The sequence below is a fragment of the Miscanthus floridulus genome, chromosome 4 (genome assembly GCF_019320115.1).
Source record: "Miscanthus floridulus cultivar M001 chromosome 4, ASM1932011v1, whole genome shotgun sequence".
Classification (NCBI taxonomy): Eukaryota; Viridiplantae; Streptophyta; class Magnoliopsida; order Poales; family Poaceae; genus Miscanthus; species Miscanthus floridulus.
In genome coordinates, this window is record NC_089583.1 from 98,064,482 (window position 1) to 98,135,542 (window position 71,061).

A 71,061-nucleotide genomic window follows, 5' to 3' on the forward strand; every position below is an offset into this window, starting at 1 on the left:
CGCATCCCCTTTTATAGTTGAAAGGGATGGCCTTACAAGTCAGAGAGAAAAAGAGAAAGTGTACACGTGTGCTGCCTAGTCTTGTTGCTCACGCCATTGGATACGGGATGGCTGCCAGCGCCCACAATACTGTTTATGCCCAGACGCGTCTGGCAGGGTCTACCGTGTTCGTCTGGTACGGCAAACGTCAGCGCCCACAATACTGTTTGTGGTAGTGTCTGTCTGTCATGACCTAGAGGCACCGTCTTGCAGGTGAGCAGGGTACGATCCTCGATATTGCGTTTGATTTGAGCGTCTTACCTTATCTGCTCCGCCTGCTCCCCAGGTCCATACTGAGCGGGCGTCCCCGGTCGGTTGTTCCTAGTCGTCCCCAACCGTGTTGGTCGGAAAAGAGCAACGAGCAGAGGTCCAACGTATCCTTGGTCGGAGAAAGGGATTGAGCGAGGCAGAGCCCGCGACCCAAAGGTCGGGCAAGGCAGAGCCCCCGACATAGAGGTCGGGCGAGTGCGGGGCCTGCCCCTAGAGATCGAAGGTGCTGGTCGAGGACCGGACCGTGGTCTTGGCCTGTCATTGTGTATCTAGGTCGGCCCAGGCGTGTGTTGTCGTTGCGCCACCTGCTAGACCGAGTTTTGTAGGAAAGCGGGTACATTGGGGACCCCGGATTTATGAACCCGACAAATACAGTTATGTATACTAATCCAGGAGGAGATTGACTGCTGGTGTTTGGCTGGCTACAAGCATCTGACGTCGTTAATGGCGTTGCTCTCACCTGGGGATTAAGCAAGTTGCCCTTCCTTTGTCGCAAAAATCTCTCATGTAATCATAATCACGTACGAGCTTAGAGTGTTGGGCTTTGGTAACCTTGGATTACCGTGGTTTCTTTGGGTGTAACAAACAATCCTTTTTGCTTAATAAAAAACCTGCCGGAGCTCTGCCAAAAAGGCCATACTAGCGAATGGTAGTTCATTATCTCTCCTCCTTCCTGAAGCTATTACTGTATGCGGAACATTGTAGTATCGTTTCCTCCTGCCTTGTTTGTATAGCGATGGAGGCATGGATCGATAGATATGCAACTATCTTCAGCAAAGGCATGCAAATTCGTAGGTTTAGATACCGTGTGCTGTTTGTCGAGTGCGAGTGTTTTTTGGACTTTGTCGCGTGTCTGTGGTACCCGACAAAGCTGCTGTTTCCGGTAGTGAATCATGTCTTCCTTTTAGGGTTGCATTCCATGTCTTGGTACAACAGATCATTTAACCAGATGTTTAGCATGTTCGCTAGTTGGTTTCTGGGATGATAAGCTCGGCTAATGCTGGTTTGTTGTGAGAGAAAAATATTATACCATTACTGATAAACCCTGGCTAAAACCAACAATCAAACAGGTTGGGTTAGGATGCTATATTGGAGGACCTCCGACAATAGTAAAATACTTCCCGCTGTATATATATACATATGAGAATCGGTGCGAAACCATTTCGAGCGCCACGGAAGAAAAAGGAGAATAGCTTCGAAGATAAATCGTTTGGCTCTGTGTGTTTGGCACCGTTCTTGTCATTCATTTCCACGAGAAACGGAAAATATTCACTCGTCCAAACAAGCTCTAAAGTCTAAACATACGACTTCTGATCTCTATTCTTTTTTTTTTGCCATAATATATTTTTGCTTACAGCCCGTCGGTTGGGCATATAAAAAGGGATTCGAATGCTCACAGCATAAAAAATGGTAAGAATATACTTCTCTCGAGTTACATTTTTTAAAGTTAACATTTGAAGACTCGTCGCCCAATTATAACAAATATTTAAATATATTTTGGTCCCGGGCCGCCCCTGGGAAAAGACAGGACTCACAGGTCGACCCCGCGTGGGCTTCCAAATGCAGGTGAAATCTGGTCCGTGGCCGAGTTCCACGTGGGCTTCAGCTAGGGGGAAAGGCTGGGACATTCACGGGGAATTTGGGCTTCCAAACAAGCCCCCAAAGGCCCAGCAAACTTCTTACTTCTCTGACCTGGATCGGACGGCCATGGTGTCGCTTCTCCTGATCCAACGGCGCTACCGGACTCGCACGCCACTTTATAGCCCACTCCCACCGCCGAACCCTAGTTTCTGTTTGGACTGCCGCCGCGCTTCGCCCTCTCGCTCCAGCCGCTTCACGCCGCCGCCGCCGCTCGCCTCTCCGACCGCCGCGAGGATGGTACGTCGATCGCGCTTAGTGGCGTTGGTTCCGGTAGGGGTTATGAGTTGTGCGGGGTTTGACTTGGGGTTTTGTGTGCTTGTGCTATGTATGCAGCCGTTCAAGAGGTTCGTGGAGATCGGGCGCGTGGCCCTGGTGAACTACGGCAAGGACTATGGCCGTCTCGTCGTCATCGTCGATGTGGTTGACCAGAACAGGGTAAGGGCTGAGCTCTCTCTTCTAGATGCTTGTCGTTCTGTTGGCTGTTGTGATGTCGATCTAGAACTTTAGGGGAATGCTTTTGTACCAGTGGTAATAATTGGTTGGTATGTGCTGCTCTTCGTGAGAAATATGAAGACGATATATGGCTGTATTTCGGAGCACCTAATGCAATTTATTTATTTGAATTGGCCAAGTAGCGTGGCCTCATGTCCTCATCTAGCGGTTAACCATACCCACTCTTAAGTCATACTCTTAAAACAAATGGAGGAGCACCTGGCAAACTTGTTCCCTGAGTGAACCAAGGACCCATTCTCATGTTTAGATTGCTTTTAAGACAACAAAAGTACAATATTTAACAATGTATATTTGTGGTGTCTTAATTATTTGTCTTGCTGTAATTGATTTGGTTAAGCATTCAAGCTCATAGTCTTGATGCATTCTGTGAACCAGGCACTTGTGGACGCCCCTGATATGGTCAGGTGCCAGATCAACTTCAAGCGGCTCTCACTTACTGACATCAAGATTGACATCAAACGTGTCCCCAAGAAGACAACCCTGATCAAGGCGATGGAGGAAGCTGGTAATGATGAAGCTTATGCTGTGGACCTCTTCAGCATCGTTTTGATTTATTCATCTACTAGATTCTAGATGATTGTCCGGTAGAGAATAGCGACACTTAATTGATCTCTTGTTATTCTTTTTCAGATGTGAAGACCAAGTGGGAGAACAGCTCATGGGGCAAGAAGCTGATTGTCCAGAAGAGGAGAGCAGCGCTCAATGACTTTGACAGGTTCAAGGTCATGCTGGCAAAGATCAAGGTCAGGAATCTCTCTGTCAAATGTCTAGTTCCTGTTGGCACTGCCTATATTGCTTACTCACACTTTTTTCTTTTTGTAAACAGAGGGGTGGTGCTATCAGGCAAGAGCTCGCCAAGCTGAAGAAGGCATCCACGGCTTAGTCTCTTTCGGTGGATGGCATGTTACAGTTTTTGGCTCCTAGTTGGATCAGCAATTCGATCTGAGTGTTGTCAAAGCCAGAATTAGTAATATGTTTCTTGTGAACCCATTTCAAACTTTATCAAGCATGGGTGTATTCTGGATATTTTGTCGTGAATGTTATGGAATATCTAAGGTAGCCTGCGACAAATGTGTGATCCTTACCATTTCTGTTTTGTTTACCGCTTGTGACCGGAAGGTCCTGGGTTCGAGTCGCCGTCTCCTCGCATTGCACAGGCGAGGGTAAGGCTTGCCACTAACACCCTTCCCCTGACCCCGCACAGAGCGGGAGCTCTTGCTAGTGTTTTTAGGCAACCAGGATATTGGCACAATCTATTTTACAATCTTGTCTAAGCTGGCATTTCTTTTCACTGCCTGCATGCCTATGTGGTCTTTGAATGGAAAGTTGCTCCAATAGTTCTCAAAGTGTTTTCTACCTCATCCATGCCATCCAGCAATTGTACTAGGTGCATAATTTTGCTATGTACTCGATGCACATCTTGCAGCATGCCAGAAATCCTTTGCTGAAGTGTTTTTTTTTTCTTCTTAAGAATGCACGGGGGAGTATCCAGATATACTAAGGTGAGGCACCCGTGCCAGTGCCAGCGCTCTTTGACGAGGCAGGCAAATCATGAGCTCTTTTCGAACTCCCACAGGTGGCTTGCACAATGACTCTTGGGATTGCAATGGCCAATGGATGCTCGGCCAGGCATACTAGCTAGCTATGGCTGCTCATTGAACATATCTGAAAGTTTGGCTGGCAGTGTCATTACTTTCGGATGCATTGGCTGTTTCTGCCCATATGCAAATCTTATTATCTACTCCAGCCATTCCAAATTATAAGGAGTTTTGGCTTTTCTAGATACGTTGATTTACTATTTCAAACATATCACAATTCTTTCTCAATTCACTATGACTTACCCAAATATGATCAATCTTCATATCGTTCCCAATGGTGAGTTTGAAGTTCTTTAGACATGTATGTAGTGGATCGGACTTAAAAGTGCTACCAAATGGCTGTTTCTGGATTGTCCTTTTATGTAAAGCTTGGGTTGGTCGAATTGCTTCTTGGCTTACGAATGAGTTTTTACAAATGTTGATATCTGGAGCTGATTAAAAAAAATGGCCAGATTAGGATAGAGGAGAAGTTATGAAAGGCGCACTACAATGTACAGACATATTTACTTAGAATTTTGTTGACTCCTGTGTATGTTTCAACCGTTAGGTGGTTTTGGAACTTAAATTCAAGAAGAGTAAAGGTACATCTGACGAAGTTCACTTGTAGGTGTCACAGATGATGACTGCTCACTATCTCTATCTTCTCTATGCTTGAATTCAGAACTGTAGATAGAATGTTGCAAAATTGTTTAGACAGGTCTGATAGGTTCAAACCTTACAGTTCAAACATCAGACAGATTTGCTTGTAGGTTTCACATGGCTCATGGTAGTTCATCATCTCTTCTCCTGCCTGAAGTTACTACTGTATGCGGAACATTGTAGTATTTCTTTCTCGTAGTGATAGTAGCGTACCCAGTGCAGAGAGCTCTCGCTCTGTGCGGGGTCTGGGGAAGGGTGTCAGTGGCAAGCCTTACCCTTGTCTGTGCAATGCGAGGAGACCGCGATTCGAACCTGGGACCTTCCGGTCACAGGCGGTAAGACTCTATCGCTTGCACCAGGCCTGCCCTTCCTCGTAGTGATAGTAGCAATAAACATATTTGTTTTTTCTTCTCCTGCCTGGTTTTTACAGCCATGGAGCCATGGAGGTAGCAACTCTGGCGTCTCTTCCTATGAGTATTATGCACTTACAAGTATGCAATTATCTTCAGCAAAGACCTGCATAATCTGCAGGTCCATATGGCTGGAACCATTCAGCTAGGAATCCTTTCTTCCTTTTAGGGTTGCATCCCATATCTTGGCACAACAGATCATTTAACCAGATGTTAGTGGTGCTTATGCAGGACCTGCGAAAATATTTCCCGTTGTATAGATTCTTGTACTCTGCCCATTCTGTTACACTCTTCTCCATACATCTTATGCTTGGCAATTTGAAGCCACCGGCCAGAAAATGAGCTACCCAATTGCTCATCCTCTCTGAGGCATATATATTAGTAAGGCTCTCAGAGTAACCGACTATAGCCAACTGAGGAATCCGGGGATGGATACATTCTCTGTATTGTATTCAATCAATTAGATAAAATGAGATTACTGAAACCAACACACTATTGACTTTAACAAGTAAACTTTAAAATTTGAAAAAAAAATTATACTGACTTCATATCTCAAGTTTATTAATATTGTATCATCTACAATCCAACCGAAGTTAAACATGCCTACTGTTATGTCCTAGTCTCTAGAGGCACTCCGAAAATCAAGAATATTCAAAATCTGTTACTAGTATAAAGCATGGCCAAAGGATGCGTGTTTCTTTAATCACTGTGAACAGATCGCTTTCATGGAAATTGTGCAGTGGTGCACTATGTTCGCTTGTCTTATGAACCGTACTTTTCAGCGAAGGAACAGTGTTTTACTCTCACAACAAATCAGTGAACGGTACTTTTTCAGCTTGTCTTTTCAGCGAAGCGAAACTGAACTATATGTTATATCTGGTCTTAAAAAAAGTCCTGTGATGTGGCTTCCTACTTTATCATTGAACTGTTATTTGTTTGTTCTTTCATTCAATACACGTTTCAAACTTGTTAACTGGTGAGTGCCTAAGTGGTACACTAGTTTTGTGGAGTTGATGTTCTCCCTTGTCCATTGCAGCTCTGATATCAAATGTAGTGTTGATTGGTACTTCAAATACGCAGACAAAGGTGTACCTGTATAGAGGAGCTGCTGTATCCGGTGATCCTGCTACTATCTTTCTGCACCAATTTGCTGTGAAGATGTCCCTAAGCTTCTGATCTCCTCTGAATCCTGTTGCCAGAATTACAATATCACTTTTTATGGTTTCATTTCTGTCTTGCAGGATGATTCCATCACTAGAAAAGTTGAATGCCTTAGATTCCTTTAGAATAATGCTGCCTTTGTCGACCCTGTCATAGAAACCTTCTGGCAGCATTGCAATCAAGCATGAAGACATAGCAAAGGAGAAGCTGTAGTCAGGGACCATCCCATGCTTTTGTAAAGGAATGCTCCACTTGTAGTATGTTTCAATTACTTTAGAGATCGCCCACCTCTGAAACAATAGGTAAACTTTAAGCTATCTAGATTCTACAGGCTATTGTCTGAATGTGCTCTTTATTTGAAGATGTGATCTTATAATTACCAAGGGAGAGAGTGCAGCGGCCAACATATAACGTAAAAATCCTTCACCAGGTTTATGAACTAGAAGCTGCGAGATGCGATTCAGATAGAAGTAACTGAGGTCAACTCCCCATATGCTGGACTTGTGGACCAGCCAGTGCTTTGTTCTATATATGATGGTGCATGGCTGTGTGGCACCTGCATTGAAACAGAACTGTTAACCACCATACTCTTTAGAATTATTTTCTCTAGTTAGATTAGAGAAGTTCTAGTTGTGGACTTACCGTTCACCTTGGCAACGTCTGCGGCAATGTCAAATGCTGATTTACCAGAGCCAATTATGGTCACACGCTTCCCCTTAACAAACTGAGCAACATCATCCATGTAAGAATAGTCCAGTGAGTGCAGTATTTTCCCCTTGAACAACTCAGGCCCATTCACTGGAAATTCTGGGATATTAGGCGTTCCACTGTGTCTTCCAATGCACAGGATGAGAAAATCCACCATAAAAACCTGTAACAGTAGATTGCACAATAAAGACTTGCAATATGGAGGATAAAAATGTGGTAGTAATGTTTCTGGATAGGAAATTTCATTTCCATTGCTTCTTTCCATACGCACCAATTTAGGTTGATACAAAGGATGGAAACAACAACAATCTGAACTCTCTTTGACACAGACAATATGAGGAGAATACACATACCTCAGTGCTACCGACTCTCAAATCCTGGACCGTGAGACGCCATCCTCCACCCTTCACCGCTCCGAATGCTGTCCCATTGCCAGACCACTGCTCCCAGCTCATGATCTCTTCCTCAGCTGCACCAAGGTACTCAACGCCAAGCACCTGGCTATTGAACCTGATGTGCTTGAGGAGGTCAAATGCACACGCATACGACCTTATATACTCCATGACCCTGTGGTGGCTTGGGTACGCCTCCCTCACGCTCTCCGGCCACGCCAGGTCTGAGAACCGGAACGCGGTCGTCGGCGCCTGAAGCCTCGTCGACTCCAAGGTGTGTGCCCACACTCCGCCGATGGTTCCGTCGGCCTCAAACACCACTGGCCTGAACCCCTTGTCGAGGGCGTGCTTGCAGGCTGCTAGGCCGCTCACGCCTGCACCGACAATTCCCACCCGCTTGCTATCCATCACTTGCTCTCTGCTTCCGAGCTCTTGGGAGGGAGGGAGGGAGGAAGAAGTGAGGGGGAGGCTGGAGGTTTTTGTACAGATTTTCCGTTTGATTCTCTGGATAAGTTAGATTTTTTTGAGATGTTGGATATTTTCAGATGGGGCCAATGGCCAAACAACCACCACTTGCCGTTTTCTTTGGTTGCTTCGTGGGCTATTCCTGTCAGGCTGTCAGTGCTGTTGTTTTTGCTGTGTTATTTTTTCGTATTCAGTAGGAACCCAAGCATGCTACTGATGAGTAGGTCTCTTTCCGAGTTAAAATATGGGCTACTGCGTTCTTCCCTTTATTTTGAACTCTAATTGTGATTTTACCCTTATTTTCTTTTATTTTGTATTTTTACCCCTACTTTTCCAAAACGAATATTCAGTTTACCCCTACTCCATTAACAGCAGGTAACGGTGTTAAAAAAATTGAAAGATGACAAGTTTGCCCTTCCGAATATTACGTTTTTGCTCCTATTTCAAACCCCAATTGTGATTTTACCCCCACTTTCTTTCACTTTGTGTTTTTACCCCTACTTTTCCAAAACGAAGGCTCCGTTTACCCCAATTCTTAACTCAGTTATCTACATCCGGATCAAAGCAATTAAAAATTAATAAAAGCCCTATGAAAAGATAAACTTACCCATTATCTCTCGGTCGTCTCTCTCAGGGTCGTCCCTCTTAACACTAGCAGGCAGCGGGCAGCTGGGTGCGGCGACGGTGGCGGCGGAAGGGCAGCCTCCGACCGTTGGGCGGGCGCGGCGAGCGGGCGCGTGCGGCCAGACGGAGGAATCAGCGCGTCCGCGCGCGGCTTAGCCTGACGTGGGCGCGCAGCCAGGCACGCGGCTCTGCTTGGCGTGGGCGCGCGCGGCTTGGTCGGCGTCGCGAGCGCGCGTCTCGTGAAAGCAGCTGACCATGGAGCTGAAGACCCGCCCCTCCCTCTCTCAACTCTAGCGGATGGCTGGGTGCGGCGCTCGTGGAAGGGAGTGTGGACTCACGATCCCTTCCACGAGCGCCGCACCCAACCATCCGCTAGAGTTGAGAGAGAGAGGCGGGTCTTCAGCTCCATGGTCGGCTGCTTTCACGAGCCGCGCGCTCACGACGCCGGCCAAGCCGTGCGCGCCCGCGCCAAGCAGAGCCTCGTGCCTGGCTGTGCGCGCCCGCGCCAAGCAGAGCCGCGTACCTGGCTGTGCGCCCACGTCAGGCTAAGCCGCGCGCGCCCGCACCGCTTCCTCCGCCTGGCCGCACGCACCCGCTCGCCGCGCCCGCCCAACGGCCCGACGCTGCCCTTCCGCCGCCACTGCCGCCGCACCCAATCACCCGCTGTCTGCTAGCGTTGAGAGGGATGACCCTGAGAGAGACGACCGAGAGATAAGCGGTAAGTTTGTTTTTTCACAGGGCTTTTATTAATTTTTAATTGCTTTGATCCAGATGTAGATAAATGAGTTAAGAATTAGGGTAAACGGAGCCTTCGTTTTGAAAAAGTAGGGATAAAAACACAAAGTGAAAGAAAGTGGAGGTAAAATCACAATTGGGGTTTGAAATAGGGGCAAAAACGCAATATTCGGAAGGGCAAACTTGTCATCTTTCAACTTTTTTAACACCATTACCTGCTGTTCACGAAGTAGGGGTAAACTGAACCTTCGTTTTGAAAAAGCAAGGGTAAAAACACAAAGTGAAAGGAAATGAGGATAAAATCATAATTGTGGTTCAAAATAGGGGCAAGAACGCAATAGCCCGTTAAAATATCTATATCTCCACGCCATCTGATCTGTACTATTTTATTTTTTTAGAGAAGGCACATTTAGATATAGGTGACATTGACAGCATTGGGCTTGTTGGTGAACATCAACTTGTTTGATATCTGACATGATCACTGTATCCATTACCATTTTGTATTTGTAATAACGCCCTATTTTAGTTGAAAGAAACGTTTCTGTTTTGGTTCATACCATCGGCATCAATTTTGATACTGACCCAGGCTGATTTACTCATCAAAGTTGTGTACTAGTGTAACTGAAATCCAATTGAAAACAAAAATCCACATCCAATCTAAACTCAACACAAGATGATATCCAATCCAACCCCATCCAGTCGTTTAGTAAAATCTAAGTTGATCCAACAATCTCAAAACTTTGGTATTGAAATCTTCAAACTCACGTTCATATTACAAAATTTTTCGCTAACTTGTCTGAAAACTGTTGTAAGTGGAGTTCTGATAAAAGCTCCACTCTCATTGGATATCCGCGTAGTCGACGGCGCCGTAAGGCTGGAACCACTCGGCGAGGAAGCCCTTCTTCCTCCTGGGGTGGCAGCCCATGTCGCGGCACAGCTGGTCGTTGTACCAGATGTTGACGGCGCCGAGGCAGGACCCGCGGAAGCTCTCCCCGTTGCTCCGCCTCATGTACCGGCCCCACTCCGCCACGCTCTGCTCCATCCGCGGCACGCTGGGCAGCCGGAACGCGCCGTCCAGGAACCGCGCCACCCACTTGGCCATCATCTCGATGGAGTAGATGTTGGTCAGGCTCTCCGAGTACCCGACCACCGCCATCTGCGGGATCCGAGGGTGCACGCACTCCCTGTAGAGAGGGACGGCGGTGTCCGACGAGCCGGCGACGATCGCCTTCACCCTGGTCGACACGAACATGTCCCTGAGCTTCTGGTCGCCGCGGAAGCCGGTGGCGAGTATCACCACGTCGGCGGGGACGACGGCGACGGCCCCGTCACCGCCGTCCAGCACCAGGCCGTCCTCGCAGAAGGTGAAGGACCTAGACCGCCTGATGACGACGCTGCCGTCCCTCACCTTGTCGTAGAACGCCTCCGGCAGCATGCCGATCTTGCACGAGGAGATCGAGCCGGCGAACCCGAACTCCGGCTCCATGCCGTACTCCCGCATCGGTATCGCCTTCTTGTAGTACGCTCCCGTCAGCTTCGATATCAGCCACGCCTGGAGTAACAGAAATCAGCGCTGATGTCGAGGGCCACCAATGGACATGTTGCTTTGCATACCAAGGGCGTGAGCAATGTGGCGAGGAGGGTGGACGCCAGGCCGGCGCCGGGCTTGCGGACCATGAGCTCCGCGAACCTGTTCATGTAGAGGTACCCGAGGTGGAGCTTGCCCCAGACACTGACGTCGTGCAGCAGCCACTGCGGGCTTCTGCAGATCATCGTGCACGGCCGCTCCACACCATTGGCGTCGGCGCACTCGGCCGCGATGTCAAAGGCGGACTTGCCGGAGCCGACGACGACGACACGTTTGCCCTTGACCAGCGCGGCGGCGTCCGCGTCGTCCATGTCGGACAAGTCCATGGAGTGGAGCACCCGCCCGCGGAACGCGTCGGGGCCGCCGCCGGGCGGGAACGCCGGGATGTTGGGCACGCCGCTGAACCTCCCGATGCACAGGATCAGGAAATCGAACTCGTATACCTGCGTCGGGTCGGAATCGCCGTGCCGCACGGTGAGGCGCCACACGCCGGCGCCGTCGCCACCGAACGCCTCTCCGTTCCCCGCCCACTGTTCAGTCAGGTCGTCATCAGCAGCGCCGACGTACTCCGCTGCCACGACCTGGCTCCGGAACCTGACGCATTCGTGGACGCCGAAGCGGCGCGCGTAGGCGGCGAGGTACTCGACGACCTGGTCGTGGCGCGGGTACGTGTCGGCGCCCTCGGGCCACGGGAAGTCGGAGAAGCGGTACCCGGCGGTGGGCGACTGCAGCCGGGTGGACGCGAGCGTCCGCGTCCAAAGGCCGCCCACGGTGGCGCCCGCCTCGAAGATCACCGGGCGGAAGCCCCTCGCCAGGAGGTGCTTGCATGCGGCGAGCCCGCTCGTGCCGGCGCCGACGATGGCCACCCGCTTCGCTGCCTTGTGATCCATTGGCGCCACTGCCGACCGCTATCCACTGGTGCTGCTGCCTCTTGAAACCGTGTAGTGTGTGCAATCTCGATGACGGGTATTTTTGTATTTAAAAAATATTGGCGCGAGCCATGTGCCGCATTTTTCAATGCCGGTGTGGGTTGGAGTACGTGCGATTCAACATATTAGGCACCGTTTAGATCAATTTTTTTTTTTGAATGGTTGGCTACTGTAGCACTTTCGTTTGTATTTGTCAATTAGTGTCTAATTATGAACTAATTAGGTTTAAAAGTTTTGTTTCGTGATTTCTCACCCAATTATACAATTAGTTTTTTTTCGTCTATATTTAGTACTCCATGCATATGGCACAAGATTCGATGTGACAGGTCCTACGTAAAAATTTTTAGAATCTAAACAGGACCTGACTACTTTTCTGGATTGCATAAAAAAAACCAATGGAGGCGGCTTAGCGGGTCGGCTATTGCGTCATTGCATAGGTGTGTGCGTTGAAATCGCACCGCAGCCTATGGTTCAAAAGAGGGCAGTCTGTAGACCAGAAACAGTTCAGTTGCCAACCTTATCATCCAACCGACGCACTGCGCGCATATATTCCACAGCAATTGCATTTCGCGTGGATAGCAAGAAGAGTTAAACACGTCTCTGAAACTGTTAGAGCGTCCGCAGTGTGAAGGAACGGGGTTGCTCCTGTCGCGGGTCCCACCAATGACATGACTTCTCCTAGTATTGAGCTCGCAGTGTACGGAACCGGGGTGCTCATCAGCTCATGGCAGTTGGAGCCATGGGAGTTGTGTCATGTGTCATAGTGATATATTTTTTTATTGCAAAGGGACCGGTTCTATACTTCGGAGCTGCTCCTCCATCGAATCGATCCCACAGTGTAACGTACCGGGTCTTATACATGCATTAAATGCATAGAACTGGCTTCGACACAAACACTGCGGGTGCTCTTAGGGCGTGCTACTCAGGCCTATGGATTTTGAAAATGTATTTGACTTCTTATACTAGTTAAGTGGTGTATCACACGTCTCTAAACTTGTTAAATGGTGCACCACGGAGTTGGTTTGATCTCCCAACCATAGTGTCCCAACGGCCACTTGGGCCTTGACCTCGCGCTCTGATCGGGGGCGCCCAGTCCATCTATGGCTGGCGCTCCCCTCGTCACACTACGCATTAAATAGAGGTGGGGGCCGACGGCTCTCAGCACGAGGTTGGCCTGAGCCGTACACCCCACTAGAAAACCCTACTCCGATTTAACAGAGGGGCGCAGCCAGTAACGGGAAGCACCACCGCCGCCACGGCACTGCGGGACCACTGTAACACCTCGGGTGTTTAAATATTAAAATCTGACATGTCATCGTATGCATTGCAAAACATTTGGCATTTGGTGAAAACTTTGATGTGCATTTACTAAAACAAGTTTATATTTATGTGGTATGTGTTGCAATGTATTGTTTGACTTAAGTTCAATGTTTGTTTGGATTTGGAATTTTTCCAGAAAACCCCGCTTTTCAACATTTAAACCCTACCCTGAAAATCCATTTCAAAATCTAAGCATATTTTGGGGTTGGGCCCAAAAGCAAAAGTGTAGAGCTTGGCAAGTTATACAAAGTTTGTTTTTGGAGTTTTTCAAGTTGTTTAGAAAATTTTTGAGTAAATCAAAAAGGCGTAATTCGGTAAATTTCCCTATTCAAATTCAAAAGTTCATTTCAAAATCTAGACCGAATTAGGAGATGGTTATAAAAGCAAAGTTGTAGAACTTTTGATTTTGAACAACTTTTATGTTTGGAGATTTTTGAGTTGTTATGAAAATTTGGGAGTAATTTGTGAATTTTGGCGAATGGCAAACTTGTAATTTCGATGAACAGTGTTCACCGCTCAAAGCTACACCGGCGGCGACCTTCGGTTTGCTTCCAGGCGCGGTCGTGGCCGTCTTTGGCGTCGCGCTGGCGCGGTGAAGGCCACAGCGCAGCTTCCTTGCGCTTCTGAGCTGCTCTATTTAGCCCAGGCCGTCGCCGTTGGCCCCGTTCTCTTGCTCTGTTTTCCCGACACCACCGCCATAGCTCCGGCGAGCCCGCACCGTCTCCCTAGCGCCGCGGTCGTCTTGGTAAAGGCCGTTCCAGTTCCGTCTTTCTCTTGCGCATCCACCCAGCCAACTGTGGTCGGCTGATTTCGCCGAGAACTCGCTGACCACGCTCTTCTTCCTCGCGGCCGGCAGAGTCCCCGTCGAGCGAGCGCCGTCGTGGCCAGTACTCTACGGTGAGCTTCTGATCTCGGGAAGCATTGTTTCAGCTTCTCCGTGATGCCGTGGTGCTTAATATCTTATTGATTGCTCGTTTTGTCCACCACAGCCACTGGAACACCGCCGTTGTTATTGCTCGCACCGCCGTGATCGCTGTGAACGTCGCCCCGCTTCACCGTTGCTTCTCCGGCCTTAATTCTTGCTTGAACATGTTCGTGGTGAGCTACTGGATCTTCCCATGCCCTCTGTTTCCCCGTTTTCGGCTTCGTTTCGCTGGCGTAACGTCGCCGAGCCACCGCATCCGCCATGGCCGACACCAAGCTCGTAACTCGTAGTAATTCATCTAGCTAGCGCCTTCAGTCGATGCGCTGGGATGATGTGGTCATTTTGGTGCCTTGACCGTCGCCTTTGGACTCGCCGTCGATGAGTTTGCGCCGGTCAGCGCCGTCGTCGTCGTAGTCAACACGCGGGAGGTAGAAGATGACAGGTGGGGTCACCATGTCAGTGACTCAACGCTCAAAATGAATTTTTCTATTTTCAGATTTGAATGAATAGTGTCTATTTTTGTTATTTTTGTGTAGATTTATTTAGAGCTCCAAAAATTATGAAAATTTTTGAGTGACTTCTTTGTGAGGTATAGTATTTAAGAAAAATATGAAATAATGTTTTTAAGTAACTTTTAAATGTGATAAAAATTGCTCAATTTATTCATAAATGGATTTCCATGATTTTTCTAGGCTTATTTATTTATCCAAAAATTATGAAATTTGTTTTGCCACTTAGTTAACATGTAATGAACATGTACTAAAATTTTGAGCTCAAATAGAATAAGTTGATTTATTTCATAATTTTGAATTAAATAATTAATTCATAAAAACAAATAGTAACCTTTAATGATTTAGGTTTTTGTTTGGACTTTTGGATTGAGTGATGACCTCGGGTCGTTTGTTGTTAATGATCCTTGGCAGTTGATGTATGTGTTACGAAAAAGATATAGTTTGTTTGACTTGCAACTGTACCGCGAAGGAAAGTTATATTCAAATTATTAACTTTGCATCCATCATCAAGCATCATATTTCGTATTCCGCATCATGTTAAACATGGCATTGCTATTACGTATAGTGAACGAAGGTGAACACGTGGTAGTTAATCAAGTCGTGGAAGAAGTTTATCCGTCTATTGAGGTCGGATCGAATACTTATGAAACGTCGCAGGAATCGAACTTTTCCGTCAACGAAGGCAAGCCCCGGATGCATACAACCCTACCTTGTATTTTATAAATTAATTTCGCTTTTGCTTTCTGTTACTGCATTAAGTGATTAGGAGTTAAGTAAAAGCCTAATTGGTGCATTACCACCCTTGTTATTCCATATTTACCATATTACCTGTTTTAAACTCGTATATGCCTAGTTTTGCTTAGCTATGCGTAGAACGATGAAAGTCGGGTGACTACCTGCCATCTGCTAGTTTTAAATGGAACATTGGTTAATTATGTTAGCATATGATATGGGAATATAGAGTAATAAATCTAGACCGGGCGGACTCGGTGGGTGTGAGCCACAAGACATGGAGGTCTTGTGAGCGGGTTCTTTCCACCTGTGTTGATTAAGGCACGTCCATTGTTGAATTGCATGAGGTGAGAATTTGTAGTACTAACCACATACTCCGGTAAGCCTAAACTTGGAAATTCTATTAAGAGAATGGCTACTCGCGCACTGGGAGTGGAGAGATGGCGGGAATAGCGTGTACCCTCGTGGCTGGAATGTGGCCGGATTTGAGGTGTGCTGTATTCTCGGGTGGCGCGGACCCATTCTTGTTTTAGAGGATCCAAGGGTAGGTTGATATATGTGAGTCGGGGACCTGCATATGTCGTGTGGTCTGGAATCCCCAGCTGGGCTTAATCGGTTCGAATCGTCGTTGCTCCTCGGTTATGGAGACTCAACTCACTGTTCATCATCGTAGAATTAATAATCGGAACTTGAATAAGGCTTGTGAAGGTGCTGAATATGAAGTTTCATGATCTCAGTGCGGATCGTGTCAGCTTTGTATATAATTCTTGAGAAGTTTACTATATAAAGAATGTTGTTAAAAGAGCTTTTACGCAAAAGAACTTTGATCATTGTTACAGCTATACCTTGAATCCCTGAGCCTGCATTACTGAGTTTATCAGTTAATATTTTGGATAAGTCTTGTTGAGTACTTTCGTACTCAGGGTTCGTTGACCCCTTGTTGCAGGTGAGCCTCATGAGTAGATCTGTTTTGGATCGTGCTGCATGACTATCGTTCGTTCTGACGATGAGAAGTAATGTGTGATCCTTGGGCAGGATATTTATTTTGGGTGTTATGTGTGTATTAATTATGCCACTCCACTACTACTATGGTTTGTAATAATTAAAGAACTTAGTTTGTAAGGTTTGAAATAACTGGTTTGTAAACTATGTTATCATAAGACTTCCGCTGTTGTTACTCTGGTTTTGATATTTGAATAAATATTGTAATACTGCAATGACTCTGTAACGTGATCCTGCTCGGAAATCGTGGATGATTCGGGGTTCCCCAAGGACACCCGACAGTCTTTTTAAGTTATTGGAAACATATGCATAAATGTCAAAGGTCGTCGGACAGTGACAGGTGCATGTGGGCCCTATAACTTAGAAGGTTCTGCCACAACCACGGTCTTCACCCCGGTCTCCACTACGGCGCCCTTCTTCTCCGACCGCCGCTGCCTAGCGCAGAGCTTTACCTACACCGGCGTCATGGCGATTACTTCCTTCTCTACCAAGCTCGAAGGTATGAGTCACCTTCTCTCTGTCTTCCTCTGAATCTCTAAGTCACTGATTATCCCAAATACAAGTAAACACCCACTGGATCCACTCCTAGATGATTCAATAGTAATAACAATGGTATCAGAGCCAGGTTTTAGGCCGTAGATCTGGTTTGGGAAAGAAGGGATTCGATCTCGAATCAAATCCGAAAGCAGCCAGGTTTTAGGCTGTAGATCTGGTTTGGGAAAGAAGGGATTCGATCTCGAATCAAATCCAAAAGCAAATTAGAACCCTAACCCTAACCGAGGATCAAGAAAGAGGAATTGAAACCCTAACCCTAAAAGAAAAGAAAGAAATGGAAGGATGGAGGGGAGGGGACGTACGCGAGTCTCTTCCACCCCGTCACCACCGTCGTAGTGTGGAAGAGAACCGCCGTAGAGCGGTAAGAAGGCCTGCCGTCGCGCAGGTGGATCGAGCCGAGTCACCACGCGCGGACGCCGTTGTCGCTCCGGTCACCTCGGGTGGTCGTCGCTGCCTCGGGTCGCCGTAGTGTTTGTGTGCGCGAGAGCAAAGAGAAAGTGCCGAGCCGCCACCTCGTCGGCGCTCCGCTACGCCGTGCGTACAAGCTCGGGGTCCCAAAAGGGCACGACCACGGTACCGCTCGATGGCGCCGCGCACGGCTTAGGCCGCATGCATGCACCGGCGAGGGGCGCCACGGTGGCGCTTCTCCTCCTGCGTCGCGAGTTCAGGCCGCCATCGTCGTACGGTTCACCGGCAGCTGCGGTGGCTACTGTCTGTGGCACAGTGGAGAGAAAGGAAGGGGAGCCGGACAAGCTCGGGCGGCACCACCCCTCACCGGCGCCGACGGCCACCACGGCTGCCGCCGCTGTCACATGCGGCGCGAGAGAGAGAAGGGGAGGGAAGGAATGAACTAGGGTTAGGGGAACGACGACTGTGGGTTCCTTTTGATCCTTCGCTGGGTGCGGACGACCATTCGATCTCCATCGACGGCTGAGCACGGTCGGGTCGAAAGCGGCCCAGGCGGGATGCCACTTTCCTGGCCTAGGCCTAGGTTGCGGCCTGGGCGCGGGTGCGCGCTGCGCGAGCGGCTGCTGGGCCGAACAAGCGATCAGGCCTTCGGGCCAAGCAGGCCTCCAGGCCAAATGAATAAGGAGATGTTTTCAGTTTATTTTTTTAGAAGCTATTTTGAATGAATAAAGTTAAGTTTAAATATTTTATCTCTACTCAAATTTGATCCAATGTGATAATTTGTTTAGAGAACAGATGAGTAAAGTAAAAATGCTTCTGAATTAGTATTATTTTCAAGAAATTTTCATGCTACCGCTACAAAGTTAAAGAATATTATCTTCTCATTAAATTTGAACCAACGGAAGAACTTAATTTGAAGAGCCGTTGTAGTTATTCAGTAAATGATAAAAAGTTCATCCTTCAGTTAAAATTGAAACCAACGGAAAAATTTTAATTAGAGGAATAGTCGGTTGATAGTTAAAGTTAAATTATGGTATTGTTATTTTCTGACCAACATTGATGATAACAATATTATAATTCTATGAGTTCTATGTTTAAAGTTTAAATCTCTGATGAATTTTGCATCAAAGTGACCAATTTTTCAGAGAAAAGATAAAGATTAAGGAATGCTCTTAAACTAGAGAAATGTATTTTCATGTTTCCGCTGCAATGAAGTTGATTGTCTTCTAATTAAATTCGAACCAATGGGAGAATTTAATTCTGAGGAGCAGTTCTATGTTTTCAAGATTATTGAGGTTCTATACATTAATTCTATTTCTGCCCAATGGTGATGTAGAATTAATGTAGAAGAATGATATTTTATTATATTTCTGTCCAACGGTGATATAGAGTAGAACATAAAGATTTTAAAGTTTAATGAGCATTATTGTTGAATATTTTTTTAGACAAAAGACCTCCATGGTTTCATTCTTGAAGGCAGTAAGAGAAATGAGCTGGGTACTTGTGACTCAGATGATAAAATGCCTAAGGGCAAGTTATGTATGAAAAATGCCATTGCTTATGGGACTGTGTTCTCTTTAAAGAATGGCTTGGAAATGAAAGAATTAAAGGATATTGATCGAAGAAAGAAGATAGAGCAATAAGAGTTTGTTTAAGAAATGTAATCAGTAACATGCATGTTTAATTTGACCTACGTCGGATTAAACATGTGTGTTAAAGAATATTCGGATTTATTTCTGAATTTGATGATTGAACACGAGCCAATCCTGGCAGTTATGTCCGTTCAAGGGAATTATCTTGCATGGCGGGAAAAGTTTATGATAATATCCGCATGGTGGGAAAAGTTTGAGAAAATACCCGCATGGCGGGGTAAAATTGGAATAGTACTTATGTTAACCAATCCTGCATGGCAGGAGAGTTTTGGCATAGTACTTATCCCGCATGGCGAGAGAAGGATGTGATGACTCATGTGCTCTAAGTGTATCCTGCACATGGAGAGAAGTTTAGGGTAGCTCTTATGCTATCCTAGTATTGACCGTACACTCTGATTGTGTCATGGTTATTAAGTACTCAATGAGTTTAAGAACAAAAGAAAGTTGCATGTGAACCAAAAGATAAGAATGATATGCAAGCGTGACTTGCAGAAGTATTGATAATAATAGACTGTTGAGTTTTGAAGTGTAATGAGGAAAATATACTCCAATACAAATTTTGTTTGCATGATGTAATCATGTGGATGAAGTAAGTAATCAAAGTTTTCTCATTCACAAGAAATCTGAATGTTTCGAAATTGTGGTAGAAAAGTTCATACCATATTTTGAGGGGGAGAAATGTAAGATTAATTAAGAAAGACAATTAAGAAAGATACTTCCCCATACTTCAGATAATGCAATGCATACTATGCATTAAAGGTAAAAGTGATCTATAAAAGATGAATGTGATCGTTGAGGGAGTAAGACGGTCATAATAACGATACCCCTAAAGTAAAAAAATAGCTAAATTCCTAGACCTTTTACAGTTCCAATAGGAAGATAGCATAGTCGGCTAGTATTCATACTGGACGAGTTCAGAGTTATCAAGGCAGTGCTAAACGCGTCATATGAGTTTTTAGCAGATTAAACCCAAAATAAGAAATTTGAAGATACACCATTTTTAAAGAAGATAGAGTAATCTAGGGGAGCATGGTATGTAGATGCCTAAGGCTTGAATAGAAGTGGGATTACATATCCACTACAGTGTTTTAGAGCAACAAATTGCTTAATACATGTTGATGTTGTATGACATATATAATACCTGATGTTAGCTCTTAAAGAAGATGAATAAGTAAATAAGGATCTTGTGATACAGGAGGCTATAGAACAATTGCCTTTTGGCAATGAAGAGTAACAATAGCCCCATATGAAAGAAGTGCCACGAGGCTCCAGAAGGTCTCAAAGAATAAGAAAATCAGATATTTCTGGTGACTAAGGAGTCAATGTTAAGAAAAAAATTCAAATAGAGGGTAATTCCACCTCAATTGAAAAAGCCATGAGTGGCGTTCACTTGTCTAAATGGCAAGAAACAAAGGAAGATGAAATAAAATCGATAAATACCAACGATGTTTGGGACTAAGAAGAAATTCCCAATGGAACCAAAACAGTAGGCTGTAATGGGTTTGCAAGACAAATGTGACTCCAAAGGGAATATGGAAAGCAATAAAGCGCCACTTGTGGCGAAATGATTTACACAAAGAGAAGGAATAGATTATAATGAGCATGCAAGGATTCTTTTAGAATCATAATGGTGTTAGTGGCATATTACGATTTACAGTAACATCAGAAGGATGTAAAGACACATTCCTCAACGGGGATTTATATGAAAAAGTTTACATGGCATAACTTAAAAGGTTTTATCATGGAAGGAAAAAAACGTAAAGGATGTTGCCTAAAGAAATCCATTTATGGATTAAAGCAAGCTTCAAGACATTGGTACTTGAAGTTTGACAGTATAATAAGAAAGTTTGGGTTTAAAGAGAAAGTAGAGGACAATTGTATTTATGCAAAGTTTAAATATGAGAAATTTATTTTCCTAATCCTACATGTGGGTAGCACCTTACTCGCTAGTAGTGGTGTTAATCTACTGTTGGAGAAGAAACAGTTCTTGTCCTCAAGTTTCAATGAGAATGATCTTGGTAAAGCGTCATTCATTCCAGAAATTGGAACTTACCGAGACAAAAGAAAAGGGGGTATTAGAACTATCTCAAATGTATACTTAGAGAAGATTCTAAAAAAATAAAGTATATATATATATATATGAGTAAACCTGCGCCTATTCCTATAGTAAAGGGAAATAGTTTTGGAAACTTTTAGTATTCCAAGAACCAATATGAGATCGAAAGGACGTCCTATATACTTCAGTTGTTGGAAGCTTAATGGGTGCTTATAAGTAAGAACTTACCCTGACATAGTTCATGTATCCAGGATGTTTTGGCAGAAGTCCAGTCCAGATATAGATCACTGGAATGGAGTTGAGAATATTTTGCAATTGTGTAAAGATTTATAGGCCTCATAACGAGTAAGAAAGAATAAGTACTCTCAAATAGTTGTGGGTACAAATGTTAAATTTTGGCGAGATATTTAGTGAAACCCACATAGTAGTTAACACTCGCAGTTGAAGTTTTATTGTGGAAAAGCTCCAAAGAAACAGTTGTGGTGTCTTCAAAGATGCATACCCATAATATAGCTTGTTATGAGGCTTAAGAACAAGCGAAATGGTTAAAAGAACTTACACCTAGAATTGATAATGATATTCAACAGCAATAACCATTTAAGTAGTTCGCTCCTATAACAACGGGTCAAGTGTGCTGCCAAACACATTGACGTTAAAGTTATACGTTGGGAAGGAGAAAGTCCAGAATCATACTAAAAGTATTGAACATATAAGTAACAAGTAAGTGCTTGTGGATCCGCGTACAAAAGGCTTACCACCCAGTGTGTTCAGATAACACACAGTCGACATGGGTTTAAGGAAAAGCCTATAATTTTCAGACAATAAAGGGCCCAAAGTTAAAGAATCTGTTTTAGAATAGGGACGTGTATTGTAGCTGTTAAATCTATAGGCGATTGACCGTAACGATGAAGCATGCTCTATGCACCAATCTGTGATGGAACAAATAAAAGTGAAAGAGATTAAAGTCAAGTTTAAAGTTAAAGTATGAGTTGAGATCAAGGGGGAGAATGTTGGTTTGATCTCCCAACCACTTGAGCCTTGACCTCACGCCCTGATCGGGGGCGCCTAGTCCATCTATGGCTGGCGGCCCCCCGTCACACTGCGCATTAAATAGAGGTGGGGGCTGGCGGCTCTCAACACGAGGTTGGCCTGAGCCGTACGCCCCACTGAAAAACCCTACTCCGATCTAACAGAGGGGCACAGCCAGTGACGGGAAGCACCATCGCCGCCACGGCACTACGCGACCATGGTCTTCACCCCGGTCTCCACTGCGGTGCCCTTCTTCTCCGACCGCCACTGCCTAGCACAGAGCTTTACCTACACCGGCGCCATGGCGATTACTTCCTTCTCTGCCAAGCCCGAAGGTATGAGTCACCTTCTCTCTGTCTCCCTCTGAATCTCTAAATCACTGATTATCCCAAATACAAGTAAACACACACCGGATCCACTCCTAGATGATCCAATAGTAATAACACACGGGTCTAATTTTGAACCATACCAGCTATTATGACGCACCACTTAACAAATTTAGGACACCGAAATATATTTTCAAAATTCGTTGATCCAAGTAACACACATAACAAGTTCAAAGAATAACAACCGTTGCCTATTGGTTGCTGACTCCAACGTCCCATCTCATGAACACCACGGCTAATGGATTAGAATCAGGCATAATAGTCACAGACGAACCGAGGGGCAGATTTCGATTCATTCATCCATGGTTCGAGTATATGTTCAATCATGTGGTTCACTCTTAGAACAACATTAGCTCTATTGGGCACATCGAACCGGTTCCTCTAACCTAAAGAATTGAATGAATCAAGGGATGAACCGTGGGCCCTAAAAATTTAAAGCAACAACGTTAACATGAAACACTATTTTGCCATCCCTTACATATCTAACCTTAGAATTAAGCAAGAACACTAAGTTTCATCCTTAGGGTTAACAAACTAAACCGAGTCCTTAGCAAGATTTATACCAACAATATCGTCCTTATAAGGTCTAGAAATATAAAACCTAGCAATTAAATGGGCAAACTAGCAAAAGATTAAATCGTAGTTGTCACCAAGTAATTCAAGCACACAAGCACAAAAGCAAGTAACCATAACAAGAATGCAATGTAAGAGTTGGAGTGGACAAGAGTCAACCGGATTTTTCTCCGTGGTATGGAGGTGCATGGACACCCTCATAATCCATGTGAAGCACAAACTAAGAGTTAAGCTGCCTTGAGGCAGCAAAGCTCAAGCTTCACTATATCCATTTTCCATCTTCAGAGTGACAGATCTCCCACGATGCCACTGATCACTAAGACCGTTTAGGTACAACAGGAGTTCCTAAGGCTCAAAGAACCACGCACATGCCCAGGCACATTGCTGTACACAATCATACTGGCCCAATGTTACAGGCCAAAGCTTACATATTTCAGATTTGTTACAGGCCAAAGACTACATATTTCAGATTTGGTTGGGGTGAGCCAGGACCTACCATCAGTGCAACGGCTAAACGACGCTCGAGGGACCAGGCCCAGTGCCAAGACACTTTGGCTGCCCCTCACCACAAAAAAATAAATTTAATAATATCGAAGTGAACACATGGCCCACATATAAAATATTAAACTGATAAAATAGATACTACACTGATCTTAGCCAAAAGGCCGAGAGAGATATACTTTGGGACGAAGCCCTGCGCCTTCTTTTATAGCTCGTTCGACCGCCTTACCCGTCTTCAGCTAGCGAGGTGGTACTACCTGCGGGGATCCGGACGCGCGGGGCGGAGCTGCGGAGCGCAGCGCAGCGCTGAGGCTCAGCCGTTCGGAGTTGGATGTTTTCTTGTGGCTCAGCCGTTCGGAGTCGGACGCCTGGTGCTAAAAAAACAAAGTCCCCTCCTCACCCTCGGTCTCTCACTCTAACCCCCTCTCGTGGGCTCGTGGCATCTTCGTGGCGGCGCCGCCCTCCTCGTCGGGCTCTTCCCCGCCGACGAGCATCCTCATGGTACGCCCTTCTCCTCCCTTTCCGCTGTGCGAAACCGAGTATCTCAAACCCTAATGTAAGTTACCTGTATACGGATCTGATGTCAGTTGGGTCCTATCATCTGACCCACTTAATGTCGTCAAGTTGTGTTCTTGTTTATTCATATCGTACTGCTTGGGGGCTTTATCCTCTCTACTCTGTGATAAAAATTGTTCAAGAAAACAACATGAGCAAAGTCGCACAGCTCTATTCTGCAAGTATGTAATGTTGCATCAGATTGTGGCTGGAACCTGCACAACAAGCATAACAGAAAAATGAAAAACCTAAATGTTACAATTGACTTAGCAAGTTGACTCGCCTTCAGACGCTTCGTGCTTGTTGGTAACTAATACCCTTGTGACTAAATGCTACTGATGACTATATATGCTTTGTGGCAGAGGCACCATGCCTGCTGGTGACAACCCGCACTCAATTTCAGAGAAAAAGGCAGCATTGAGGGAGTCTCCAAAACAGCCCAACAATGTTGTTAGGGTCCGTTTGGTTGGGCTTTTGGCTTTGGCTTTTGGCCCCAAAAGCCAAAAGCCCAACCAAAGGGGCTGCTTTTCCAGGTGGCTTTTTTAGAAACAGCTGATTTTCCGTAGTATAGTTTTAAAAGCTGGTTTGACCCTGCTTTTGGTTTTTGGCTTTCTGCTTTTCGAAATTGGTGGAATAAAAAGCTTTTCCATAGTTGTTTCAAGAGAGAGAAAGATGGAAGGTATATTTTATACTTGTTTAACCAAACAGCTTTCGGATTTTCTACAGCTCACAGCCCACAGCAGCTTTTTCACAGCTCACAACCTACAACAGCTTTTTCCCACAGCCACAACTCAACCAAACACACCCTTAATGAGCAACCCACAACTTCTCCTTTTCCTAAAGACAAAGTTGCTGCTACAGTTGGCATAAAGCGACCACAACCTTATGGCCCCTTGAGTCCGACCAACCATCACACGCTGGGCAATGCAGGGGCAAATGGCCATCTTGTGTATGTGCGAAGGAGGGTTGAAACTGATCAAAGCAAAGGGGGTACTTCTGCCCGCGGGGAAAGTGCCAGTTCTACAAGCTTGAAGAAAGCTGGTGCAGGCAGCTTGCAGTCACAGAAACTGATTCTGAAGCATCAAAACGATACATCTCACACCCAGTGTGCTCCCCGATCTGCATCTCCAGCTGCAGCTGCAGCTACACCTTCCCCTGCTTTGCAATCTGCAGTTTTGTCTCTTCACCATTCTTTTGGGAAGCAATCTCCAGGAAAGGTTGCTGCCCAGCCAGCTAATGATGTGACTACTAGTCTGTCACCTAGCAATGTGGTGTCCTCTACTGCAGTGCTTCAAAGCTCTGTAGCTGCTAACTTAGCACCTAGCGGTGTTTCAGCTGCTAACACGGCATCTTGTGCTGCTATATCTGCTACTAATTTAGCATCTTGCAGTGCTCCGGGTACCAATGCTGCATCTAGTGATGCTATATCTGCTACTTCTTTAGCACCTAATCAGGCTCCACCATCAAGATCAAGCAATCAAGATCGGAGTGAAAGATTTCTTCGTCTGCAGGCGTTCTTGAGACATAATGAGCAATCAGACCAGGAAGAATACTTACACAGTAAGCAACTATTTCATCTTAGTCCAATGCAATTTACTGCAATCAGGGCACACGAATCTTTTGTGTTCTCTGAATTGTACTTTACACAACTGCTATATTAATCTTATATAAAAATTGTTTCCTTTGGCTGAACTGTAGAGCTTCGGTCGTTGTCACCTGTTGGACGAAGTAGGCATGCCTTTGAGCTGGAGAAACGGGCAGCCAATCTATTGATTGAGGAAGGCAATACTTTTAGCATGACTTTTGCATCTCTAAAGTTTTATTTCAGTACTATTACCTTGCTCTAGTATTGGCGATTGTGCCTGACAATTACTTCCTTGCGCTTCAGGGAAGGAATTGCAGAAGATAAAAGTTCTGAATGTACTGGGCAAACTTGTCACCCCATCACTTCCAAACCAGCCCCCTTCTATCATGCATCTGCTGTTCACAGCCCATCGATGAAAAGAGTGGAAGATTTGGTTACGATGCTCCATAACAGGTGTTCAGTGACGTTGTGAACTGTTGCAGCCTGATTGACCAGAATGCAGTGGCACAGTCTTCAGTGTTGTGAGAACATGCCTATATATCCATCCGGATGAGTGAGAGTAGAATTGACTGACATGATATCATGTTGTAAGCATTATTATGGCGCATCATTCTGCCTATTTCTAGTGTCGTTGTCGGAAACCTGATGCAACACTGAACTGTAAGGTTTGTGCAGCTTCTTCTCAGGCCATCATTCTACTTGTGCAATTGTGAGCCCAAAGTCTAACCAAGGCAGGCTCAGAAGTCAGAAGGCTGTATGTCGGACCAACAGCAGCAGTACCTATTGTACCAGGAAATATTTATAGAACTGCTACAAGTTAAGGAATCGCGAGCCAATTTCTGTTCATAGTTGATGTGCTGTATTGATGTAGACAATACCAGCATATTTTTATGGAGAAAAAGTCTACTCCACCCCCCAACTATGGGGGTGGTCTACATAACCCCCTCAACTATGAAACGGTCTGATTTACCCCCTGAACTTTCTAAAACCGTTTATTTTACCTCATAGGTGGTTTTCAACGGCGGTTTGCTACAGGGGTATGGTTTTGTCATTTTCCTTATTTCCGCTGAATCTTTGAAAAATCATAGTAAATCACAGAAAAATCATAAAATAGAAAATCTAATTTTGTTGGACTCCACGTGAGTAGATCTACACAGTGAACATATAATATAGTACGCTTTAGTACAAAGTTTTTGCTGTAGCTTTAGATTAATTAGAAAATCCAATTCTGTCTGTAATTAATTAGAATAATTCATAGCTGCAGCTTCTATGGTCCAATTATGGTGAAATTTTTATGGTAGGTTAATTATTATGCTTAAACTATAGTAAAAATTTCGTACTCATTGGACCATGTATAACTTAGTTATAGATAAATTTCAATTAATTACAGACAAAATTAGATTTTCTAATTAATATAAATCTACAGTAAAAGTTTTGTGCTAAAGTGTACCATATTATATGTTCACTGTGTAGATCTACTCATGTGGAGTCCAACAAAATTAGATTTTCCATTTTATGATTTTTCTGTGATTTACTATGATTTTTCAAAGATTCAGCGAAAATAAGAAAAAAAGACAAAACTCTGCCACTGTAGCAAAACCCCTGTTACTGTAGCAAAACCGCCGCTGGAAATCACCTGGGGGTAAAATAGACGGTTTTGGAAAGTTCAGGGGGTAAATCAGACCGTTTCATAGTCGAGGGGGTTATGTAGACCACCCCCATAATTGGGGGGTGGAGTAGACTTTTTCTATTTTTATGGATGCTGCATCTTTGGAATTCCACCGAAAATGTCAATTCAATAAGATCGAAGCAAGCCAAGTACGTAATTTTTGAGTGCTAGTGCTACTCGGGAGGAGGAAGATGTTAGTTTGGAAGGTCAAGTAGTGCCTAGGAAGGATACCTTTCGATATTTATGATCAATGCTACAGAGGGACGGGGATATTGATGAAGATGTTAGCCATAGAATCAAAGCAGGGTGGATGAAGTGGCGGCAAGCGTCTGGTGTCCTATGTGACAAAAGGGTACCACAGAAGCTAAAAGGCAAGTTTTATAGGACGACGATTAGACCTGCTATGTTGTATGGTGCAGAATGTTGGCCTACGAAAAGACGACATATTCAACAGCTAAGTGTCGCGGAAATGCGTATGTTGCGTTGGATTTGCGGTCATACAAGAAGGGATCGAGTTCGGAACGATGATATACGTGAGAGATTAGGGGTAGCACCAATTGAAGAAAAGCTTATCCAACACCGGTTGAGATGGTTTGGACATGTGCAACGGAGACCTCCAGATGCACCGGTGCGTAGTGGAATCCTAAGTCAGGATAGTAACGTGAAGAGAGGCAGAGGAAGACCGAAGTTAACTTGGGTAGAGGCAATAAAAGGAGACTTGAAAGGATGGAATATACCCAAAGACTTGGCCTTAGATAGGAGTGCTTGAAAGACAGCTATTCACGTGCCTGAACCTTAATTGCTTCTGTTGGGTTTCAACTCTAGCCTACCCCAACTTATTTAGGACTTAAAGGCTTTGTTGTTGTTGTTGTAGTGCTAGCTCACCACGACACCACCTCGCAGTGGTTGTGTCCACTACTCCGACGCCTCAAAAGTTCGTAGTGTTTGCGGTTACTAATGCAGCATCACGTGATGCATCAGGTACTGCACCTCTTCTATCTTTGTTCTGAATGTAATTACACAGTTCACTCCAAACTGACTGGATCTCACTGGCTGTGGTTGTATCTTCTTCTATCTTCGTCTGCTGGCACTCTTTGAGAAATGGAAAAAGTCTATTTAACCCCTCACATATTAACCATGGTTTACTTTACCCCTCAAACTATAAAATTGTCTATTTTACTCTTTGAACTTTTCAAAACCGTCTATTTTACCCCTCGGACGGTTTTCGACGGTGGTTTACTACAGTAACAGTAGTTTGCTACAGTGATGGTGGTTTTGTCCTTTTCTTTTTATTTATTTCTGGTGAATCTTTAGAAAATCATAGTAAATCACATAAAAATTATAAAATGGAAAATCTAATTTTGTTGGACTCCACATGAGTAGATCTACACAATGAACATATAATATGATATGCTTTAGTACAAAATTTTTGCTGTAGTTTTAGATTAATTAGAAAATCCAATTCTGTCTGTAATTAATTAGAATAATTCATAGCTGCAGCTTCTATGGTCCAATTATGGTGAAATTTTTATGGTAGGCTAATTATTGTATGCTTGAACTATAGTAAAAATTTCGTACTCATTGAACCATGTATAACTTAGTTATAGATAAATTCCAATTAATTACAGACAAAATTAGATTTTCCAATTAATCTAAAGGTACAGCAAAACCTTTGTACTAAAGCATACCACATTATATGTTAACTATGTAGATCTACTCATGTGGAGTCCAACAAAATTGGATTTTCCATTTTATGATTTTTCTATGATTTTTCAAAGATTCAGCGAAAATAAATAAAAAGACAAAGCCGCCATCACTGTAGCAAAACCACTGTTACTATAGCAAAACCACCGTCGAAAACCGCCCGGGGGGGGGGGGGAAATAGACGGTTTTGAAAAGTTCAGGGGGGTAAAATAGACGGTTTTATAGTTTGGGGTGAAGTAGACCATGGTTGATAGGTGGGGGGTTAAGTAGACTTTTTCCCTTGAGAAATAGTGAAACACCATGCTGTCTCTTTTGGATTTTATAATGCTCTGATTTTGATTCTCGAGTAACAAAGAAAGGCTTATTGCGATTGCTATCTTATAGTTTGTACTTTATAACTCGGTGATCCAGTCTGTGCCATCTATTGGTCAAACCAAGCCTGCCATTAAGCAGGCAACCAATCTATTGATTGAAGAAGGTAATCTTCAATCTGATTTTGTCAGTTTTGAAGTTCTATTCCATGATCACTCCAGTTTTGGTATAATTCACCTATCAATGTTCTTGAATAGCCGGATCTCTTTATGAAGGCATGGGCTTTTGGCTTGACAATTACTTCTCTTATTACGCGCTTCAGGATAGGAGCCGCAGAATATGCATGTTTTGAATGTACTGGGCAAGCTTTCGCCCAGTGATCCTCCATGATCTCCAACTCCCAGCTTCTGTTATGCTTCTGCCTTTCCAAGCCCGCTGATAAAAAGAGGTGGTCTTCAGTGAAGTTTCTCCACTCTTGCCACCTGAATGTTGGGACATGCTGATGATTGTTGGTGTGTTGCCTGCAAGAACATGCCTTGCTCTATATATATGCATCTACCTGGATGACTCGCACTAGATCGGCTGACTGCTGACATGCTCTTTATGGTGTAAGCATTGTCATGAATGGTGCTTCTTCTGTGCTGTTTGTGGCGCTGCTGGGGGAAATCTTGATGTGACAATGAACTCTAATATGGCTGCTTAGCACGGTTCCTTCTGTCTCCACCATATTGTTCATAATCCATGCAATTGTGAGCTCAAAAGTCTAACCAGAGGAGGAAAGAAAAGTGTGTTGGACCAACAAACACTGCCGGAAATATTTATGCAACTGCTTCAAATTAAAGAAACGTTGCTCCACAAGTTGACGTGTTGCATTGATACAGACAGTACCATTTTGTTATTGTGGATACTGCATCTTGTTTAATTTCACGGGCACATCAAGTATCAAATGAGATCAGTGGCAATTTGACCATTTCAGCCGAGATGCTTCATTATTGATGCTTACGACTAACCATAAAGGGCGTACCCAGCGCAGAGAGCTCTTGCTCTGTGCGGGGTCTGGGAAAGGGTGTAAGTGGCAAGCCTTACCCTCGCTTTTGCAATGCGAGGACACCACGACTCGAACCCAGGACCTTTCGGTCACGGCGGTAAGACTCTACCGCTTGCACCAGACTTACCCTTCATGCTTACGACTAACCATGTCGACATAATTTACAAAGGCTGTCACCAAGATGAATTCTGGCTCCCTGCTAAGCAGCAGACTATATATACTTGTACCAGTTGAGATTTGCACGGCAAAAAAATAGGGGCACCAACATGGCATAGATCTGTGGAACACGGTTGTTTTTTACTCTCTCTCTCTCTCTCTCTCTCTTGGGTATCTTCCACCAGTACCACTTGTTTTAGATGAACAACTTGACTGGTGATATACTGATATGGCCCTTTTCACTTACGCTGAAATGTGGTGAGAGAAAAACACTGTTCGTTCGATGAAAAATACTGCTGAAGTGGTGGGGTAGAAGTGATGCAGCTAGGCACAAGTCAGAACCGTCATTATGGACCTCCATTCTAAATTGTAAGTCATTCGTCACAACGACTTGCAATTTCGAACAGAGGAAGTATATAGTAGTTAAAAAAAAAACAGGAAAACTGAATTTTCTGTATGTAACTGTCGAGAGTAACATTCATGTAATAAAGCCAAAACAGTTAGGACTGTAGATTACACTATAGTCGGAAAAAAATGACAACATGAGAACCATGAGCTAATACACTACAGTTTGCATGACCCGTTGAAAAATATATTTTTGTTTGTCGAAGAAAATAGTTTGCATGACGCGCTCTGTGGGAGATCAGTAGACTTTTGGGCAATTCTGACCTGATTCTCTCCTCTCCCACTTGCTGTTGAGAGCGCAGCAGTTCCTCGTCATATATTTTGGCCACATACTTCAGTTAGTCTATACAGCTTCCTTACAGTAGCACTTCACAACATCAGTCGTTTCAAAGAGAGAGAGAAAAAAGAAAAAGAAACACTTAGTTTTTTTAAACGAAAAAAAAAGAGAGACAGACAGTAACGACATCAGTAATTGACAAACGATCAAGGAGAACAAACCGAGCCTCCAAGCACTCTTCGCCGGCGAACGTCAGGGATACTGCCAACTTTCAGAGGCCGTTGCTTTCAGAGCTCCATCATCATGCATTCGTGCTCGTGCTTGATGGGTTACCTTACCTACCGTGGATGCAGCTAGCTGTTGGTGCACGTAGCAAAGACGGGATTATACTCGCCTATGAATGATGAATCCATCTTCCTTGACCTGGAATATTCAACTTCCCACGGTTCGATGCAGATCAGTACAGCCTCGAGATTTCGATTTCAGATTAATTGTCAGATTCCGAGTATCCATGGTTACGTGCTACACTGTTGCATGTCTCAATAATTAATGTGAGCCCCTCAGACAGATCGGCCACTTCCTTGCCAAGTTCCCTGTCAAAATTGCCTACCCGGGCTCCACCTTCCTGAATCCTTAGTCACCAGAACTTTTTAAAAAGTGCTCACTGTTGCTGTTGTTGTACAAGGTTATCAGACTGCCATATAGGAAATACTACTACCAAATATCAAGAAGAGTGATGTTGCCCTCTTGACAAATCATACATGAACATGCAAAAGATGCACAGAGAGTGACAGAGAGCAAACATTTCACGCTAGTGTTTACTGCTAGTAGAAAACAGCAGCCTTGATGGAGATTTGCATGTTCCCATGCCGAACTGGATCCCATGGTGGTGATGAGTGATGACTCCTCATGAGCCCCAAAAGTTAGGTGGCCCTCGAGCTGGGACCCACTCACAAGAGAATTTAACAACCAAAACGGTATCTGATTGGCAGGAATTAACAAGAGTACAAACAAGACCTCCCCAGACCCCAGCTGGTGGAGAGGGGTGCTGATGGCATATTGGGGTGCCACTAAAGAACACACAAGCTTTTGGTCAAACAATGAGCAAGTAGCAAATATATGTATTTTCAATGGGCTCTGTGGCAGTGACCCAACCAATATAAGAAAAGGGAAAGCGAGCAGGGAAAAGTGGCCACTCCATTTGTTCTATATTTTCTGGATGATGTCAAGGTATGTACCCCTCACAGATGAGCGTTCTTGGTGCCTTGCACTTTATCATTGATGTCATTCTCCAACTAGTGTCTTCTACTCTTCATCCAATCTAGCCAAGCAATGTGCACCTCTCTCCCTCTCTCTCGCTCTACGCATGCAACCGCAAACAAGTGCAACTTTAAACAACTGCATGATGTCCTGTCACTGAAAACTGACTAGCTCAGAAGGAACACCAAATTAGAGGTAAAACCGTAAAAGACCTTGCTTCCATGCTAGATTAAACCAGAATGACAGCAGCAGGTTCAAACTAAACTGTAGCCTGTAAACTACTAACCCTGATGTGTAATTTCCCCATACCATTTTCCTGAAAACAGTGTTAGAATACTAGAAGGAAATAAAAATGTTGAAAATTAATATAAAAAGGCAGGCTTGTATTACACTACTACTACACCTGTACTGTTCTAACTTGTTGCATCACAAAGAGGCATCGAGATTCCTCCTGTCGATGTCACGGAATAATGAATCAAAACACTATTTTATCACGTTCCTCCCTGGTCAGGGCACAGAAACACGTTCACATGGGAGGAATCAAGCAAAATACGGTTAGTACAAATAGTAACTAATGTCTTGAAAATATTTAAAGCAGTTCCTAAACTGGAACAACCTTGGGAATAAAAATCTATTGCTCCATCATATGATTAACCTTTCAAATTGGACTTTGGTATCCAGAGCACATGTATCTCCATCCAAACCACAATTATGTTGCTAGTTTATTGATCTTTGATCACAAGAGCCTTGGAATAGCTCGTACTTCTTCACCTCCCCAAGTAAAGAACTGCAGAAAACAAATGGAAGTAAAGATCAAAGGCGATTAAATTATAAGACTAGCCAATCCCAAATAAACAAGTATCTGACCGTACACATGTAGCTTTACGAGATGCAATCCTAGGAGCATGCACAAATCATATTTAACTAAGCAAGTGCTTCTATGATCTCTACTCTCTAGGAATATTGTCGAGCTCATAAAGCGTGTACAATTAAAATAAATTTGGTGCCAAATAGCCCCACAGCTTATAGTTGTACCGTGATCTAGGATGAGGTGTATCATTTTGCCTCTCCTTTTTAACAGAAGTGTCTAAACATTTTTTACATAAGTATTTGGAAAAGTGGTTCCTTTTAGCTTGGACATATAATTAGAAACAAAGGAGATGACAGCATAACTTCAAATGTATCCATTCATTTGTTTCAAAGTAAAAGAAAAGGTAACCATTAACAGTGACGATAATGATACCATATAATAAGTTGAGACAATCAGAATAAACTTTTTTTTTCTGCTATGAATTTTTCTGCCAGACAGAACCATGTATTTGATGGCCAGGTAGTGGGGACATTTTACATACTTAAAACTCCTACCTTTTCTGAAACAGTTGTCCCGAAATCTGTGGTTTGCCTTTCTTTGAGTATAGAGGACAAATTTGGTTGGCCCTACACCAATATATGCTAGAATCCCCAATCAGTACACCACCCCTGATCCCCCTCTATGTTGTCACCACTGAGGTTACAGGTTAGGCCTGTTGCCTGCATTTCAGTGGTCATGCTTGTGGCCCCGAAATCAGAATTGACAAATGAATGTGTGAGCTATTCAAAAATAGTTACAAGGACAAGCTACTTTTTTCTACAAAATTCCCAAAATATACCACAGCATGAATAGACAGTTAGGGACTCAGACCAACAAGTAATTGTTTATATTATACGTAAAAAACAGCCGTCCCCAGTTCCTCCTGTTTGCAAACCACCATTTTTTAAAATCTCAAAAACCACCCGTGGTATTGTGAAAGAGAGGATTTCTTACCAAGGAATCCTTCTGAGGCTGCATAATCACTCTAGCAAGTTTTGACTTTATATGGAAGCGGGTATGGACGTATGGTTGGATTCCTGTGTGGTGCTGGTGCAGCTGGGCTCTCCGTGAGAGGGAAAGATTCTAACAAATAAAGAAAAACAAAATTGCCATGGTGGCCCCACAGCCTTTGTTGTTACGACAACACCAGAAAAAGAAGGGCAAAACCAAGCCAGGACAGGCCAAGCAAATTTCTTGTTCTCCTTTCCGTCTCACAGCAGCAGCAGCAGCAGCAGGATCCACTAGATGCTCGGGTGGAGCACCGAGCCTTTTCCGGCGGCGAGTTGAGCTGAGCAGCGTAGAGCTACCTAGTGGAGGCTAGCACCTTGCTAATCCAGGACCAGGAGGAAGAGAGGAGAACGGGAGCCCTTTTTGATGACAAGAGGGAGGCGTCAGGGGTGTGATTAACAGTGAGCTACTTGCTACCTCTCTACCAATCTCTTTCGCTGCTTGCTTTCCATTGAAAATGATGTGTTCTTGCCTACCACCCACACCCTGCAATCCGATGCTCAGCGCAAAAATCTCCCAAGGATTCCCATGTCCCCATGGTTTCCTAGTCCAAGATGTGCATGGAGCCTTGCTTCTTGATCTCCAGCAGAACAGAAGTGAAGCACCCTGGCTTTGCATGCCCAAGTGTTGTTGTTATTGTTACCAAGATCATAGCTACCACTGATGCAGTGCGTTCGTGATGAACTGTGTAAGCAGGTTCTGAAGGGAGAGTTACCTGCATCTGCATGGAAGAGGGAGGAGACCCGCAGCTTCCGAGCATCTCCGTGGCACGCACCACGTCCGAAGGTATGGGGGCCGTCGACTTGGATCTCCTTGAGCAGCTACTGTCTAGCGATAACGGCTGGCTCGAGGTGGTCTCGCGCTCGCCCAACTCGGTAGCGTTTCCTCCACCCTCGGCCTTCTTCTCGGCTGACGCGACAGCCACCACAGTGACGACGACGGCGGCGCCGGCCACGAACGCCAGCTGGTGGATTCAGACGGGCGGCGCAAGCCCCTCCTCCATGCGGGAGCGGTTCAGCCAGGCCCTGTCCTACATCCAGGACACGCAGAGCGACGGCGATGTCCTCGTGCAGCTCTGGGTGCCAGTCAACCGCGATGACGGGAAGCTGGTGCTGACCACCAGTGGTCAGCCGTTCACGCTCGACCACCGCTCCGACAGCCTCATCCGGTTCAGGGAGGTGTCCACCAAGTACCAGTTCTCGGCTGACATTAATTCAGGGGACACACCGGGGCTGCCAGGGAGGGTCTTCATCGGCAGGCTCCCCGAGTGGTCGCCGGACATCAGGTACTTCACCAGCTACGAGTATCCCAGGGTAAGGGATGCACAGTACCTCGATGTACACGGCACCATGGGGCTGCCAGTGTTCGAGAAAGGAAGCTACAATTGCCTCGGCGTCATCGAGCTGATCATGACAAGGCAGAAGCTCAACTTCACCTCTGAGCTCAACACCATCTGCAGTGCTCTCCAGGTATGAGACCTCAATCTCACTGCCCCTGAAAGTTCAGAGTAGTATACAGCAAGTGCGTTAGGTTAGGAGAAAAAATCACCAGCTTAGTGCAGGAAAAGAAAACAGCAGTTTGGCCACTGATGTCACCTTGATTGAAGTACCTGCATGACAATTATTGCTGTAGAAAATCAATAGTGTTTCCAGGTCTGGGGTTTCCTAATGATGACAAGGGTCTTTGCAGGCAGTTAATCTCAGAAGTACAGAAGTTTCGAGCATTCCACGCATAAAGGTGAGCAGAAAAGAAATTATACACTCATTGTGTTGCAGCTTTGAATTTTGGCAAATACCTCATTTTTACAAAAATAAGAATCTCAGGACCTCTATATTCCAACTTATAGGCATGATATGGAAATCTACTTAAATTGCATGTTGGTGAAGAAAAAAACTTTGCACGTTTCTATTTACCTACCCTAGCACATATAAAGCAAGTGCTCACTCATGACTTCATGGCCCCTCTTATTGATTATCCATCAGTTCAGCACTGCTTCCTACAAAGATGCTTTACCAGAGATACTGGAGGTCCTGAGAGCAGCCTGCCTGGCCCACAAGCTGCCATTAGCTCAGACATGGGTCACATGTGCTCAACAAGGGAAACGAGGCAGCCGACATTCCGACGAGAACTACCGGTACTGCATTTCCACCATTGACGAAGCATGCTTTGTGAATGAAGCCGAGATGCGGGGCTTCCATGAGGCCTGCTCAGAGCACCACCTGCTGCATGGGGAGGGGGTGGCAGGGAAGGCCTTCACAACAAACCAGCCATGCTTCTTGCCAGACATTGGATCCTCAACTAAATTGGAATACCCCTTGTCTCACCATGCCAAGATCTTCAAGTTAAAAGGTGCAGTGGCGATCCGACTGCGGTGCACACGCACTGGGACAGCAGACTTCGTGCTGGAATTCTTTCTGCCAACAGATTGTGAAGCACTGGAGGAACAGAAGACAGTGCTGGACTCCTTGTCAGGCACCATGCAAAGTGTTTGCCACACTCTACGTGTAGTCACAGATAGAGAGATGGAAGACGAAGCAATGCTGGAAATGAACGAACTGAACTCTTTTACTCCTCATGGGAAGGACAAAGTTGAGGAGTTGTCCTTTGGAGGCAATTCAGCAGATCGTAGAGGAGAGGCCTCTTGGACAAGTCTGGCAGGAACTTCACAGCAAGAATCCGAGTTAGCTGCATTGCAGATGCATGGAATGTTCTCACCTGGGGGACAGGGTCCATCTCTATCTGGTATTCAGGCAACTGCTGAAGGCAGCAAGGCAAAAAGGCGTACAAAGGCCGAGAAGACCATTAGTTTGGAGGTTCTTCGGCAGTACTTCGCTGGTAGCCTGAAAGATGCAGCAAGGAGCCTTGAAGGTGAGTGAATCATCAGATAAATGAAAGATTCAGCAAAGGATAGTTTACTTCTTCCATAGATACCATCAGCCATTTAATTATAGCGGTACAACTAATGCAGCCAGCATGCTAATCTGATTAAGCAATAATATAGTGTTACTTCCCATCTGAGGGTCAACCATCACATGGATCCCATAGACAGAAGATGAACATTCTTATCAGCCTTATCGTGATTTGTGTTTCCTTTCCATGTATAGTATACCACTAGTCCACTAGGCCCCATATATAGAAAGCACATGAACATGAAGAGACATAATGCAAGTACAGCACAGCAGAAAGTCAACTTCGAAGAACTGACATAACAAATAATAATATAAAAAATCAGCAAGCAGATCAACCTTATGGTTTCTAGCTGATTGAGCAAACAGTGCACATAGCCTAGAATTGAATTGATCAGTCTCATACAGTCTCAATCATTGCTTACAGTTAAAAAGCAACCAGATAAAACAAAACACTCTGCATAGACATTATGAAATGATTAATATGATGATCTCACCATTAGGCCCACAAACTAACTTATAAAGGGCGTACCCAGTGCAGAGAGCTCCCGCTCTGTGCGGGGTCTGGGGAAGGGTATTAGTGGCAAGCCTTACCCTCGCCTGTGCAATGCAAGGAGACCGCGACTCGAACCCGGGACCTTCCGGTCACAGGCGGTAAGACTATACCGCTTGCACCAGGCCCGCCCTTCAAACAAACTTATCATGATGGCAATTATGGCATACACGTAGGAAGACATACGGAGTACATTCCAAAATAAGCCCACAAACTAACTTATCAGAGTGACATGATATGATGTTTTCCAGAATTAGAATAGATGGATTTAGAGCTTCGTGAGTCAACATAAAGGGCATACCCAGTGCAGAGAGCTCCCGCTCTGTGCGGGGTCTGGGGAAGGGTGTTAGTGGCAAGCCTTACCCTCGCATGTGCAATGCGAGGAGACCGCGACTCGAACCCGGGACCTTCCGGTCACAGACGGTAAGACTCTACCGCTTGCACCAGGCCCGCCCTTCCTTCGTGAGTCAACATAGGTAAAATTATTTCTTCCAGGCAAGGGGCAGACAGCATCCTTATCATGTGTGTATTGCATCTCCAGATTGTGATAGCATCTTTTATGACAGCATGCTTATATATGGTTTGATCTGGTTGCAAACATACTAACCTTTTTTTTATCTCCCACAGTGTGCCCTACGACCCTCAAAAGAATATGCAGGCAGCATGGTATAACCCGCTGGCCATCACGAAAGATCAAGAAGGTAGACCACTCTCTAAGAAAGCTTCAAAAGATCATTGATTCAGTTCATGGAGCAGAGACAGCTTTCCAGCTAAACACCCTGTACAAGGATCTCACAAAGACCTCAATATCATCTGACAACAATTTGTCAGGAAGCGTCACGGTTCCTCCAACTAACCAGAGCAATCTCACCGACTTCAACAAGCACCAACCCCACAAGTCAAGTAGCAATGTGCCATCAACTTCACACTCACACTCCTCTTGCAGACACAGTTCTAAGTCAAGCCCCTCATGTAGCGGTGGTGCAACAAAACATGCACAACAGGGTATAATGATGAAGTCAGAAAATCCTGTGAAAGACAGCTCTATTCAGACTCTGCAAACAGAAAACCCTTCATTATATGAGCATTTCTCAGTTCATGAGGCTCCAATTGATCTTCTACAGGATGTTACTGAAAAGGCTAATGGTGGACATCATTCTTCTCGAAGCCCGTCGTCCCCCAACCCTAAGCAGAACACAGATGCAAATATGAGAGTAAAGGCAACATTTGGCTCAGAAAAGGTAAGATTCAGACTGAATCCAGAGTGCAGTTTTCAAGAACTGAAGCATGAAATAGCAAAACGTTTGAGTATAGTAGAAACAAACCACTTGGTTTTAAAGTACTTGGATGATGATTCAGAATGGGTCTTGATGACATGTGATGTAGATCTACAGGAGTGCCTTCATGTATACAAACTAGCAGATATCCAAACAATCAAAATTTCAGTTCATTTAGCTATTAGTCCAGCTACAAGGGTCACAACTGGTCACACTGGTTTGTCATGACAACAGTATGAGCCTCACCACTTTGTGAGGTTTAATCAGAATTCAACCTGGATCACTTGGTTTTATGCAGGGGAAACCAAGATTCTAGGAGTCCAGGGTTGATAGCCTGTGCAATGTACTTTGTGTCACCACGTCCCAGTTCTGCTGTTAGAACTGATGCAGGGGAAACCAAGATTCCAGGAGTCCAGGATCGATTAGTCTTCGATCTGTTGCTCAGGCTAGGAACTGATGATCAAACAAGAGTACTTGACCATGGGAAAGTCAATTCTAGGAATTAGGATAAACCGAAGTAAACATGCATTGCTTGTAAATACTCACTGATGAACCTGAATCTCTGAATGACAATGCAATTGATTGAATTAATAGGGTGATAGGGTGAAGCATATCTACAAATCAGATTTGCTCCAACTCCAAGTATGTTTTGGTTCTTGGAATACTGATGTGCAACAATCCTTGATGGCTTCTTTCTGATAATTGATCAGCTACAATGGTCCCTTAAGATCACAGGCTCACAGCATTCCTTCATCGCCTGAGTGACCAGCATGCTCTGTTCAATGGACATGAAATTCTGCTTCTGATATTACAATTTTCTGCAGCAAGGATTAGATCTAGAAATAGGATGATAGGATACTTAGTTTGTTCAATTTGTTTGTCCTTTGCAAAAATTTAAAAAAAAAACATTGTATGGTACACTACATCATGGGCCTCTTTAAAAGAACGTCTGCTGCTGTAGACATTATAGATTGTTTTCCTTTTATTAAGAAGCTTCCATTTGTGAACTGTTTGGTATGTCAAATTGTCAATTGCCTAGTATCAATATAAAGATTAGATTATGCCACTATTCTAATAACCAGCATACGGAAGCACAGATGTGACTGGTGTCAACATATTTAATTAAAGTTAATTGGCATTTCTGCAGTGGTAAAGCTGCTGCCTTGTGACCATGAGGTCACGGGTTCAAGTCCTGGAAACAGCCTCTTGCAGAAATGCAGGGAAAGGCTGCGTACAAAAGACCCAAGTGGTCGGACCCTTCCCCGGACCCTGCGCAAGCAGGAGCTTCGTGCACTGGGGCTGCCCTTTTTTTCCGGTACATGGGTAAAATATGTGTAGCTTAGAATACAATATGTAGCCAGAATACAATGTATATAGACCCTTTCACTGACAGGTTCACATCAGAAATATGCCTCTACATTATGAACCAGCAGTCAAATAGCAGAAGGAACACCATGCCAACCACATCATCCAAATCTCATATGCAGAGAGTAATAATCTGCTTCTAGAATTGAGACGTCAATACCCAAAGATGGCAGAATGATGGAGGAAACTAATACACTACATATGTAGCAACAATCAACAACAAAAAAAAAAGAAACACGTTTCTCTAGTGTATTTGCCTTTTTCTCCTTGCCTTATTCTCATGCCCTGGATGAGAATACTGGCCAGTTGTGTGGTTATCATGATTCGTCACTCATGCCCTCAAATGATCTCACATTACCGAAAGTCAAAAGTATTGCACAAGAAGTAATATTACTGGTCCTAACTTAATCAGTCAAGAGTCTGACATCAGGAGTCCATCCTTACAACTCAAGATTTGAAGTTTTCTTCCAAAGCAGAATACCTACAAAACATTCAGAACCTAGACATTCCTGACAGGGCAGAGTTGCTGGTCAAGTTTTAAGGCAAAGGATTCAACATTGTATATTACTATATTCCAACCAATCTCAGCTTGGTTGGCTCTAAAACCTTCCCAAAAAGTACCTGTAGATATGCTGATTTTTTTACTGCAACAATGTTTGTGGTCATTGTCCTAAACAACAGTGCACTTACCCATAAACAAGATGATTTAGTAACCAACTAACGAGACAACAAGAGAAATGACATGCTCAACTTTGTTTACAAGATTTAACAATGTTTAAACTTTCAAGATGGAGATGTTTCCATCTCTTTTTTGAGGTATCAATTTAAGTACCTCTATGCACTTGTAGTTATATCAACAAAGTGAAAACAGTCCTGTGATCCACTAGAAAAAGCAAGAACTTGCAACAGAAGCACAGGGTATCAGAACACAATATTTTCATCACATGTTGAAAAGTAAGAACTCTAAATGAATATTGTCAGTTTGTTAAATGAACTAACAGAAAATGATGTATTAAGAATTGGGCTGTTTTGGAAATAGCTGAATTGCATAAGTTAAGCAAAACCTGGGCACAATATACTGCCTTTATGTGTTCCTTCTCAGTGTAGGCAGTAGGCACAGTAATTCATTGCAATAAGCATACCTTAATGGTATATGAAGATTTAATCAGAAGAGCAAAGCAATAAAAATCTACTGATATACAAGAAGTAATTGAGAACCAAGCAGTAACCATACACAGCTAGCAACCATCTTAGCTGGCAACAAGCTACTAAAAGCAAAAATGGCGTCCTTAACAAAATATCGAAGTAAGAGCACAGACAATCTAAGCATGATGACCAGCAGTTCTGAAAAGCATTTGATTATATTAGACCTAAACTGAGAAATGATTAAATATTTCTTTTTTGGATGGCCATTTTATCAACAAGTCATAGTAGCCAAACCAGGGATGTTGTTCAGATGAATAATAAACTTAATAATCAGGGAAACAATACAGTGACAAGACGAAGTCAGTAACAAGTAATCAGCCATCAATTAACTTCTGAAATTTTAAAATCTAGGATTCAAACACAAAGCTGTTGATCACGTAACTCGCGTCAGATCTATTGTCAAAACACAACAACCTTAGCAGGATACACTGAAGCTTAGTTAGCAAGATACACTGAAGCTTAGTCATCGTCCTCGTCACTCTCGTCGCTGAAGTAGCCTTTCCTCTTCTCCTTCCTCGCCGCCTTTCCCTCTTCCTTCCAAGCCGCCTTCTCCTCCTCTCCCCTCGTATCCACCACCGACGCCCACCTGTCGTCCTCGAACGCCGCGGCGGCGGCAGCATCCTCATCGTCATCCGAATGCCAATCAGCCTCGCCCCCGCGACCGCGCCCACGCCCACCGCTGCCCCCCTCACCACCACCACCACCGCGGCGCGACTTCTTAGACGGTGCGGGCCTCTCGCGGGGCCCGAGCTGGTTGCGGGGGCACTCGTAGGATAGGTGGCCCTCCTCGCAGCACTCGTAGCACCGCGACTTGTCCCGATACACGCGGCGTCGGATGAACTCCGCGGCGCGGCCGTTGTCGGCGGCGATGGAGGCGGAGAGCGTGCGCCCGTTGAGCACCTTGCCATGCATCTCGGCGGCCGCCGCGGCGGCGTCCTCCCGGCTGACGAAGAGGACGAAGGCGACGCCGCGGCTGCGGCGGGATTCACGGTCCTTGAGGACGGTGACGCGCGCGACGCGGCCGAATCGGGAGAAGAGAAGGTGGAGGTCGGAGTTCGTGAGCGCGAAGTCTAGGTTGGACACGTAGACGGTGGATTTGGACGGCGCGAGGCCGCCCGAGCCCCCGCCCCCGCCCTGGGGCTTGCCGCCGCCTCCCGCTGAGGCGCTTGCTGAGGCAGCGGAGGAGGGGAGCGGGTAGCGGTAGAGGAAGCTGTCGTCCTCGCCGTCCGAATCGGAGCCTCCTCGCCGCCGGCGAGACATGTCGTGCCTGCGGGCTGCGGCTGCGCTTCCGCTTCGTGGTCTTTTCTGTTCGGTCTCTCCGTTCTCTCTTCCCCTTTCTCGGGGGACCCAAGTTCTGAAATTTCTCAGGTTAAGGCTCTGCTCTGTTCTGTTGGGCCAGATTCTTCTTCATTTTATCTCTACGGGCCAGATTCCGCTACAAGGCAGCCCAAGAGAACAGGGGAGGCTGGAGAGTATGTGCTGTAGTTTGACTTTGACGAGTACAACCCACAAGGACAGACATGGAAAAAGAAACACGAAGAAGTGTATATATGTCTACCGCATTTCTCCGCAACCTTTGAAGCCTAGAAGGACATTATCGCTATGATGTCATCACTCATGACACAGAAGAAGAGTGAGTTGTCGATCATCTTTTCCCCTTTCCCCAAAATAATAACTATACATTCATAACGATTAGGATCTAGGAATGATAGGAACACTTGGTCGCAAAAGGAAAATGCGAGTACACATAAATGAACCTGGAGTGATTTTAACCATTGTGTTTCGACTTGGAGTGCTTCAGTAAAATATACAGTATTGTAGGTGTAGCCGTGCTCGTCGGGGCAAAAAAAAGAAAAAAGAATGTAACAGAAAAAGACTGAATGAAACAGCAGCTAGTGTGAAACTGTGAACGAACGGCCGTAGCCGTGCTCGTGGGGGCAAAAAAAGAAAAAAGAATGTAACATAAAAGACTGAATGAAACAGCAGCTAGTGTGAAACTGTGAACGAACGGCCAGGTCAGTCAAGCATGCAAACCGGTGGCTCCTCTGATTCACAAAACTGCATGGAACTCCGCTCCCTGCCATTAACTGGTAGCTGACCAACGAGCAAAGCAACTAGTGCCGCACGCTCATCAGTCAGGCCATTTAAGCGAGAGACCCTTGCCACATCCAGCCTCTAGACTCTGATCGCTGCCGCCGGCGAACAGCGTCACAGAAGAAGCTCAAGACTCTACCATGGCGACAGTGAGGGGCTTCACCTTCTTATTCCTCTGCTGATCCTTTTCTCACCATCACCAGGAGTGACAGATGGATTTGGTTCTTCCATTCACAGGAAGCGTCCAGGCGATTCAGGTTCCAGGTTCCAGGTTGAGATGCACTGCCGCTGCATTGGCTGCGCCAGGAAGGTGGAGAAGGCCATGGCGTCCATTGGGAGTTTCAGTGGTACATCCTTTCTTACTGTTCATCTCCTCTCACTCTATATCGATTCTGCAAATCAGAATAAAGATTTTTCTTTTGTGACACAGGAATTGAAACTTCTGTGGGAGATGTTAACAGTGGGATTATCACGGTGGTTGGAAAGGTGAACCCAACAGAGATTTGCCACTGGCTGAAGAGGAAGACGAAGAAAAAATGTCAAAGCTGTGTACCCTGATACTCCAATTGAGGATCACAAACAGGTACTTGCTGTATGATAATAGAGTAGAACGAATGGCAACATGGTGTCAATTTTCTAGATGAATATATTTCAATTTGAATACTTTAATATCCACTGGACTATAATGTGTACAGTATGCCAAATAGAAGGAAAGTTCTTTGACACAGATCAAAGCATATTATCAGAAGTTAAAATGGTGTTAGACTACAAAACCATGTCAAAATCTGACAAAGCTGCGCAGCAGACATAGATACTGGTTAACTATGTCTAACAGTCCGCCTTCACCATGATTTCGAAACCTGAAACTAACACCTGTACTTGTTTGCAGAAAATGATATTGGTTCTAGGAAGCAGTTCACAAGGTGGGCACCCTACACCCTCTGCTCCACCATTACAAGATGACATGCCCTGGGCTTTGGTACCATCAGGAGTTCAACCAGACCATGAGAGCCTACATTTCATTGAGGAGAAGATCAGGGGCCTCGAGAAGATCAGGGATGAGCTGAAGATCAAGAAACTGCAAAACGAGCTGATTGCAGCCAAGATTGAGCTCAAACAGTCAATGAGAGTGATCAATGGCAGTAAGAAGGTTTTGCTGGATAGTGCTTTGAATCAGCTCAAAGCATACAAGAACCTAGAGGCACTTAGTCAGTAAAGTTATGCCAGCAATTCTAGGGCCTGAGAGGGTCTTGCTATAGTTGCTGCTGCAGCACCATGTTCTGTGAAGGTGCTCTGTAATTTAACTGTGGTTTGCTACTAAGTAAAAGTTATCAGTTATTGGGTCTTTTGTATCTATCAAACCTGTGCACCCTTTTTGACTACCAAAACACCATTGGGTGTCAATTTCCTTCCTAATAGGGCACTTATCCTGCATGACCTTTTGGTGAATTACTGGTTCATTTCCTCCTTTTTCTGATATCTGTTAAGTGGTCTGAGAGTTAGATGATATCAAAGTAGCAGATTACACAGAAGTTTGAGCAGTGATATTGCTACACACAGAAAGCTATAGTGTTCAATTAACTGAGAGTCAAGGGCAAGGCTACTGAAGCAACATATAACAGCACGTCACAATCAACATGCTCAAATTCAAATTTATTACTTTTGTGAGTTCGAGGAACAAACTGGTGAACTGATAGTTGTTTCAGACGTGTGGCCTGTGGTCGCCATTGTCGTCGATGTGGAGGTTGACTCCGTGACTGCGCAGCGCGTTGAGGATAGCCCAGACCTTGGTCTGGTTCTTGAACCCTTTCTTCGCGACCTCTTTCTCCGCGTTGGCGTATATGGGCTCCCGCGCGAGGCCGTCCACCTTGAGGCGCATGGCGAGCACCTCGCCGACGGCTGCCGCCGCCTTGGCGTTGCAGGCGCGGCCGCACTCCAGCCCGTCTCGCAGGGGCCGCTCCGCGGTCGAGGCGGTCGTCACGATGCGGCCGCTCTGCCGGTCCACCACGTTCGCCGTCACGTACTTGAGCGAGATGAAGAGGCGCAGCACGTAGCGCTTGGCGACGGACATGGATCGGTGGCCTCCCTCCGGCTAGGAACTGCGGGGTGGCGGAAGAAGATGGAAGCGCGACTGCGCGTGCAGCGGACGCGTCAGCGGTGGCGTTTCGTCGAACGACTAGAGGGCGCGGCCGTTGACGTGACCGACGGCGCAACGAGCGAGCTCGTGGGCGCAAGCGGGTGGTGGCGGGAACAGAGTGGTAGTCGGAGGAACTAGGAGGAGGCAGTGTGGTGGAATTGGGTGATCACCGCGGGCCGTGGCGGCGCCGGAGGCGAGGCTCCCTGTCGTCGGCCAGCTGACCCGACTCGACGACTCGCTAGGTTGCCTTTTTTTTTTAGGGCTGGTTCCTTTGACCAGGAACTGTCACGTGGAACAATTCCTGATTTAATTTGTATAATTTTGATCGGCTGGAATAATTTCCTAGCTCAATTCACCCTAACCGAACAAACCCTTTGAAAGGACCTTATGTCAGCATAGAGGAAGAGTGAATAGGCCTATTTAAAACAAACTCTTTTAGGTGTGGCACTGTTACTCTCAAGGTGCAGCACTGCCGTACTGCGGCACTGTCTCACTAAAGTGCGGCACTGCTGCTCTTACAGACAAGCTCGAACTACAATTCAAAATTGTCCGAGGAAAAGTAGATCGAGCAAATTATTGATATTCCTGGGTAGTGTAGAGCCTATTCCACCACCAAGATGTTAATGGAAGTGCACGAGTAAGTAGATCGGGATCAACTCTAGAAACACCATAAATGCAAGTATAGCGATGCAAATCATAAGAACACAAGTGACACACCGATTTATCCCGTGGTTCAGCTCGTCACTAAGGCTTATCTATGTCCACGTTGTTGAGGTAGCCACAAAGACTTTGGTCTCTTTCAACCTTATCCTCGTTCTCAAGTTAAGATAATGAACTCTTTAGATGAGGTCATGAGGGGTGATTTCACTAGATGATTAGGGTGATTACAAATCTCCTAAGACTGCCACACAAGTTAGAAAGTTCCACGGGCGACGCTCTTGCTGGCTAGGAGCAAGCTCCAAGAGTAACAAACATAATCCACCAGCTTGAACGCGAACCAAGTGCTCTAGGAGATGAAGAACAGTTGGGGATGCTCTCTAATGCAGTTTGGAGGCTCAAACTCTCTTAGATTTGGAAGGGAATCAAAGGGAGAAGCTTGAGGGTCTCCAATTATGAGTGAGAGAGAGAGCTGCCATTTTCTGTTTTTGACGAGCTAGAGTGAGGAAGAGGTTCTAGAGAGCCATTAGGGAGAAGAGGAAGGGTATAAATACACCCCAGTCCCAACAGTCACTTGAGTCACGGTAGTGCCGTGCTGCTCCTCAAGTGCGATAGTACCGCACTGCGGCAGTGCCTCTCTTCAGGTGCGGCAGTGCCTCACCTGCCAGGCAACACAAAAGATAGGATTGCAAAGCTTGCTGTCTTGGCTAAGGCTTTAAGAATATTTGATGGATAAATGAGCACTTGGTTGCACATTAAAACTTATGCATTGTATCTCTCTTTATAGTATGGCTTTTTCTAAACTCAAATTCAAAACATCAAAGAATTTAAACACCTTTGAGTTGGTCACCGGATCCTTTTATAATTGGGGGTTTCACCATCGCATGTATTATCCTCTTTCTCAATATCACTTCATAAAGGCTTTGCAAATATCTTTGTCTCATTTCTTCGAGCAAACATATCTTGAGCATGTAACTTGAACCATTTCCATACATATGAGTTCACCTCATGGCTTCAAGTCACTTCTACTAATGATTTGATCCTCAACACAATATTACTCCTTATAGCTTGATTAGTTCCTCGACTCAATGTAAGTACTCTCTTCTTCACCTTTTGGTCCTCAAGCCATCGCTTGCCCTTCACCTTCGCTTAGTTCTTTGAAGCCCTTTTCTTACTATCTTCACCTTATCAAGCCATACACAAGTCACATCATATTAAACATCCATTGAAAAATTATTTCTTCAATAGTATGACCTTGCTTGAATATCTTCTAGATATGAATGTTGAGATCAATCAAGCTTTAGTTTGATTCACATAAAGACATATATGAATCAACATCAATATGGTCAAGCCAATTCACGATTCCTTATGTCCTCTTCATTTTGGCTTGACACTCCTAATACTCACTTGAATATCTATCTTCATACTTCTAGCTTGATCAAATCAATGCAAAGTGATTTTTCAAATCTTTATCCATACAAGCAATCTAATATAGAGAACATCTTATATCCATTATACATTGTCTCCTTTGTCATTTCACCTTTGCTTAACATTTCCTCACTTATACACTCTTGATTCATTTTTAATCCTTGATCAAAGCTAGTCCGCTATCCAACTCTTCTTGTTCATGCAAAGCAAGCCATTATAGAGACCAATCCAAAACCATCAACTCATGTCTAATTTGCCATTTGCCAAATATGCTTGTTTTTACATGATGCTATGATATCCCACAACATAAAAGCCATTTCATTGATTCCATTTCCATTGTTGTATTTTGCTTGAACTAGATTGTTTTCGTAATCTTTCAATACAACAATAAACAATTTGGCATTCATTACAATACTATGTGGCATATCATCAAGTTTGCCTTCTTGTTGAACCTTTGATGCACTTCTTATTCCACAATCCATAAGTGTATGCAATAAACTCAATTTCCTATTCAACACCTAGCAAACTTGTTAGACCTTTAATGATGTTATCATTCAATTTACCAAAACGCACTAAAGGGCTAGATGCACTTACAATCTCCTCCTTTTTGGTGATTGATGATAACACAATTAAAGCTTACAAGAGATTGATAAATAATAAGATTTTGAATCCTATGATATAGTGAGCTCCCCCTAAATGTGTGCATTGAAAGGAATTCAAATTTTGGCCTCAAATGACAAATACACATATTCAAGATAAAAGTGTGGGAACTCTCCTATATCTTAGCATCCGTGGGGTGCAAGGTGCCATCATGATAAATGTGATGCTCATGGTAGTTCATGCACTCAAGAAGTTTCTGAAGCTGTCTTGCGTGGCACTTCCGTGAGTGAGCGCGGCACTACCGCATAGTGGCAGTCAGAGAAAATAAACAATATATCATTCAAGGCATGAACATCACACACTAGCATATACGGTCCTTATCAAGAGTATCAATTTAAACTATCTTGCACACACCACACAATAAAAATTGAAAAATCTTATATGCCTCCCTTTTACCCCTTTAAATCCTCATAACGATCTCTTTCCCTTACACTCTCTCTCTCAATATTTCTCCCTCTTTGGCATTAATCTCCAAAAAGGATCTCTCCACCAAAAGGAGGAAATAATGGTAGACAAGTGTGGACAAGAGGTAGGTAAAAGTTCAGCATATATGATTTCTCTCCTAAGTTTTCTACCAAACAAAGTATGTAACATGTTAAGTCAAGATTCTTGAGAAGTCAGCATATTTGGCTCATACCTCACTTAGATGAGACTTTTAACATGAAACTGACTTATGCCATCACCACAAGAGATATCAACCAAATATCTAAATAATTCTCTAATCGTCACCACAAGAACAAACTCATGGTGTGACTTAAAATATTGTATACATATGCACACACTAGCATGTAAGGGCCTAGATGCACAAAGATAGTACAAGAGTTCGTAGAGCGATATACCTTTGTTCTAAGCCTCATAATCTCCACAGTTATCATGATATTTTGAATTTAGTGCTTTGATGGGCTTGGCATAATGCAAAAAGATTTCATTTGTGCCCATCTCTTTTAATCATAACCTTCATAAAGATTTCACAAACTTGTGCTTGATCTCGTTTGAAATTCTATTGCTAGCTTTTCTTGTCATTTTGAGATACCAACTGAAGACATATTTCTTGATATACTGAATTGAAAGATTATCCACTAATACCAATTGAAATATGATCTTCATAGTTTTGACACCACTTGAAGGAGAGTCTTCACAAGTTGATGCCAATTGAAATGGATTCTTGTATCTCATAATGTCACCTAGGGAATGCTCATAAAGACAAGAGATAGCATTAAATTACATAAGCTAGAGTTTCACAACTAGTGATCATTTTGGATGTGGAAGAAATGTAGATCACTAATTGCCAAACCTCATAACATAGACTAAATTCCCCCCTTTTGATAGTGCATACATATATATATGTGGAAGGCAAGAACATATGCGATTTTGGTCAATTAAGTCCAAACAAGGAAATTTAAGCTATATTATGGAGAGTAGCTACACAAGATATGAGAGATAACTTTACCAATTTGGATTGAGTCAATGTAGCATACCATTGCGAAACTCATTCTCATTGAGAGACTATAAATTCACTAAAAGAAAAGGTTAGTCTCAAAGACATAAGACATAGAATGGGCTCCCTCTTAATATGTGCATCAAGTACTCGAATTACTTGTAAATACACTTGAATCGGTTTAAGAGTCTATAGGAGTTCATCCTATATCTTGGTCAAGGCATAACAAATTTGCAACAATTGAGATTTTTGCCAAAGAAAACATACCACCACCAAGGTAGATAGATCACCACACAAATTTTCATCAATATGACCATCATAAGTGAGACTTCAATGATTTGGATGGCTATAGTTCTCACTCGATGAAATGTGGTAAAATTGAGCTCTTGTGATCATCCAAGATCTATATTAGGTTCCTAGTTCTTCCTATAACTAAGGCAACTCACATACAGAGCAAAAGGTAAAATTCATGAAATTTGCCAATTGCGAACTAGGAGTTACCACTCTTTGTTGATAATGTCTTTGGTGATCAATGGGATGGATCCATGTGCACTTGATGAGCTCTAGAGAGGAGAAATAGTAACGAAAGCCCACTCTTCAATTCTTTTCTCCAACTCATTCAAATCTAGTTCCACTAAATGATTGGGGCATTCGACAATAAACCGGGAGCACTTGGTTTATAAAGACCAAGACCCCTATAATAATTGTAAAACACCTAGAAATCCAAAGGAACCATCCATCCTCCTTTTTCCCATGTGTGGGACTACATAACATACACTTGAGAGAAACCATTAGTCCCACAAGACATAGACTAAACTCCCCCTCAATTTGTGCATATAAGGGTACACAAAGCACCTTCATGCACATCAATAACATAAGGTTAAGGGAGAAGTTTACACTATATTCCAACTAATCTTAAACTCCTTCAAGCTGCATGCAATCCAATTAGTTTCAGCTGGTTTTAGTTGCTTCCAATTGATTTTAAAGAGTTCCAACTGATTGTAGCCCATTACTGCTACTTGTTACTATAGAAGTCAACTAGTTTCATCTCGTTTCAATTGATCTCAGTTGTTGTTCCTGAAAGCCTATAACTGATTTCTTCTAGTTCCAATCGGTTGCAATTACTTGATGCTTCTTGTATTTTGATTGCAACTATTTGGACCCTTGTGTGAGTCTTTCTCTTTCATTGCAACTCCTTTAGACCAAACTGATGCTTGTCATTTATACTGATTCTTCATGACCAACTTTAGAGCCAACTTAATCTTATTGTTACAATGCAATCTAATATACAGTTAGTTTTCAGATTCTATCTTCCTTGGAGAAAAAATCATATCCCTCATACCACTAGTCCAATATGCATGAAATTTGACTAAATGTGCACTCATGAATCCTCTAACTGCTGTGAAAATTTCAGCTCATTTGGACTCTATTTGGTCAGTCAAATCAATTTTTTACCAAAACTGCTAAGGTCTGAAACTGTAGTGCTAAAGCTGACAGAATTCAACTCAAAACTGACTTTCTTCTAAACCAATCTTCATGCCAACTGTACAGAAATAAGTACTATATATGTATAGCATGCTCACAAAGTTTTAGGCCAATTCATCAGTATTTAAACTTCCAAATCCATGCTTGATGGCAGCCAATTCAGAATTTCAATTTTCTGGACTGATTTGATAATTTCCAATTCTTCTCTTCTTCTTATCCAATCTTGAGGTGAATTTGGTTGAGAATGCTCATAAGATGTTATTTCCATTCAGTTCTCTTATTGATACTTGTAGTCTTATGAATTCTTCCAATATAGCTTATTCAACTCAACCTCAAACTTGATTTTATCCAAACTGAGAATTTGGTCTCTTTGGCCTCTAGCAACCTCATCTTTCTTTAGGTGAAGAGTAACCATGGGCTTGTGATTTATTTAGTTAAACAAGCACAACCTCTTTTTCTTGATTTTCTATAAATAAGCTCAACATAAGAGGGCATTAGTAACACAAGTACTAGTTTCTCATTTAGTAACCTTTCATGTGTGGAAGACAAATGGGTTACTAAAATAAAGAAACCTCATAACATGGACTAAATCTCCCTTAAACCCTCATGCACATTCTTTAGAGTGGAATGGAAATGTAAATGTGCATGATTGGTCAATTAAGTCAAAAATGGTATATTTAAGCCATATTATGGTGAGTGGCTAAAATAGATAAATCAATTCTAAATTAACTAGAGAGAGAGCACGTCACATAGTTTTAGATTGATGATCTTCCTATGATAGAACACTCCATTCAAGAAACACATTCTCATTTAGTGAGGCTACACAAATCACTAAGAGAGAAAGATTAGTCTCACAACACTAGTCATAGAGTAAATTCTCTTTTGATAAATGCTCTAAGTATTTGAATTTCTCATATAGCACTTTATTCACTTAATAACTTGGGATTTCACTCTACGTCTAGGTTATGGCAACAATAGAATATTTGAATTGAAGTATTCCAAGAAATACTTACAACCATTAGAACATGTTGATGGCCATAAGATAAGAATAAGAATTTGGCAATATACCATAAGATAAGATTCCATCAAGTAGAGAGTTCTTGAAGTGTGAGTGATGAGTGCCTCTACTTGAGCTTGATTCTTTTTTCTTAGCTTTCTTGAAATTCTTGGTTTGAAGTCCACAAAGAAAACCCAAGTCTTGTATGTTGCTTGGTGTGGATGATCAATTCAATTCCAATCATACTTTTCATCCAGAATGACCAACAACCAATTTATATCCTCAAGTGCTTTATTTTCCTAAGTGGCTACACAAGACACAAAGGAGTAAAATTTAAAAATATCATGCACTTGTGATTTTAAAGATTACCACTCCTTTTCAATGTTTTGGTGAGCTCTTGGTTATGGCACTAGAGATTGGTCTTGAGTTGACCATCCATTTTCATCACATAGAAATGAATCACTTCCATCAAGAGTTTCATCTTCTTCTTGCTCAAGTATGGGTTGTAGGTTTTATCCTCGAACTAGACTATTGTCAACTGCTGCTCCTTGTTGCTGCATGACACTGCCGCTCAGAGGTGTGGCACTGCCGCAGATGTTGATCAGCTGGTTCTGGAGTAGTGGTAACTTGAGGATCCTCCTCTATAGTGGCCCAGATTTCTTGTGGTCTAATGTCACCACTGGTCATTTGCTTGATTGCCTTGTAAGGTGGTTCCTTATTACCTACAACATGAATAAGATCTTGCTCTACTAGAGAGCAATTAAAGCATCATATGACAAATAATTCATTTAAACTTGAAATACTCTAGCCACTCTTAACAATTCACAAACACACACATATTTGTGAACTACTAGAGACTACACAAGTCAAGTGGCTAGCTAGGAAGGGTTAGGTACTAGTTACCGTGGTGAGTATGAAGTTAGAAATATATCCATTAAGTTGCCCTTGGGTCAATCTTGAGAAAATAGACAATATGAATAAGATTGATAGCTTGAGATGATATTTTCAATTAACTTGCTCAAGCACCCCAAAGCTTCATACCACCTTCAAGTACCTACAACACTCATCAAGCACAACTTGGTACCCAAACTATGTTGGGTCCATTAAGGTTAGTCACAAGAGACTTAGGCACCCAAATGACCTTTGTGCTAGCACATGATGAACAAATCACCTTTCTAGCACAAGTGTCATTTTTGGGCCTCCTAAGCAAATTTGAATCAAATAATGAGTTGAGATTAGGAGTGTTACCCATGGGACAATCCATACTTAGATGTCCCTTTCCTCGGCAAGTGTAGCAAATGCAGCGTTTGATCTTGTAAGACATCTTATCTTGCTTCTTGTTTGCTACCTTGTCGATGAGCCTCTTTCTTGATGATACCAAGCCTTCATCCTTCATGGAGGGACATGATACAATTTCATGACCCTTCTCATTGCATCCATAACACTTCCTCTTGCTTCTTCTTATCTTCTTGTTGGGAAGTGTTGCTTGGTCATCAACCTTGTTGAAACACACAGAGGCACAGTGTCCCATGTTGGAACACTTGAGGCACTTGACATGAGCCATCTTCTTCTTCTTCTCTTGAATCTTACTCATGCCTTTGTTTTCTTTCTTCAAGGAGCAATCTCTTACATGGTGACCCTCCTTCTTGCACTTGAAGTAAATGATGAGAGTCTTCTTTGGTTGAAGTTGCACCTTGGTGGCCTTGGGGGCTTTGCTGTTTTGCCTAGGTGCGGCACTGTCGCACTGGGATGTGGCACTGCCACATCCTAGAACTTCTGTAGCCTTCAGCTGAACTGCTGCATTTTAGACAGATTGCACTTCTTCAAATTTCCTTATGACTTTGGCACTGTTGGACTTGTGTCCTTGATGGGGCTTGATGCATGCTTCAGTTGATCCCTTCTCAAGCTTCTTCACCATGTCTTTACGGTTATCTTGAGAAGGTTGAGCATTGCACTTGCCCTTCCATTGAATCAAGTCCCTTCTTAGCCTCTCAACTTCTTTCTTGAGCTCTTCATTTTCTTTTGTAATGGAATCATCACAAATTTCTACAAGTACATGCTCAATGGAAGGTTAGCTTGCTTGATAGCAACAATTGTTAGCACATGATAAAATAAATGAAACTTGTGTACATGTGCACTTGTGAGTGTGAGGTTGGTATGATTTTACCATTGTTACCACAACCTCATGAGCAATTTCTAGCATGACATGATAATCCATAAGCTTCTCATGAGAGCACAAAAGCTCATCATGATCTTCTTGTAAGATCTCATTCTTGCTAGTGAGCCTTTCCACCTTGTCCTTGAGCACATAATTCTCATCTTCTAATTTGACAACACAAGATAGAGAGTTAATAGTACGAGTTTGCTCAATTGATAAGTTCTCATACCTTTTGACCAAACTAGCATGAGAGCACTTAAGCTTTTTATGCTTTTTGGTCAACTTCTCCAAGCATTTGATCTTATTGATGAGAAACTCTTCTTGCTCGTGAAGTGTTTCTTCTTGCTCTTGAATTTTCTCTATGAGCTTGAGCACCATCAACTTGTCTTTCTTGGTTAGACGTGCCAAGTATTGATTGAACTCATCATCATCACTTTCATCTTCACTCTCACTCTCACTTTCACCTTCACTCTCACTCTCACTTGCTACATTCTTCTCTTTTTTTGCCATGAGACCCAAATGAGGAGTGTCATAGAGAGTTGAGTTTCTTGGTGAGGTGGATTCGTCATTTGGCCTCCACCGATCACAAGTTTCTTGTTCCTTCAAAATGTTAGTCTCACAAGAACTAGAGGAAGTAGAAGTATCATATGTAAAAGCATTGTTCTCACCAACCATTTCATTACCTTCCATTAAGTCATATGTTGGTGAGAAAGTGGATGTGGCATGATCACTTGGACCTTTTGGGAGAATCACTTGAGGCCCTTCATTTGTCGATGAAGTTGAGCACTCCTCAAGTGGTTCCTCAAATGAGAGCAACTTCTCATTACATTTGGACTTGTTATATTTTTCTTTGAGTGTGGTCCAAATGATATGAGCATCATCAAGTGGTTCATCATCTCCAAATATGACGGCATCAAAAACATCTTCACTCAAAGCACTAAATAAGACATTAGTAGCTTGAGCATTGTGTTGTAAGCATTTCACTTCCTCTTTAGATAAGATGGCCAAATCATCACTAGGAGGTGAAATGCTTACATCTACAATCTGCTCAATATGAGGACCCATTACCCTAAAAACATCAAGCACACTAGCAGACCAAGATGCATAATTTGAACCATCTAAAAGTAGAAGTTCTAGAGATACCTCCTCACTTATCGACATCGTCTCTCTAGGCGGTTAAACCCTAAATTGAGAGCCTAGCTTCGATACCAATTGAAAAGATCTTGATATCGCCTAGAGGGGGGTGAATAGGCCTGTTTAAAACAAACTCGCAACAGAAATTAAATTCTAGGTGTGGCACTGCTGCTCCCAAAGTGTAACACTGCCGCACTACGACACTGCCTCACTAAAGTGTGGCACTGTTGCTCCTACCGATAAGCTCGAACTACAATTCAAAAACTACCCAAGGAAAAGTAGATCGAGCAAATTACTGATGTTCCTGGGGTAGTGTAGAGCCTATTCCACCACCAAGATATTGATAGAAGTGCACGAGCAAGTACATCGAGATCAAACCCTAGAATCACCACAAATACAAGTATAGCAATGCAAATCACAAGAACATAAGTGACACACCAATTTATCCCGTGGTTCAGCTCACCACTAAGGCTTACCTATGTCCACGTTGTTGAGGTAGCCACAAAGGCTTTGGTCTCTTTCAACCTTATCCTCATTCTCAAGTCAAGAGAATGAACTCTTGAGATGAGGGGTGATTTCACTAGATGATTAGGGTGATTACAAACCTCTCGGGGCTGCCACACAAGTTGGAAAGCTCCACGGGTGATGCTCTTGCTGGCTAGGAGCAAGCTCTAAGAGTAACAAGCATAATCCACTGGCTTGAACATGAACCAAGTGCTCTAGGAGATGATGGACAGTTGCGGCTACTCTCTAATGCAGTTTGTAGGCTCAAACTCTCTTGGATTTGGAAGGGAATCAAAGGGAGAAGCTTGAGGGTCTCTAATGGTGAGTGAGTGAGAGAGAGAGAGCAGCTCTTTTTTGTTTTTGATGAGCTAGAGAGAGGAAGAGGTTCTAGAGAGCCATTGGGGAGGAAGAGGAAGGGAATAAATACCACCCTAGCCCCAACGATCACTTGAGTCATGGCAGTGCCGCTCCTCAAGTGTGGCAGTGCCGCACTACGACAGTGCCTCTCTTCAGGTGTGATAGTGCCTCACCTACCAGGCAGCACAAAAGATAGGATTGTAAAGCTTGCTGTCTTGGCTAAGGCTTTAAGGATATTTGGTGGGTAAATGAGCACTTAGTTGCATATTAAAGCTTGTGCATTGTATCTCTCTTTATAGTACGGCTTTTCCTAAACTCAAATTCAAAACATCAAAGAATTTAAATGTGGCAGAACCACCTAATCTAATGCCTCACAGGAGTGCTTGTCTTCCATTAGACACTAAGCACTCAAGGGAGAACACTAAATTACTCGGTTCCATCGGGCACACCCTAGGGGAGAACTCGAAAATCCACATTTTTACCATCAGGATCACAAATAAGAGAACAAAGCTTACATCATCATTAACCATTTCATACATCCCTTTTAGTACAACATCAGAGTATAATAGTTATTGTATAACAGCAGAATATAATCATATTATCAGAGTTATAAATAATTTAATGTACAGCAGAATTTAAACATGTGATCAGAATTATAGCGGAAATAAACATCTATTAATGATATGATGAAGTATTGATATATAACCTACTACAACAGATTATGGAACTTTTATTTATAAAAACATTTGGTGAGAGTTATAAATAAAAACTACGATCACGACGTAAAGGAATCCTCGCTGAGCCCACTAGGAGGAATCCACACATAAGGGTCAGCTCTAGCATCAACTTGTCACCTGTAACAGGGGGAATAAAACCCTGAGTACTCAATTGTACTCAGCAAGACTTACCCAACAGGAGGAAAGAAAAGACTCCAAGGATATGCAAGGCTATCTGGCTTGTGGGTTGCATTTACAGGAAGCATTACTAAGCGTGCGTCCTTATATTCGATTTTTATTAATAGCCGCAATGGTTCATTAACTAACCATTCTATGTAAGCACATGTGCTACTTTCAAGCAGGTGGTAAGCAATCAGATTTCCTTTTCCATCTTTCATCTTTTATCTTCAGTTCTTACTACGATGCTAAACCATAGACAAGCCGTACCAGATAGCCCGACGATTCACGAATCAATGCCCCCAGCTGGGTACCCCGAAAACACATGCCCCACTTGTACCCCAGGCACAAGTAGGACTAACCCATCACTCTCCTGTCTCGGATGTCCAGGTCCCCGTCCAAACTGGGACTCCAAGCCCCCGCCCCTGAGTCCCGGACTCAGTGTGGTGCAAGGACCTCCTCGACCAAAACAAACCCTAACAGTCGGTCCGGAAAGAGCTGGATCCGTGACAAGAGAGCAACAAGTCTTCCAAGTGCCCATACACAAGTATGTGCTCGAGATAATAAGTCTGTGACTTGCCTAGAGTCATATGCAACGATCGGTCCTTAACCGACCAGACAGGGAAAAAATAGTGTAACCAAGCTATGCCCCGTGTCCACGATGACACAACTCCTTACACTCACCAATACCCAAACCATATCCCTGCCCGGTCACCATTTTCCTTTCCACCATTTTGATATTTTCCAAGTGATAGTAATCCAATAATATATTTCCTATCTCTCGCAAGTGACAGGCAATCACTCGACTTCTACCGGAGTCCTATAGCATAGCATTCTATACGATCCTGTCATACTAGTAAGACTCATAGGAATAAAGATATATATGCAAGTGGGTTTCATTCAACTCCTTAAACTTAATGCACAAATATAATTTAAACTGCAGAAAAGTAGAGGTTATGCACCGGGGCATGTCTGGGTAAAATATAACCAAAAGTTAGCATTCCATCTTCGTGGTATGATCACCATAGCATCATCTTTCAGCTACTCCAGTTGATACCATCGATCCACCGTCGTTCCTATTATGATATGTATTGATGCAAATGCATAGATGTAAATAATCAACGACAACCGAAATTCTTAGAAATCCAATCACGCTTCCAAAAGTACCATTTCTCCAGCCACTCTCGATGACTCCACGATCCATCGACGTCCCTCCATCGGCGTCGAACTCACGGTACTCGGCAAACAGACACAAATAAATATTCACATAAATTCAACTGTGTTCCAAAAATTATGAAACTTTATGGATAGGTAGGGTTCGATTTTAGATGAATTTAGGAAGAAGAAGTGATGGAATCGGAGTTAGCATGGTGGAGATATTAATTATGCAAGGTGGCTGCTAATTAATCACGAGGAGAGAAAATGAAACGTGATTAGTGGCCACGAGCTGCCGCTGGTTATTAGAAAGGGGAAAGGAATAAAGAAATTGGTGGAGTGGATTAATGGCTGATGACTCTTGACTTTACGTGTATAGGAGCTAAGTTAGTTCTCGGCTTTGCTACTAGCACATGGCATAGGACAAGCTGCTGCTGTAGACTTAAACAAAGAGCAGAGCGGGTATATGGCTAGGATTCTTCGAGAGAGACACAGAGAGCACCGAGCGTTTGTGCTCCTCAGCTCGTCCACCATGGACAACTGCTGGACTTTCGCCTGATGGCGATTCTAGCCATGACTTCCAAATCTAAGGGCATGGGGAGGTAGGGGATGTATGGGGACTATCTACCTTGGTCAATTACAGCTTGAGGAAGGAGATCAACAGAGCGTAGCCTTCCCAGGCAAGAACAGAGAAACTCGATTTAGAGAGTAAGATGGTGAGCGGTGGAGTGGGATGGCTTGGCAGGCTTGGCGTGTCCTTTATAGGCAGGAGATGCGGGGCTGGAGGTGGAGCTAGCATTTGGCTAGCTAGTCATGTGAATTGGATTTCACGTGATGAACTTGGAGTGGGTCTTTGGTCATGAGTGCATTAATTCAAATGATGGACTTTGAGTGGTCTTTGGACTTGACGAGCACATCAGGACTAGAGTGTGCTTTGGGCTAAACGTGCTTGGTGGTGTGGTGCTGATTCATTCATGCAAGTCAAGGAATTAATGGGGAATAAGACCACACGTCAAGGAAACATTAGAGAATGAGAAGATCAATTGCAGATTAGCTACCTCAGCTAATTATTGCAGCTCGGGAGAAATCGATAGACGCAACTTTCACGGACAAGAACAGAGAAACTTGATTTGAGAGAAGCAAGTGAGCAGTGGAGCAGAACGGCTCGACGTAACCTTTTAAAGGCAGGCGACGCGTCGTAAGGTTAGCGGCTAACTAGCTTGCTAAAAGGTAATAAAGCGCTGCTGCGCGCGACTGTAATGCTCTGGAGGAACAGTATTTCACGGTGCTACAGTACTTTCCACGAGCTATAGTACTTCCCACATCGCTACAGTGTTTTCTGTGTGACCTGTGCGCTCCGTGCAAGACTCGATGGATAGTGTTGACTCGTGCTACAACGATTTCCACGGTGCTACAGTGCTCATGCTCAGTAATGTTTCTGCTGCCATTATTAAAAGCGCTCCTCGTGCACGATTTAACTCTATCATTATTAAAGCAATGATCATGATCAGTAATATTTTCACTTCCTCACATGATCATCAACGATAAGCGCTAGCTTTTTGACAGGATTATCCAACTCGATCATGGTTACAGCAAAGGGTTAGCAAGTAATCAGGCGTGTAAATATTTCATGCAACAGAGATGATTGTCATTTTTACCACGACACAGCTGACATCTTCACACCACTACAGATAGAATTTCTGGTCGGTCCATGTATAGGCGCGTTTGTAGCTCCAGTTGGAGAATCGTAGCATCTATGTTCCTCTTCTGTGTTCATATCTAAGAATAGCACTTCGGTTCAAGTCTCAGCACAGAAAGCTTGACGAGTACAAATTCTAAACACAGCCTGACTTTATACAGTGTCATGCAAGGCGCAGTGAACCATGTTTGGATTCCAGGCGAGTATGGTGCACGCCGAAAAAAAATAAACGAAGCTGTTGCGCTCTTTTTCTCATCAGTTCGTGCTTAACAAAATAAACCCGTGAGTTTATATGTATCGTTCTATTTATTAATGGATTTTATTTTATTTATAAAAGTTGATTTTAATGCTTAATTTAACCGAACAAAATGTTCTCTAGAATCGTCGTCGGACATTCCTGAATATTTCTACGCACTGCGTAATTTATCTTGAGCGTTGATTTGAGTCCACGAAACTAAGTCACACGGGATTCACTTGTCGCAGCAAGTACGTTTTAAATTAAAAACCCAAAAAACTCATTTCGAAAATTTTTCTTAGGCCTAAATTGCGGTGCTAAATAAACTCGTAACACTAGGGGTGTTACAACCAACCTCCCTTAAAAAGAATCTCATCCCAAGATTCGAAGCTAGAACTAGAAGGGAAAAACGTGATTATATTTCATAGATCAGAGATTACACGAAAGATTACATGACTTCGAATACTCAACCACACGGGGATCTAGGGATACATGGTTAAGAGCAACCTGGTACAACCGAGACTTAATCTAGAAGTCGAGATAGACGAGGGCAATGGAGAAACAACAAGATAATGATTATCCAAAACATAGCGTAGCACCAACAGATCCAAAAACAGTCGACTGAGAAGTAAAACATCGTGAACCCTAAGATCGAGCTATCCAAAGGTAGACTTGAACTTCTCCGAAAACCAGACCCCTTCTTCTCTTCAGGTTACACCATCACCTCAGACTGACGAACCTAGCTTCACAAGGTCAACTGGATTTCGTAGCTCTGCTCCGTATGCGAGGAGAATGGGGATGAAGAAGAAGAGCAAGGACCAAGGGTATCTTATAGTGGCAAACGGAGGTGGAGCGCAAATCACCGGCAGTGGAGGCGGAGTGGATGGGATACACAGACGGTTCATGCTGTGAAGATAAGATTGGACATGGTGCGCTTTCTGCACGAGCGGTAGAGGGGGGAATAAAGGAGAGGAGAGGGGGTCCGCTCGAGGAGAAAGGCGTGTGGGCGGTCATGTCACCAAAAGAAGAGAGAAAGGAGAGGGAAGGGGAAATGAGGGGGGGTCTGGTACGGGAAACGACGGTGCAAGGTAGAGAGCCGACCGGACGCTAGGAAAAGAAAAAGTGCACAGTGCACAAGGACGGCGGGTGCGGTACAATGTTGTGGCCATGCGAGAAAGGGAAGCTAAAGGGCCTGACACAGATGGCATTCACAGGGCATGCAACGAAATAACCCAGCATACATAGCGTGGTCAACTAAACACAGGGCTTGGGACATGACATCCACTTAGGCTTTTACAAGCACTCCCTACTACTCGAGACTATCCTTCCTTACTACTCTTCTTTTCTTTCCTTTACTCGACCACATCCGTCTTTCATGTAGACTAATACCATGCCATACTTTCTTCCTCCAAAACCACCTCCTCTTGCTTACTTTGAGAGAACACTAATTCATCGACCCATTGTGGATTTCCTGTTTAAACACCTGAACATTTTCAAGAAAATTATTTGTAGCAAAAGTGGCATGGCGGTGTAACTTAGTAAAGGTACTTGGTTAACAACCTCGATACCAGCGTGTGCCGAGCAGCGTCACCATGTGGCAGTTGTTCCACAGGGAGCCCTCAGTTTCATCGCAGCACCATAAGCTTTTAACTAGGCAACTATTACCAACTTACACGCCATGAAGGCGGTGGGGTCATAGACTATAGAGTAAGGGGAGTATTGCAAGGGAAAAATTTAAACAACAAAGGTTCCCTCCACAACAAGGGACAAGGAATACAAATCCAACGACGGATTTGTTTTAAAGAGATTCAAGTGTTTTGTTGGGACGTCCACAATTAGTCGATACAGTGTCCTATGTTCATGGCTAATCTGCTGGCATCTGAATGTCAACTTCTCTTGCAACCTGCTTAATTTCGCCCATGAAAACTCTTAAGCACACCTCACGAACTTAAGGTAGATGAACGCAATAAACACAGTGAACTAAATAAAATACATGTTCCAACAGTCTTATACGGGTACATCATACAGGCATTCAGGCTCCCATTCACGATACATCATTCACCTTCCCTACTACCGGATGATCTCAATAACTATGGATGAACAACAATGGCACGAACATAATACTGGAGGGCAGCAACGAAAAACACTACTACTACGGGTACAGCATCCCAAGGCCACTAATCTACATCTTCTCGTGGCAATGGCTGAGTGAGAGGAATTAAGGGCTCTACTTCTGACACTTCTGAGGGTGGAGGTGCTGGCGGCACTGCCACATTGGTTCTCCTTCCTTCAGGTGAGTGGATAGGGATCCCTTTCAAGATCGAGGCATCCTGCCTTTTAGCAGCCAGTGTCCTCTGCTTGGCCCTAGTGACAAGATAAGCCTCACGTAGCTGCTGGACATGCCGGTCTTCAGCCTCCTTCAGAGCTTCCGACATGGCAGTCTTCCGGCTCTCAGCAGCTGCAGCACTGGCATGCGCTTCAGCGAGCTGCACCTCGAGCATCTAGGTGAAGATCTTGGCCTCCTTGGCTCGACTAAGGTAGATCCTCAGTTCCAAGGCTTACCGGTCGTACTACTCATCCAGAGCGAGCAGATACGTGGTCAAGTGCACCATGGTAGGACTGTTCTCTTGCGCATCCCGCCCTTGCAAGGCCTCCATGCGAGCCCTCCATGTCCGCCGATTCCTGTCCAAAGGTGGAAAGAACCACATGGGGGTACAGGAAATGGGCTCCTCATAGATCTAGCAGAGGTACCACAAGGCTTTGCGGGCCACAACCTGGTAGGTGTCGGTGAAGCGAAACCCGGTTGCGGTCACACTCCAGGCTTCAGTGAGGTCGGGGAACTCCTCACTCTTCCCGATGTAGACAGTAACCTCACACCGCTTAGTGCCATGCTCCTCATACTCACGGCCCTCATACTCGGGACGATCTTTGACTTCGAGCTTTTGTAGGGTGGTATGCAGGATTTTGGGAAAACCCTCAACATTCAAGCAGTAACTACTAACCCAGGCTCCTGCCATTTCTAGCGGTGGTCGTGAGGAAGGCTGAGCGAAAGCTTGCTCAAAGGAAAACCTAAGCGAGCTAAAGTGCGCCGAGTGGTGATACCAAGGCTAACACAGGCTCTGCTTATAAAGGCGGAGCGCTCAGTGGTCCTGGCGCGGTTCACCAGGGTTCCCGCGCGAGATCACTATGACGAATCGACCAAATTCCGCGTGTTCGAGGTGAGCGACGTGCGATGCCATTACTGACTAGTACGACTACAAGGCAAGGGTCTGACAAGAGCGCAAAAAAGGAGTACGGGGAGACATGGGTCACGACAGGCGTGAAACCACGGGTGAACACAGAACACAAAGCCACAGTGCAGACCTAACTATGGAACAGGAACGAGTTAGTCGTGACACCTATGGAGGGTGTATCTACAAGCAATATGAGTGCTACAATGCACAAATAGGATATGCATGAATGCACGTCCTATACGTCCTTCCACTATTGCCAGCATATAGGGCAACCATTCTCAGATTTTTGGCACATCGTTCTCTCCTTATAGCTAGTCGATACTATCGGACTATGCTCGAGTCAGTGTACCTGCAGAAACTTGATTAACCCTATCTAAGTCAGCAGAGTACCATCTGTCCTGGATACATAACCATAGTAATAGGGCTACTTATATAACTTCGCATGTAAATGTCCTAACTTTTTGCAAAAACAGGTTGTCAAATTTTAGCTTAGAAAAGGATTTGAAAGCTTTATTTCCTCATTTATGCTCTGATACCACCTGTAGCAAAACCGCCTAATCTAATGCCTCATAGGAGTGCTTGTCTTCCATTAGACACTAAGCACTCAAGGGAGAACACTAAATTACTCGGTTCCATCGGGCACACCCCAGGGGAGAACCTGAAAATCTACATTTTTGCCATCAGGATCACAAATGAGAGAACAAAGCTTACATCATCATTAACCATTTGATACATCCCTTTTAGTACAACATCAGAGTATAATAGTTATTATATAATAGCATAATGTAATCATATTATCAGAGTTATAAATAATTTAATGTACAGCAGAATTTAAACATGTGATCAGAATTATAGCAGAAATAAGCATCTATTAATGATATGATGAAGTATTGATATATAACCTACTACAACAGATTATGAAACTTTCATTTATAAAAACATTTGGTGAGAGTTATAAATAAAAACTACGATCATGACGTAAAGGAATCCTCGCTGAGCCTACTAGGAGGAATCCACACATAAGGGTCAGCTCTAGCATCAACCTGTCACCTACAACAGGGGGAATAAAACCCCGAGTACTCAATTGTACTCAGCAAGACTTACCCGACAGGAGGAAAGAAAAGACTCTAAGGATATGCAAGGCTATCTGGCTTGTGGATTGCATTTACAGGAAGCATTACTAAGCGTGCGTCCTTATATTCGATTTTTATTAATAGCCGCAATGGTTTATTAACTAACCATTCTATGTAAGCACCTGTGCTATTTTCAAGCAGGTGGTAAGCAATCAGATTTCCTTTTTCATCTTTCATCTTTCATCTTCAGTTCTTACCACGATGCTAAACCGTAGACAAGTCGTACCGGATAGCCCGATGATTCGCGAATCAATGCCCCTAGCTAGGTACCTCGAAAACACACGCCCCACTTGTACCCCAGGCACAAGTAGGACTAACCCATCACTCTCCTGTCCCAGGTGTCCAAGTCCCCGTCCAAACTGGGACACTAAGCCCCCGCCCCTGAGTCTCGGACTCAGTGCGGTGCAAGGACCTCCTCCACCAAAACAAACCCTAACAGTCGGTCCGGAAAAAGCCGGATCCATGACAAGAGAGCAACAAGTCTTCCAAGCGCCCATACACAAGTATGTGCTTGGGATAATAAGTCTGTGACCTGCCTAGAGTCATATGCAACGATCGGTCCTTAACCGACCAGATAGGGAAAAAATAGTGTAACCAAGCTATGCCCCGTGTCCACGGCGACACAACTCCTTACACTTACCAATACCCAAACCATAGCCCTGCCCGGTCACCATTTTCTTTTCCACCATTTTGATATTTTCCAAGTGATAGTAATCCAATAATATATTTCCTATCTCTTGCGAGTGACAGGCAATCACTCGACTTCTACCGAAGTCCTATAGCATAGCATTCTACACGATCCTATCATACTAGTAAGACTCATAGGAATAAAGATATATATGCAAATGAGTTTCATTCAACTCCTTAAACTTAATGCACAAATATAATTTAAACTGCAGAAAAGTAGAGGTTATGCATCGGGGCTTGCCTGGGTAAAATATAACCAAAAGTTAGCATTCCATCTTCATGATATGATCACCATAGCATCATCTTTCAGCTACTCTAGTTGATACCATCGATCCACCGTCGTTCCTAATATGATATGTATTGATGCAAATGCATAGATGTAAATAATCAACGACAGCCGAAATTCTTAGAAATCCAATCACGCTTCCAAAAGTACCATTTCTCTAGCCACTCTCGATGACTCCACGATCCATCGACGTCCCTCCGTCGGCGTCGAACTCGCGGTACTCGGCAAACAGACACAAATAAATATTCACATAAATTCAACTGTGTTCCAAAAATTATGAAACTTTATGGATAGGTAGGGTTCGATTTTAGATGAATTTAGGAAGAAGAAGTGATGGAATTGGAGTTAGCATGGTGGAGATATTAATTGTGCAAGGTGGCCGCTAATTAATCACGAGGAGAGAAAATGAAACGTGATTAGTGGCCACGAGCTGCCGCTGGTTATTAGAAAGGGAAAAGGAATAAAGAAATTGGTGGAGTGGATTAATGGCTCATGACTCTTGACTTTACGTGTATAGGAACTGAGTTGGTTCTCGGCTTTGCTACTAGCACATGGCATAGGACAAGCTGTTGCTGTGGACTTAAACAAAGAGCAGAGCGGGTATACGGCTAGGATTCTTCGAGAGAGACACAGAGAGCACCGAGCGTTTGTGCTCCTCAGCTCGTCCACCATGGACAGCTGCTGGACTTTCGCCTGATGGCGATTCTAGCCATGACTTCCAAATCTAAGGGCATGGGGAGGTAGAAGGGAGGTAGGGGATGTATGGGGACTATCTACCTTGGTCAATTATAGCTTGAGGAAGGAGATCAATAGAGCGTAGCCTTCTCAGGCAAGAACAGAGAAACTCGATTTAGAGAGTAAGATGGTGAGCGATGGAGTGGGATGGCTTGGTAGGCTTGGCGTGTCCTTTATAGGCAGGAGATGCGAGGCTGGAGGTGGAGCTGGCATTTGGCTAGCTAGTCATGTGAATTGGATTTCACGTGATGAACTTGGAGTGGGTCTTTGATCATGAGTGCATTAATTCAAATGATGGATTTTGAGTGGTCTTTGGACTTGACGAGCACATTAGGACTAGAGTGTGCTTTGGGCTAAACGTGCTTGGTGGTGAGGTGCTGATTCATTCATGCAGGTCAAGGAATTAATGGGGAATAAGACCACATGTCAAAGGAAACATTAGAGAATGAGAAGATCAATTGCAGATTAGCTACCTCAGCTGATTATTGTAGCTCGGGAGAAATCGATAGACGCAACTTTCACGGACAAGAACAGAGAAACTTGATTTGAGAGAAGCAAGTGAGCAGTGGAGCAGAACAGCTCAGCGTAACCTTTTAAAGGCAGGCGACGCGAAGGCGCGATAGCGACGCATCGTAAAGTTAGCGGCTAACTAGCTTGCTGAAAGATTATAAAGCGCTACTGCGCGCGACTGCGATGCTCCGGAAGAACAGTGTTTCATTGTACTACAGTACTTTCCACGAGCTACAGTATTTTCCCTGTTGATACAGTATTTTCTGTGTGACCTATGCGCTCCGTGCAAGACTCGATGGACAGTGTTGACTCGTGCTACAGCGATTCCCATGGTGCTATAGTGCTCATGCTCAGTAATGTTTCCGCTGCCATTATTAAAAGCGCTCCTCGTGCACGATTTAACTCTATCATTATTAAAGCAATGATCATGATCAGTAATATTTTCACTTCCTCACATGATCATCAACGATAAGCGCTAGCTTTTTGACACGATTATCCAACTCGATCATGGTTATAGCAAAGGGTTAGCAAGTAATCAGGCGTGTAAATATTTCATGCAACAGAGATGATTGCCATTTTTACCACGACACAGCTGACATCTTCACACCACTACAGATAGAATTTCCGGTCAGTCCATGTATAGGCGCGTCTGTAGCTCCAGTTGGAGAATCGTAGCATCTATGTTCCTCTTCTGTGTTCATATCTAAGAATAGCACTTCGGTTCAAGTCTCAGCACAGAAAGCTTGATGAGTACAAATTCTAAACACAGCCTGACTTTATACAGTGTCGTTCAAGGCGCAGTGAACCGTGTTTGGATTCCAGGCGAGTATGGTGCACGCCAAAAAAAAATAAACGAAGCTGTTGCGCTCTTTTTCTCGTCAGTTCGTGCTTAACAAAATAAACCCGTGAGTTTATATGTATCGTTCTATTTATTAATGGATTTTATTTTATTTATAAAAGTTGATTTTCATGCTTAATTTAACCGAACAAAACGTTCTCTAGAATCATCGTCGGACATTCCTGAATATTTCTACGCACTGCGTAATTTATCTTGAGCGTTGATTTGAGTCCACGAAACTAAGTCACATGGGATTCACTTGTCGCAGCAAGTACGTTTTAAATTAAAAACCCAAAAAACTCGTTTCGAAAATTTTTTTTAGGCCTAAATCGCGGTGCTAAATAAACTCGTAACACCAGGGGTGTTACATTAAACACCTTTGAGTTGGTCACCGGATCCTTTTATAATTAGGGGTTTCCACCATCGCATGTATTATCTTCTTTCTCAATATCACTTCATAAAGGCTTTGCAAACATCTGTCTCATTTCTTCGAGCTAACATATTTTGAGCATGTGACTTGAACCATTTCCATACATATGAGTTCACCTCATGGCTTCAAGTCACTTGTACTAATGATTTGATCATCAACACAATATAACTCCTTATAGCTTGATTAGTTTCTCGACTCAATACAAGTACTCTCTTCTTCAACTTAGCCATGGCACCTCGGTCCTTAAGCCATCGCTTGCCCTTCACCTTCGCTTAGTCCTTTGAAGCCCTTTTCTTGCTATCTTCACCTTATCAAGCCATACACAAGTCACATCATATTAAACATCCTTTGAAAAACTATTTCTTCAATAGTATGACCTTGCTTGAATGTCTTCTAGATATGAATGTTGAGATCAATCAAGCTTTAGTTTGATTCACATAAAGACATATATGAATTAAAATCAATATGGTCAAGCTAATTCACGATTCCTTATATCCTCTTCATTTTGGCTTGACACTCCTAATACTCACTTGAATATCTATCTTCATACTTCTAGCTTGATCAAGTCAATGCAAAGTGATTTTTCAAATCTTTATCCATACAAGCAATCTAATATAGAGAACATCTTATATCCACTATACATTGTCTCCTTTGTCATTTCACCTTTGCTTAACATTTCCTCACTTATACACTCTTGATTCATTTTTTAATCCTTGATCAAAGCTAGTCCGCTATCCAACTCTTCTTGTTCGTGCAAAGCAAGCCATTATAGAGACCAATCCAAAACCATCAACTCATGTCTAATTTGCCATTTACCAAATATGCTTGCTTTCACATGATGCTATGATATCCCACAACATAAAAGCCATTTCATTGATTCCATTTCCATTGTTGTATTTTGCTTGAACTAGATTGTTTCTGTAATCTTTCAATACAACAATAAACAATTTGGCCTTCATTACAATACTATGTGGCATATCATCAAGTTTGCCTTCTTGTTGAACCTTTGTGCACTTCTTATTCCACAATCCACAAGTGTATGCAATAAACTCAATTTCTTATTCAACACCTAGCAAACTTGTTAGACCTTTAATGGTGTTGTCATTCAATTTACCAAAACACACTAAAGGGCTAGATGCACTTACACCCTTAGGCTCAATTCACCATTGGCGTCTGTTCTGCATCGGTCAGTCCAGACGTGGCTAATTAGGTTGTGGACTGGCCAGTAGGCCTGCTCCCCGAATTGGCATACACTTCTCCCTCCCCTAAAAAACATAGTTTCTCCAAAAATAAAAAGAAAAGAGAGCGACATCTTATCTTCCCCATTCGCATTGACTCCACCGCACCGACCTACCTTCGGTTATGTACGCATGAGCTCTGCTAGCGCCCACGTCCACACGAGCGTAGCCATTGTCCGCATACGCACGAGCGTTGAGCGCCGTCTCTAGCTGTGTACGAGCTCCACCAGCCGCGCTGCTCTGCCCGCCCATGGTAAGGGAAACCGCTATCGCCTCCACCACAGGGGATGGCCGCCACCTACCCACATTGCTACAGCCAGGTGTGGAGCTCACCCACATGCAGCCCATGGTAGCCTGAGCGGAGCCCGTCCACGCACATCTCACGCTCGCCCGCCTAGTTCGCCATAGCCAGGGCAGAACTCACCCACGTGCAACCCGCGACTACCGGGATAGAACTCCACACGCCGACGATCATCCATTCTCTCAAGCAACAAGAAGATGTTTGCGCTGAAACTGTATATTGCAAGCGTCTATTTTAAGTATTTCAAATGTTTCAAAGGTATGTTGTAATTTTATATCAATGTTGCAAAAGTAGATTAGGATGTTGCACATATTGCAGTGATGTTTTCAAGTGTATGTCCCAAATGTTTCATTTGTTTCAAACGTATGTTGCAACTCTTTCATCTGGATGTTGTAAAAGTATACCTGGATGTTGCATATACATGCATATTGTAAGCGTATGTTTCAAGTGTTTCAGGTGTTTCATACGTATGTTGCAAGTATTTTATCTGGATGTTGCATATTTTTGCAATGGCTACAAACATGTTTTCCTAGTGTTTTAGACGTATTACAAGCGTTTTAATTATTTTGGACGTATGTTGCAAATGTTTTATTTAGATATTGCAAAAGTAGATCTTGGTGTTGCACATGTTGCAGTGGGACCTATCTGCAATAGCCACCTAGTACAGCTGTGGGTTCGCCTGCATGTGCGCGGGTGTGGAGGGGATGCCACGATGTAAGCGCAGGACACGGAGCGACATAGGACTCCACGTGAAGCAGGCGCGGGCGTCCGGACACTAGCCCTATCCGGATGTCTAGACGCTAGATGTTTGGTTATGATAATAAAGATGGCACTATAACACCCTAGGTGTTTGTCACTAGTTAAGCAATGGGTTTGAGCTCAAATATGACATGTTAAGTTGTGATGAAGGTGTCAAATCAAATCTACAAGAGTGAGCTCCAACTTAAACTTGGACAACACACCCTTACTTACATGTGTACCCTTGTTAATATTATGCAAGGGTAATGTTAAATATGCTTATTTCATGTACATTACATCAACATGCAACCATCTTGACCAGTGGAAAAGTTTCATAAAGTTTGGAATCAAGAAGTCACATGAAATGATAAGTTATAATCTTTCTTGGATTGCTTTATTAAG

General features: G+C 43.8%; 5 protein-coding genes, 1 non-coding gene and 3 pseudogenes across 6 annotated transcripts; 4 read left to right on the forward strand and 5 right to left on the reverse strand.

The window, feature by feature from the left end:
- Window positions 1–1,891: 1,891 nt before the first annotated feature.
- LOC136552265 (large ribosomal subunit protein eL14-like) lies at window positions 1,892–3,565 on the forward strand. The gene is made up of 5 exons (XM_066543790.1): window positions 1,892–2,187; window positions 2,284–2,385; window positions 2,839–2,968; window positions 3,094–3,206; window positions 3,290–3,565. Exons 1-5 carry the CDS (start codon window positions 2,017–2,019, stop codon window positions 3,344–3,346), a joined length of 573 nt encoding a protein of 190 aa, XP_066399887.1. The 5' UTR covers window positions 1,892–2,016; the 3' UTR covers window positions 3,347–3,565.
- A 1,104-nt stretch (window positions 3,566–4,669) lies between these two features.
- On the reverse strand, window positions 4,670–7,857 carry LOC136552266 (probable flavin-containing monooxygenase 1). The gene is made up of 5 exons (XM_066543792.1): window positions 7,333–7,857; window positions 6,914–7,142; window positions 6,652–6,827; window positions 6,203–6,561; window positions 4,670–5,551 (listed from the first exon to the last, which is right to left on the reverse strand). The coding sequence occupies exons 1-5, from the start codon at window positions 7,777–7,779 to the stop codon at window positions 5,206–5,208; spliced, it is 1,557 nt and encodes a 518-aa protein (XP_066399889.1). The 5' UTR covers window positions 7,780–7,857; the 3' UTR covers window positions 4,670–5,205.
- Window positions 7,858–9,845: 1,988 nt separating this feature from the next.
- LOC136552267 (probable flavin-containing monooxygenase 1) lies at window positions 9,846–11,717 on the reverse strand. Its single transcript, XM_066543793.1, has 2 exons — window positions 10,810–11,717; window positions 9,846–10,747 (listed from the first exon to the last, which is right to left on the reverse strand). Exons 1-2 carry the CDS (start codon window positions 11,671–11,673, stop codon window positions 10,034–10,036), a joined length of 1,578 nt encoding a protein of 525 aa, XP_066399890.1. The 5' UTR covers window positions 11,674–11,717; the 3' UTR covers window positions 9,846–10,033.
- Window positions 11,718–23,337: 11,620 nt separating this feature from the next.
- LOC136553162 (U2 spliceosomal RNA) lies at window positions 23,338–23,540 on the reverse strand. Its single transcript, XR_010783068.1, has one exon. It is a non-coding gene; the product is annotated as a U2 spliceosomal RNA (small nuclear RNA).
- Window positions 23,541–23,722: 182 nt separating this feature from the next.
- On the forward strand, window positions 23,723–26,357 carry LOC136552268 (endochitinase A-like; annotated as a pseudogene).
- A 7,805-nt stretch (window positions 26,358–34,162) lies between these two features.
- Window positions 34,163–40,003, forward strand: LOC136550095 (protein NLP1-like; annotated as a pseudogene).
- A 472-nt stretch (window positions 40,004–40,475) lies between these two features.
- LOC136550096 (U11/U12 small nuclear ribonucleoprotein 31 kDa protein-like) lies at window positions 40,476–43,427 on the reverse strand. The gene has a single exon (XM_066541564.1). It carries the CDS (start codon window positions 42,757–42,759, stop codon window positions 41,959–41,961), a length of 801 nt encoding a protein of 266 aa, XP_066397661.1. The 5' UTR covers window positions 42,760–43,427; the 3' UTR covers window positions 40,476–41,958.
- Window positions 43,428–43,525: 98 nt separating this feature from the next.
- Window positions 43,526–45,061, forward strand: LOC136548886 (uncharacterized; annotated as a pseudogene).
- On the reverse strand, window positions 45,055–45,979 carry LOC136550098 (uncharacterized). Its single transcript, XM_066541565.1, has one exon. It carries the CDS (start codon window positions 45,662–45,664, stop codon window positions 45,296–45,298), a length of 369 nt encoding a protein of 122 aa, XP_066397662.1. The 5' UTR covers window positions 45,665–45,979; the 3' UTR covers window positions 45,055–45,295.
- Window positions 45,980–71,061: the final 25,082 nt, after the last annotated feature.

Excerpts from the sequence above, each read along its gene's own strand:
- LOC136552265 (XM_066543790.1), top strand. The coding sequence starts at position 2,017 with ATGGTGTCGCTTCTCCTGATCCAACGGCGCTACCGGACTCGCACGCCA. Across the intron at positions 2,188-2,283 it reads CTCCGACCGCCGCGAGGATG|CCGTTCAAGAGGTTCGTGGA; the intron begins GTACGTCGATCG and ends CTATGTATGCAG. Across the intron at positions 2,386-2,838 it reads ATGTGGTTGACCAGAACAGG|GCACTTGTGGACGCCCCTGA; the intron begins GTAAGGGCTGAG and ends TCTGTGAACCAG.
- LOC136552266 (XM_066543792.1), bottom strand. The coding sequence starts at position 7,779 with ATGGATAGCAAGCGGGTGGGAATTGTCGGTGCAGGCGTGAGCGGCCTA. Across the intron at positions 7,143-7,332 it reads TGAGAGTCGGTAGCACTGAG|GTTTTTATGGTGGATTTTCT; the intron begins GTATGTGTATTC and ends CTACTGTTACAG. Across the intron at positions 6,562-6,651 it reads CCGCTGCACTCTCTCCCTTG|AGGTGGGCGATCTCTAAAGT; the intron begins GTAATTATAAGA and ends CTATTGTTTCAG.
- LOC136552267 (XM_066543793.1), bottom strand. The coding sequence starts at position 11,673 with ATGGATCACAAGGCAGCGAAGCGGGTGGCCATCGTCGGCGCCGGCACG. Across the intron at positions 10,748-10,809 it reads CCACATTGCTCACGCCCTTG|GCGTGGCTGATATCGAAGCT; the intron begins GTATGCAAAGCA and ends CTGTTACTCCAG.
- LOC136550096 (XM_066541564.1), bottom strand. The coding sequence starts at position 42,759 with ATGTCTCGCCGGCGGCGAGGAGGCTCCGATTCGGACGGCGAGGACGAC.
- LOC136550098 (XM_066541565.1), bottom strand. The coding sequence starts at position 45,664 with ATGTCCGTCGCCAAGCGCTACGTGCTGCGCCTCTTCATCTCGCTCAAG.